The 72,089-nt window shown below is 47.4% G+C and overlaps 1 protein-coding gene across 1 annotated transcript; it reads left to right on the top strand.

Annotated features, from left to right (window-relative positions):
• The first annotated feature begins 18,114 nt into the window (after positions 1 to 18,114).
• Positions 18,115 to 71,643, top strand: SLC9A8 (solute carrier family 9 member A8). Its single transcript, XM_082272941.1, has 16 exons — positions 18,115 to 18,143; positions 20,261 to 20,439; positions 26,347 to 26,427; positions 30,143 to 30,201; positions 31,692 to 31,775; positions 36,320 to 36,421; positions 38,907 to 38,941; positions 44,907 to 45,050; positions 45,702 to 45,840; positions 51,782 to 51,887; positions 53,978 to 54,094; positions 58,358 to 58,440; positions 60,632 to 60,743; positions 62,717 to 62,937; positions 69,844 to 69,990; positions 71,480 to 71,643. Exons 1-16 carry the CDS (start codon positions 18,130 to 18,132, stop codon positions 71,585 to 71,587), a joined length of 1,731 nt encoding a protein of 576 aa, XP_082129067.1. The 5' UTR covers positions 18,115 to 18,129; the 3' UTR covers positions 71,588 to 71,643.
• The last annotated feature ends 446 nt before the right edge of the window (positions 71,644 to 72,089 follow it).

Raw genomic sequence — 72,089 nt, 5'->3', positions numbered from 1 at the left:
TGGGTCCTGGGGGTTCATGTAACTCAATACACTCCCTGTCTGTGGGCACAGATCACAGGACAAGTAATAAACCAACAGCGTGAAGAAGAAATAAATCCCCCATTCCTATCTTCCTACAAAGATGTGAGCAATGAGTTTCTGGATAATATATTGCACAATAAATAAATTACACTTATCCACACAAAAAACAGTGTTTATTGCAGTAAAATGAATACTATGTTACCATACTTGCCAACTGTCCCGTTTTTGCCGGGAAAGCCCCGGCAAATAGGAGCCTGTCCCGGGTAATATACATTTTCCCGGCAATGTACTTATTTACACTTTGCACTTTATTTATATTTACATATTACATTTTTTGTATGGTCACACCTGAGCACATTTCACACTTTAGAATTGCAGGGAATTGTGATAAGAATTTTAAATTTTAAACTTTAGGCAGAAGTAGTGCAGCTGAATGGGAGAATTATTCCAACTCTTCTACTTTGGCCTCAAGTTTAACACTGGGGGGGGGGGGGGGTGGGGGGTGGGGGGGCTCCTGTCAGCTAAGAACAGAAAACTGCGGCTACAATTTGCACAGGTTTACCAAAGTTGGATAATAGAAAATTGGAAAAACGTTGCCTGGTCCACAGAGACTCGATTTCAGCTGCGACATTCAGATGGTAGGGTCAGAATTTGGTGCAAATAACATGAAAGCATGGATCCATCCTGCCTTGTATCAAAGGTTCAGGCTGGGTGGTGGGGGTGTAATGGTGCGGGGGATATTTTCTTGGCACACTTTGGGCCCCTTAGTACCAATTGAGCATCTTTTAAACCCCACCCCCTACCTGAGTATTGTTGCTGACCATGTCCATCCCTTTATGACTACAGTGTCCCCATCTTCTGATGGCTCCTCCCAGCAGGATAATGCACCATGTCACAAAGCTCCAATCATCTCACCACTGGTTTCTTCAACATGACATTGAGGTCACTGTACTCCAATGGCCTCCACACTCACCATATCCAGTCACTGTACTCCAATGGCCTCCACACTAACCATATCCAGTCACTGTACTCCAATGGCCTCCACACTCACCATATCCAGTCACTGTACTCCAATGGCCTCCACACTCACCAGATCAGGTCACTGTACTCCAATGGACTCCACACTCACCATATCCAGTCACTGTACTCCAATGGCCTCCACACTCACCATATCCAGTCACTGTACTCCAATGGACTCCACACTCACCAGATCAGGTTACTGTACTCCAAAGGCCTCCACACTCATCACATCCAGTCACTGTACTCCAATGGCCTCCACACTCACCATATCCAGTCACTGTACTCCAATGGCCTCCACACTCATCATATCCAGTCACTGTACTCCAATGGCCTCCACACTCACCAGATCAGGTCACTGTACTCCAAAGGCCTCCACACTCATCACATCCAGTCACTGTACTCCAATGGACTCCACACTCATCACATCCAGTCACTGTACTCCAATGGACTCCACACTCACCACATCCCATCCAATAGAGCACCTTTGGGATGTGGTGGAACAAGATGTTGGTATCATGGATGTGCAGCTGACAAATCTGCAGCAACTGTGTGACGCTATCATGTCACTATGGAGCAAAATCTCTGAGGAATGTTTCCCACGCCTTGTTGAATCTATGCAATGAAGAATTAGGACAGTTCACAGTATAGCATCAAATCAATTAAACTAATTGGATATTGATATAGTCAGTAAAGTAGCAGAGGGGGTTGTTAATCAGTTTCAGCTGCTTTGGTGTTAAAAAAAATTAACAATAAGTGCACTAGATGGGCAACAATCAGAAGACCCCCAAAACAGGAATGGATTTACCGGTGACATTTTTTAACCCTACTCATCTTTTCTGACAGTTTTTCACTAGTTTTGATTTGGCTGGGGTCAGTGTCACTACTGGTAGGATGAGGAGATACCTGGACTCTATAGAGGCTGCACAGGCAGTCCAACTCCTCCAGGATTGCACATCAATACGTGTCATTGCCAGAAGGTTTGCTGTGTCTCCCAGCACAGTCTCAGGAGCATGGAGGAGATTCCAGGAGACAGGCAGTTACTCTAGGAGGGCTGGACAGGGCCATAGAAGGTCCTTAACCCATCAGCAGGACCGGTATCTGCTCCTCTGTGCAAGGAGGAACAGGAGGAGCACTGCCAGAGCCCTACAAAATCACCTCCAGCAGCCACTGGTGTGAATGTCTGACCAAATAATCAGAAATAGACTTCATGATGGTGGCCTGAGGGCCCGACGTCCTCTAGTGGGCGCTGTGCTCACTGCCCGACACCATAGTGCTTGATTGGCATTTGCCATTGAACACCAGAATTGGAAAGTCCACCACTGGCACCCTGTGCTTTTCACAGATGAGAGCAGATTCACCCTGAGCACATGTGACAGACATGAAAGGGTCTGGAGAAGCCATGGAGAATGTTATGCTGCCTGTAACATCGTTCAGCATGACCGGTTTGGTGGTGGGTCAGTGATGGTCTGGGGAGGCAAATCCATGGAGGGACGCACAGACCTCTACAGGCTACACAATGGCACCCTGACTGTCATTAGGTATCGGGATGAAATCCTTGGACCCATTGTCAGACCCTACACTGGTGCAGTGGGTCCTGGATTCCTCCTAGTGCACGACAATGCCCGGCCTCATGTGGTGAGAGTATGCAGCCAGTTCCTGGAGGATGAAGGAATTGATGCCATTGAATCGCCCCCACGCTCACCTGACCTAAATGCAGTACAACACTTCTCGTACATTATGTTTCAGTCCATCCGATACCACCAGGTTGCACCTTAGTCTATTCAGGAGCTCAGTGATGTCCTGGTCCAGATCTGGGAAGAAATACCCCAGGACACCATCCGTCGTCTCATTATGAGCCTTTCCCCCGACGTTGTCAGACATTGTCAGGCTTGCATTCAAGCACAGAAATTTCAGCAAAATGGACTAGCCTGCTGCATCATTTTTTTTACGTTACTCCTTTTGAGCGACAAGTTTCTTACAAAGCGGTTTACCTCTATTGCAGCATGATTTATTGCGTGACGATTGGGGCAGAATCACACCCACAATTAGGTCTCATTGAAAATGAATGGCACCTAAACAAGCGTGGTGCGATTTGTCAGTTTTGCAGAGCAATTTGGGATCGTGGTAAGAATCACAGCGATTCGCAGAGGTGTGAACTGGGCCCTATTGTAAAGACCTGTGCGAACTGTTGGCGCTATATAAATCCAGTATAGTAACAATAATAACAGTAGCCTGCAGCACTGAGGTTGCACCTGAGTCAGGATGACGCTCAGCTCTCCTTGGTAATTCCCTTAACCCCTTTACCACCGGAGGATTTTGCTGTCTTACGTCCAGGCCACTTTTTGGCACTGTGCAACTTTAAATGGCAATTGCGCGGTCATGCAACGCCATACCCAAACAAAATTTACGTCCTTTTTTCCCCACAAACAGAGCTTTCTTTTGGTGGTATTTGATCACCTGTGCGATTTTTACTTTTTGCGCTATAAACAAAAAAGAGCAACAATTTTGAAAAAATAACAATATTTCTCTAGCGCTCATTGACAGACGTAGTCCTCGGTGATACAGCACCTTCGGGTTATGTTGCCTCCACAGGAGCAGGACTAGACAGGAAATTAAAAAGCTCTGGCCACACCCTAGGGGCAGTCCCAGAGGGTATATCCTCTCTCTCTCTGCCTCAGCAAATCAGCTATTTTCTGTCTAGTTAGGAGTAAGGACCTAGATACCTTGCTGGGATCTTCGGTCCTGGCAAGATTTTTTTCTTAAAAGATTTTTTAGACAGCTTTTTTTCTCCAGTGTTCCTGTGAGATCTTCAAGCAAGAAAGCTGAACTGGGCGACGGGCTGGATGTTGAGATCCGGTGGTCACCCCAGTTCAGCCTACGAGCGCGTGCAGGCCATAGCTCCGCGCTGGGTCGGCCGCGACAAAGTCCCATTAAGGGACTGACCCCGCGAGTTAAACGTCTCGCTGAAACGCCAAAGACCATGAGTCACGGCGTCCATATCGGTCGACAGCCCTCCCGCCCCGGTGGAGAGGGGTACTGTCAGGAGTTGGTGCCCGCCTGGTTCCGGTATGGTGAGTAGTATGTTCCCCCTTTTCCCCCTGACGGGTCTTGTGGTGAACGCGGGCCCCTCTCTGTATGGTAAGATAGAGTCCCTCTCTATCCTATAACATGACACAGATCCTCCTACTTTGAGTGTGATTTTATGTGCAAAAAGCCAGGAGGCTTGGTTTGGGAGCTAACAATCTAATTGTATACATGTTAAAAAAGAAAAAAAGAAAAAAAAAAAAAAAATTGTAATCAGTGGCATTCTGGGAATCTTACTATGATAAGAATAAGCTACCTACCAGTCAGAAGCCACGGACATGTAGACTGCCTTCCTAAATCAGATCTCCAGCTATAAGCAGGCCTCCCGAACGGCCATGCGGTCCGCCAGGGCCGGTACCGCCAACCACGCCAAATCCCCATGCAGAGAGAGTGTTGTGTGCCCTGCAGCACACCGCTATTCAGTTTTTTTTTTTTTGCTGGATTGCACGAGCCGCCATCTTGGCGTAGCCTCGTGTCTCCAGCATGGGGGCGGCCATGTTTGAGGTGATCCAAACACCTCGTGGAGCTAGGGGAGGCGCCGGAAGGCGTGCAGAGGGGCGGAGCCGCCTCCTTTCTTCCTGGGCCAGCCAAAAGACTTCCTGTTTGTCAAGACAGCGCTGTAACCTGTTGCAGTTAAACTCTGAGCATCAAGTGGTGAGCCTGGGGGTCTATCTCTCTCTCTCTCTCTCTCTCTCTCGATCGATAGGGATCCCTAGCAGGTAACACTAAGGGGCTTTTTTGTGGCGCTGGGGGTCTGAAAAAAAAAAAAAAAAAGTTTTTTATTTTTGAATTATATTATCCAGGAAGTGACTGGAATTATCATGGACCCTGCCACACATATTCCCCCACCTGTTTCCCTTGAGGGGGCCACGGGACCCACCGGTGCACAGAGTGTAGAGTCATTTACAGCAATTTTGGAGTCTATGGTGGCTCGGGTGGAGGCGGCCTGTCAGGGACGGGGGTCAAGGAAGCGACCCCCGCCTACCCCTATACTATCTGACACCTCTGACTCAGATTCAGAGATGGTCACTGCAGTTGCAGGTCCCTCTGCAAGGGCTGTTATCCCAGGTAAAGCCCCCTCAGACAGTGAGGAGGACGCTTCTTCTCCCGCTATAATTCAGGAAGAAGCATTGGTGGACGCACTAGTTGTGGCAGTGCAGGAAACCTTAAAACTTGAGGTTTTACCGGCAGAGGCAACTGAAACAGAGATTCCTTTTGGGACTAATAAGCCCATCAAAACGGTGAAGGTTTTTCCTGTACCCAAGTGTTTTGGTAATAAGATTAAAGGAGAATGGGAGCATTCTAAGCGTACCTTTACTATTTCCAAGCGTATTGCTAGACGCTATCCGTTTGAGGAATCCATCATTAAGAAATGGACGGTACCACCAGTGGTGGATACACTTATTTACAGGCTGAATAAAGCCACGGTTATCCCAGTGGAGGACACTTCGTCCTTTAAGGATCCGGTGGATCGAAAGATGGAAGCAGAGTCCCGCACCATCTTCTCTCTGATAGGGTCAGCATTTAGACCAGTAATTGTTATTGGTCTAGTTTCCCAGACACTTACGGAATGGGCGAGAATGGTACGCCAAGACCTTAGGGGAAAAGATATTCCCCAGGAGACATCTGATTTGATGGAACAGATTATACAAGGGCTACAGTTTATCTGTGACGCAGCCTTGGACACTACTCCCCTATTAGGGCATGCATCTATGTCAGCGGTGATCCTCAGACGTGTGCTGTGGTTAAAATGCTGGTCAGCTGACCTAGGTTCCAAAAAGACCTTGACAAATCTCCCCTTTCAGGGGAATCGTCTATTTGGGGCCAACCTAGATGAAATCATTAAGGATGCCACTGGGGGCAAGAGCACTTTTTTGCCACAGGCTGCTAAAGCTAAGGGACCTCGCAACAAGCGAGGACCTTTCTTTACCGCCCATAAAGGGCGCCCGGCTGGAACAAGCGGGAAAGGCAAGACTCCTCCAGGAGGGTTTAAGAAGGGCTGGTCGGACAAACAGAGGACCAACCCAGCCAAACCCGAAGCAAAGGAGTACACAGCCTGAAGGTGCGCCCCCACCCGGTTTCAGGGTGGGGGGACGTTTTCACCGGTATTCAGGACATTAGATCGAGCATCAACCACTACTACCGGTGCGATTCTTCCCTTCCAACATTTAAGCACTACAGGAAGCGGTAGTTACCGTTCCCTGAATAGATCTTTTCCTTTACCTTTTCCTAAGATTAGTCCCTATACCTCACAGGAATCGGATCTGGTTGACCAGATAGGCCAAGTAGCCTCTAGTCAGGGGACTTCGGTCCCTGAGGTTCAACCAGAAAAGATCACCCTTCCTGATAACAATCAGGTATCTGATAAATGTGTGGGAACAGAAAACGACCAGACTTTCTCGGATGGTCGGGGCCAGATAGCTCTAGGGACGCCTGGTTCAGATCCAGTCAGCGCCAGTGGTCCTAGAAATTCTAGGCTGGCCTCGTCAAGCCGGCCTGGCCGACTTGGACATGCTAGTCGCAGACGTTCCGTGGGAACTTCGTCTCAGGGAATGTCTGTGGTCTCAAGGACCAATTTACCATTGTGCTTTACAGTCGCTGGTTTTAATGGCCTGGCCATTGAGACCCAAGTACTGAAGGACAGAGGGTTGTCAGCTTCAGTCATTCCTACCCTTATTAAAGCAAGGAAAGCGACTTCCAGCAAGGTCTATTATCACACATGGAAGACTTATATTGCGTGGTGCGAATCTTTAGGATTTTCTCCACGTACCTATTCGGTGACTCGAATATTGGCTTTTTTGCAAAAAGGGGTTGAGCAGAAACTAGCCTTGAGCACCATCAAGGGTCAAGTTTCAGCATTAGCAATCTTCTTTCAGAAACCTTTAGCTACCAAGTCCTTGGTGCGGAATTTCATCCAGGGGGTGCGGCACCTGGCTCCACCAGTCCGCGCGCCCTTACCGCCCTGGGATCTTAATTTGGTTTTGTCGGTTCTACAGAAACCTCCCTTTGAAAACATCAGGGAGATTCCCTTGCTTACTTTATCCCAGAAGGTGGCCTTCTTGGTGGCTATCACTTCTGCTTGCAGGGTGTCAGAACTGGCTGCATTATCATGCCAGTCCCCATACCTAGTGATTCATAGGGATAAGGTAGTACTTCATCCTAAGCCATCTTTTCTTCCTAAGGTGGTTTCAGATTTTCATCTGAATGAAGATATTGTACTACCTTCCTTGTGTCCTCAGCCCAAGCATCATCGGGAACATGCGTTGCATTCCTTAGATGTGGTTCGGGCAATCAGGGTATACCTGAAAGCTACGGAATCATTCCGTAAGACGGATTCACTTTTTGTGATCACGGATGGCCCCAGAAAGGGTTTGCCTGCATCTGCCGCGACCATTGCCAAATGGATTAGACAAACGGTGGTACAGGCTTATTCTATTAAGGGTCAGAGTCCTCCGTTCCCTGTTAGGGCGCACTCCACTCGAGCGCTCAGTACTTCCTGGGCCTTTCGCCATCAGGCGTCAGTGGTCCAGGTATGTAAGGCGGCCACCTGGTCGTCGGTACATACCTTTACAAAATTCTATAAAATTGATGTGACGGCATCGGCGGATGCCTCATTTGGCCGCAAGGTTTTGCAGGCCGCAATTTGAGGAGACCGGTGGTCTACCTCGAGGGTTTTTTTCTGTTTGAAAAAAAAAAAAAAAATATTTCTCTTTTTTGTTGAGTCTCATCATTAAGGATGAGCATTGTAAACTTCTAGTTGGCACCGGTTGGGCCTTCTAGATTGGGATTTGATTTCATTTTCCCACCCCTCATTTGTGATACTGCTCTGGGACGTCCCGAAGGTGGTGTATCACCGAGGACTACGTCTGTCAATGAGCGCTAGAGAAAAATGGATTTTTGTAAAATCTTACCGTAAAATCCTTTTCTCTTAGCTCATTGACAGACGTAGTCCCCGCCCCTCTGTTTTTGAGTTGGGTTGGGTTAAAATCTCTAAAGACTGCTTTTTCACATAACTGATTTGCTGAGGCAGAGAGAGAGAGGATATACCCTCTGGGACTGCCCCTAGGGTGTGGCCAGAGGTTTTTAATTTCCTGTCTAGTCCTGCTCCTGTGGAGGCAACATAACCCGAAGGTGCTGTATCACCGAGGACTACGTCTGTCAATGAGCTAAGAGAAAAGGATTTTACGGTAAGATTTTACAAAAATCCATTTTTTTCACATTTTTTTATATGAAATTCCCCCCCAAAAAATGTAAAAATCAAAATTTTTTATCATTTTAGACCAATTTGTTTTCTGCTACATATTTTTGGTAAAAAAAAATTGCAATAAGCGTATTTTGATTGGTTTGCGCAAATGTTATTGCGTTTACTAACTAAGGGAAAGATTTCTGTCATTTTTGGTGTTTTTTTTTTTTTAATGAGTAATGGCGGCGATCTGCAATTTTTTTTGCGGGACTGCGACATTGCAGCGGACAGATTGAACCCTTGACTGACATTTTTGGCACTTTTGGGGGTACCAGTGACATTACTTCAGTAATCAGTGCTATAAATATGCACTGTTACTGTAAAAATGACACTGGCAGGGAAGGGGTTAATTTTATTGGAGAGGGAGGGGTTAATGTATGCCTGGTGCTTACTGACATGTGTGGGGGGAGGTGACTGAGTGACACAGGGACAGATCCAAGGTTCAGCTATGCTAAACCCTGCAATCTGACCCTGCCTGTCACTTAGGAGATCCGCCCGCTTTGTTTACACAAGCAGGCGGATCTCCAAACTGGATTCCCCGACGATCGGGGAAGAGCGGCGGTGATCACCGCCGCTCCTCCCCTGACCCGACTCCCACTGTGACTGAATACAGCGGGAGCGAGCCTCCGGCGGCGCGCGCCGCCCACAAGGGGAGGAGTCCAGCGACGTAGGTCTACGTCACTGGACAGGAACGAGCCACTTTGCCGCAGTACAGTCAACGTGACTGGTCGGCAAGTGGTTAACAAAACGTTGGAAGGTCAACCTGAAGAAGGTTAAAAATCCACATTGACACCAGATTTCATCAGATGACACCAGATGCACTTCTATCCTTCTCAGCAAATTACGCATCACATCTCAACAAATTCCTTCAACTTCCTGCAAGCCAAGAGGCTACTTCTGCCTATATAAATGGTCCTCTGTATACCAAACCAACGTACAAAGTGGTTATTCCAGAAATCTTTCATTCTTTTCTTGTATCAAATGACTAAGCCAGAGGCATCCTGGTTGCAGAGTTGAGGGACCGGCATATATTAGTATCAGCCAGGGCCTCATTCCACTCATATGATGCTTCTGGCATAGTCATATAAAACAAGAACAGCGTATAGAGTTTCAGAAATAACAAGTTTATACCTTGTTTGGTGTAAAAACACAGAGGACCCATTTATACCTGTAGCACCCTCCTTGGTAGGTACTAGAGAGACAGAGTATAGTTCTGAATCTTTTCTGCTTACCAGAGGGATTGCAGGTAAATTTATATTGTTCTCTGCCTACCAGAGAGCAGGATCTGTTAGCGAGGTCTGCTCATGGTGCTCAGGTGCAGTTCAGTTTCTCTGAAGTATTTCACAATGGTTCAATAGGGAAGCATATTGGACAGTGGGAGGAAACCTGACAAATGAGTGCACAGGTATTTAGTACAGCCCTGGTAATTGGCAGAGGAAAGTGCCTCCGTGCATGCTGGGACACTGTATAAATGCCAAGGCTACATGTGCTCAGGGTCTTTCAGCTGGAGAGCGGGGTCCCGGGGGGACAGGACAAATTGCTGATTATGCTGCAAATCCCACCTAGCCATTACACCCCGGCAATGGCAGCAGTGCATGCTATATACGACTAGGGATGCACCGATCCGATATTCGGATCGGATATCGGCCCGATACTGGCAAAATAGCTGGATCGGTAAAATTTAGCACACCCACAGGCCGATCCAGGGCGTCGCTACTCTCCAGGCTTCTGACCCTCCCTCAATCACTTCAATAGGCGAAAAAAAAAGCTTTTACTCATCTAATTCTACAGTTGCAGGCATTCTTCTTTTGTTTATAGGTGGGGTTGTCTTTCTTTCGGTATCCACATCACTGGCTGTGGGAAGTGGACATTTCCTAGATATCTGCCGATACCGATCCGGAAGTATTATTTTGTTATAAGCTCACAAAACAGTACTTCCAGAACGGAATCGGGGTCAGCGATTTCACAAAGCAAAAGATCTGGATCTGGACCAAAAAAAGTCGGATCGGTGCATCCCTATATACGACGTTCGTATTGGCATGAAGAAATATTAGAAACTTGCGAAGACAACCAGGAGACATTTGTCTATAGAATTTAATGACACTTTCCTGGAGGGTAACACCAGTTATAGTTCTATTGTTAGTCCTGACTCTTGTTCCCTTGCTGGACAATCCAATTTGGGTCGTAGATGAAAAAGGCGCTGGTGATCTTTTATATTTACTGGAATAAAACTTATTCAGGGTAACAAGTGTATTAAATATGTATTAAAAGTGCTTGTTAGTGAATTATTATAATTAAAGGTAATAGATATATTTTAAAGTGCACAACTCAAATTTAAAAAATATTTCTGTTGCTTATTGATAAATAAATATATGTATAAATAATTATATATAAATAAATAGATGAATAAATATATTGTACATGCAACAAGTGAATCACTTATATAAATATATAATATTCCGTGCAACAGGCAAATAAAAGTGCTTAATAGTGCGTGCATAAAAAACTCATCAAATATAAGCAACTAAATTCATGCTCTCCAGTGAAAAAATATTAATTGTATAACAAGTGTCTCTGTAATTCGTGCAAAAAGTATGCTCCTTAAAGTGCTTCAGGTGGTGGGGTGTGACACACGTGGCCTCTTACCAGCTTCCAATGAGTCACAATGACTCCCAACGCCTGTGATCCCTTTAATTGGGTGGATCAGACCTCTCCTCGATATCTTTTGGGATGGATATCTGCTCCTACATTAGGCATGTATGGACCATATAGTCCGCATAAAGATAAAAAGAAAGCCTCCAATAGTGAAATATTGTATGCTTTATTTGAAAATAAAAAGGTATACAGTTGGTCCCTTACTCTTAGTTGTGCCCTCCTGGCACTGGGCAATTCGGCAGTACACAAAAAACTTTCAGTAGTGGGGAATCGTATCCGAGGATCTGCAGCTTCCTCTTAGTTTTTCCTCTCACTGTGCTGTGTGCGGCGGTCGGCGAGCGTCCCTGCCTCTGCTACGAATGCCTGTATGTTTTGCTTCCGGGTTTGTCAGTAACCACAAGAATCGGTTTCTGTAGTGTAGTGGTTATCACGTTCGCCTCACATGCGAAAGGTCCCCGGTTCGAAACCGGGCACAAACAGTGCTTAACTTTTGTGGTTACTCGGATACGATTCCCCACTACTGAAAGTTTTTTGTGTACTGCCGAATTGCCCAGTGCCAGGAGGGCACAACTAAGAGTAAGGGACCAACTGTATACCTTTTTATTTTCAAATAAAGCATACAATATTTCACTATTGGAGGCTTTCTTTTTATCTTTATGCGGACTATATGGTCCATACATGCCTAATGTAGGAGCAGATATCCATCCCAAAAGATATCGAGGAGAGGTCTGATCCACCCAATTAAAGGGATCACAGGCGTTGGGAGTCATTGTGACTCATTGGAAGCTGGTAAGAGGCCACGTGTGTCACACCCCACCACCTGAAGCACTTTAAGGAGCATACTTTTTGCACGAATTACAGAGACACTTGTTATACAATTAATATTTTTTCACTGGAGAGCATGAATTTAGTTGCTTATATTTGATGAGTTTTTTATGCACGCACTATTAAGCACTTTTATTTGCCTGTTGCACGGAATATTATATATTTATATAAGTGATTCACTTGTTGCATGTACAATATATTTATTCATCTATTTATTTATATATAATTATTTATACATATATTTATTTATCAATAAGCAACAGAAATATTTTTTAAATTTGAGTTGTGCACTTTAAAATATATCTATTACCTTTAATTATAATAATTCACTAACAAGCACTTTTAATACATATTTAATACACTTGTTACCCTGAATAAGTTTTATTCCAGTAAATATAAAAGATCACCAGCGCCTTTTTCATCTACGTCCCATATTTCATATTGTTTTTACAATTAAAAGGGCAGCAGGTTCAGACATATCTTTAAAAAGGGCCAGGCGCCTTCCTATAATTTGCTATTAATCCAATTTGGGTATCGAGACAATTAGGTAGTCCACATATGTGCTTTACCTTAGTTTTGGCACTGGCAACAGATTTATAGGGTCTATAGCCTGTGGGACAGGTATAACAGTCAATTTCACCGATGAAACTCCAGGTCTTTTTAACCGCTTGCCGACCGCCGCACGACTATTTACTGCGGTGGTCAGCCCCTCACAGGCAAAGCGACGTAGGGCTACGTCACTAGCCTGTGAAGGTCTACGGAGTGAGCGCGCGCCCCCGAAGGCACACTCTCGCACAGGCACGGACCCCACCGCGCGTGTGCCTGGCGGACCCGATGTCCGTCGGGCACTCGCAATCGTCCGTTACACCGGGAGAAACTAAGGTAAAGCACATATGAATGGTGATCATACGGTTCTGCTATGTAGAACCGTTGATCTCTGTTCTTACACATCAAGCCACAGCCAATCACAGTTAGAATCACGCCCCTAGGGACACACTTAAAACCTCCCTCTCAAAAAAATTTAACCTCTTCACTACCAGTGTCATTTTTACAGTAACAGTGCATATGTATAGCACTGATTACTGTAGTAATGTCACTGGTAACCCCAAAAGTGTCAAAAATGTCAGTTAAGGGTCCGATCTGTCCGCCGCAATGTCACAGTACCGCAAAAAAATCTTGCATTATTACACAGGAGCTGAGCAGTACTGTATGTATTGAGGCTGTGACCTGCCCGCCTCCGCCCCGCCTCCTCTCAGTGAGCTGTACTGTATGTATTGTATTGCGGCTGTGCTCTGGCCCGCCTTCGCCCCGCCTCCTCTCAGTGAGCTCAGTGAGGATATAATGCTTTCAGTCCTCGCTCACTGAGAGGAGGCGGGGCAGAGGTGGGACAGAGCACGGCCGCAATACAATATATACAGTACAGCTCACTGAGAGGAGGCGGGGCAGAGGTGGGACAGAGCACGGCCGCAATACAATACATACAGTACAGCTCACTGAGAGGAGGTGGGTGGAGGCGGGGCAGGTCACGGCCTCAATACATACAGTACAGCTCAGCTCCTGTGTAATAATGCAAGATTTCATGCCATGAGATACATCCCAGCACCCCCTGCAAATCGCCAAATGACGTAATCACCGATCGGACCCGGAAGTGAGGAGATGAGGAATAAACAAGAAAATAAGGTATTTACTAGCAAAACAAAAAAAAAAAAAGGTTCCATTGGTAAAAGTCGTTTTAAAGGGGATTACATACATCTAAAGTTACTAAAATGGGTGGAACTCCACTTTAATGACACCAACCAACCGGATTATATCTGCTGGAAGGACGGTTGTGATGTTCAGACTGAGGGAGCAATCCCCCAGTCTATTATGTTACTGCTTAGTGCACGTGACCGTCAGGACAATTCTCCATGTGCGGTGTTGACAGGTCCCTATTATTTCTTATGTGGTTCTGCTGCTTATAAGGTAATTCCCCCCAATGGGAGATGTTCATGTGCTCTAGTGAAGCTTGTACCAGCATCCTACACAGGGCCGTCTTTAATTTTGATTGGACCCTGGGCAAACATTTTCCTTGGGCCCTCCTGAATCCACTTATCAACTATTTGCAGGCAGTGTGGGCTCAAGGAGAAGCTTCCTTGGGCCCCATAACAATGAAGCTTCCTTGGGCCCCATAACAATGACTGGGCCTGGGGCAGCTGTCCCTTTTGCCCTGTGTTAAAAACGGCCCCGATCCTACATTGCAGACGATCGTGAGGATCTGCTGGTTCAAAGGAAGGCAAGGCCGTCAGGGAGAGCTAGCAGGGAACTGTTCTCCAGTCACGACCAGGTCTTGGCATGGTTCCCAGCTTGGACCGGGTGGGGGATTGAACTTATGAAGCGATTGAACCATTTCTCGTCAGTTGTGGATGAGATGTTCAATGAGATTGTTGAAGCAGTAAGGGAGATTACTCAGGAACAACGACAAATGAAGACTCTTGTACTGCAGGAAAAGATGGCACTTGATTATCTGTTAGCTTCCAAGGTGGGCTTCTGTGAATTCATAGGAGGAGACTGTTGTCAGGGCTGTACTTTGGCCTAGGCCAACAAGGCCCAGGCCTAGGGCGGCACTTTGCAGGGGGGCAGCAAAAAAGCAGCCCCCCCCCACCTGAGACTCTATTGGCCACTGGTTGCTAGAGCGGCCTCTCTCATTCCCCTCTCTCTCACCCCCTCTCTCTTGCTCTTATCCCCCTCTCTTTCTCACCCCCTCTCACTCTCATCCCCCCTCTCGCTTTCTCTCTCTCTCATCCCCCCTATTACTCTCTCTCATCCCCCCTCTCGCTCTCATCCCCCCTCTCGCTTTTTCTCTTCCCCCCTCTCGCTCTCATCCCCCCCTCACGCTCTCTCTCTCTCTCATCCCCCCTCTCGCTTTTTCTCTTCCCCCCTCTCGCTCTCATCCCACGCTCTCTCTCTCATCCCCCCTCTCGCTCTCTCTCCCTCATCCCCCTTCTCGCTCTCTCTCTCTCTCACCCCCCCCTTCTCTCTCTCTCATGCCCCCTCACCCTCCCCCTCTCTCTCCCTCACCCCCCCCCCCCTCTCATGAGATCTCAGGGGTTCATGCTGGGACTAGTAGTCCTTCAATTGTGGAGGGAGCCACATCCGTTAAGAAAGGAGTGGGGCAAGTTTACATAAGAGGGAGGGGGGGGGGTGCCCAATTTTAGTCTTGCCTAGGGCAGCACAAAACCAAAATACACCACTGACTGTTGTACCTGGATAACAGATACCAGTATAAAGGTTCAGGCCCACATGGATAGGGTTACTTCCCTGCAAGGTAGAGGCAGAGCTATAGCCAGTGAAGGTTGGAATCCATTTAAAGCTTTGGGAGTATTCTGTCCAGTTCTGGTCGCCAGTCCTCAGGAGGGATGTGTTGGAGCTGGAGAGAGTCCAGAGAAGGGCAACTAAACTGATTAGGGGCTTGGAGGACCTTAATTACGAAGAGCGTCTGCAATCGCTCGATTTATTCTCCCTGGAGAAGAGACGTCTGAGGGGGGACATGATAGCAATTTATAAATATCTCAATGGGGATCTCAGCTTAGAAAAAAAGCTGTTCATTCGAAGGGATTGGATGAGGACTCGAGGGCATACAATGCGATTAGAGGAGAAACGTTTTAACCTGAGGCAACGAGGAGGGTTCTTTACTGTTAGGGCTACAAGAGTGTGGAATTCTCTACCACAAGAGGTGGTTTCTGCGGGAAGTATGGTGGCTTTCAAAAGACTCTTAGACTTACATCTCAAGGATCAGAACATTCAGGGCTATGAGAGATAACAGCCACACACACCTACACAGGTTGAACTGGATGGACTATTGTCTTTATTCAACCTCACCTACTATGTAACTATGTAACTATGTAACTATGGAATTTAATGTTCTCCATTGGATCTTGATTGAAGGAAATCAGAGTATATATATTTATGGTGTTTTTGTTTCTATTCCTTCTATACGTCGTGGTGAGATTTTCCTGTCGTCTGATCGATTGAGTCACCAAAGCCTGAGCAGACGACCACATTCCTATTGCTGAGACGAGACTTCCTGAAATCCAAACCATGCACCAGATGCTGAGGATTCCAACAACGATCGATGATCAAAACGACCCACCAACTCATGTCCTCCCTCTGAGTCACCTCCCGAAGAACGGAACGTACGTGTCAACATTCGTTTTATTTAAAGTCTACACGTCAGCACTGATTCCGTTATTCTTCTTTTTATCTTTTTGAAATGGATTGTTTTTATGTATGAGAAGAGCTGTTCTGTTTATTCAGAAGAAGAAGATGAAGATTCACAGAGGGACACATGGGAGCCATATGACAAAGAGGAGGGGCTTTCGTGGAAATTTTATTAGGATTGGTGTGGACATTTTTCAGGATGTGTTTTATTTAAATTGCAATTATGTCTCCCAGTGTCGGTTTACTGGTAATTGCTATGTACAGCCAATATGGCTGATTGAGGAAAGACTGTAAGTTGTGGAAACCTTCAATCAAATGGAGACCGCATATCACTCGCCTGATCATCCCGGCCGGCGGACGCTCTGAGCAGCTCCCGCTGGAACGAACGCCGGTCCGGATCTATGGAAGTGCGATGCGAGGTCTGCCATGCAAATGTATATCAGTCAGCCGGGGCCCCGGTATTCGCTGGCGGAGATATGTTTATGTTTCCCCATTACTGTCACCACTGAGGGGCCCCTGTGTCCCCTCTGTCACCACTGAGGGGCCCCTGTGTGTCCCCTCTGAGGGGCCCCTGTGTGTCTCCTTTACTGTCACCACTGAGGGGCCCCTGTCTGTCCCCTCTACAGTCAACACTGAGGGGCCCCTGTGTCCCCTCTGTCACCACTGAGGGGCCCCTGTGTGTCCCCTCTGAGGGGCCCCTGTGTGTCTCCTTTACTGTCACCACTGAGGGGCCCCTGTGTGTCCCCTCCACTACCACTGAGGGGCCCCTGTGTGTCCCCTCTGTCACCACTGAGGGGCCCCTGTGTGTCCCCTCTGTCACCACTGAGGTGCCCCTGTGTGTCCCCTCTACTGGGCTCCTGTATGTCCCCTCTACTGTCACCACTGAGGGGCCCCTGTCTGTCCCCTCCACTACCACTGAGGGGCCCCAGTGTGTCCCCTCTGTGACCACTAAGGGGCCCCTGTGTGTCCCCTCTACTGTCACCACTGTGGGGCCCCTGTGTGTCCCCTCTGTCACCACTGCGGGGCTCCTGTGTGTCCCCTCCTCTGTCACCACTGAGGGGCCCCTGTGTGTCCCCTCTACTGTCACCACTGAGGGGCCCCTGTGTGTCCCCTCTACTGTCACCACTGAAGGGCCCCTGTGTGTCTCCTGTATTGTCACCACTGAGGGGCCCCTGTGTGTTCCCTCCACTGTCACCACTGAGGAGCCCCTGTGTGTCCCCTCTGTGTCCCCCTCTACTGTCACCACTGAGGGGCCCCTGTGTGTCCCCACTACTGTCACCACTGAGGGGCCCCTGTGTGTCCCCTCCACTGTCACCACTGAAGGGCCCCTGTGTGTCCCCCTCCACTAACACTGAGGGGCCCCTATGTGTCCCCTCCACTGTCACCACTGAGGGGCCCCTGTGTGTCCCCTCTACTGTCACCACTGAAGGGCCCCTGTGTGTCTCCTGTATTGTCACCACTGAGGGGCCCCTGTGTGTTCCCTCCACTGTCACCACTGGGGGGCCCCTGTGTGTCCCCTCTACTGTCACCACTGAGGGGCCCCTGTGTGTCCCCCTCTACTGTCACCACTGGGGGGCCCCTGTGTGTCCCCACTACTGTCACCACTGAGGGGCCCCTGTGTGTCCCCTCCACTGTCACCACTGAAGGGGCCCAGGGTGTCCCCTCCACTAACACTGAGGGGCCCCTATGTGTCCCCTCCACTGTCACCACTGAGGGGCCCCTGTGTGTCTTCTCTACTGTCACCACTGAGGGGCCCCTGTGTGTCCCCTCCACTACCACTGAGGAGCCCCATGTATGTTCAGTCACTTGGTCAGTACTTCCCCAGACCATGTGACCACAACTATGCAGGTACAGACTCCTCCCTTCTACACATTGGCCCCTCCTTCCGGTCTAAAGCTTCCTAACCATAGCAACAGGCAACGTCACCACACTTCCTGTCAGCCCGGATGGAGATGTCAGGCTTCCTCTCTCTGGTAATCTAGGAAGAGATAATACCATATGCTGTTCAGTCACCGCAGGGAGACGCTCTTCCCCTCCCTCAACTGCACTCTATGGTACTGATCGCTTCATGAAGGTGCAGCAAGATGACGGAGACGGAGTGAGTGCTGAGCCTTCATTACTTCCGTATCTATGATAGACAGACATGAAACTGAGGGGGGAGGAACTCACTGTGTGCTGTGTCCCCACTGAGGGGCCCCTGTGTGTCCCCTCTACTGTCCCCACTGAGGGGCCCCTGTGTGTTCTCTTCAATATCACCACTGAGGGGCCCCTGTGTGTCCCCTCTACTGTCACCACTGAGGGGCCCCTGTGTGTTCTCTTCTCTGTCACCACTGAGGGGCCCCTGTGTGTCCCCTTTATTGTCACCACTGAGGGGCCCTGTGTGTCCCCTCCACTGTCACCACTGAGGGGCCCCCGTGTTTCCCCTTTACTGTCACCACTGAGGGGCCCCTGTGTGTCACCTCCACTGTCACCACTGAGGGGCCCCTGTGTGTCACCTCCACTGTCACCACTGAGGGGCCCCTGTGTGTCCCCTCTGCTGTCACCACTGAGGGGCCCCTGTGTCCCCTCTGTCACCACTGAGGGGCCCCTGTGTGTCCCCTTTATTGTCACCACTGAGGGGCCCTGTGTGTCCCCTCCACTGTCACCACTGAGGGGCCCCCGTGTTTCCCCTTTACTGTCACCACTGAGGGGCCCCCGTGTTTCCCCTTTACTGTCACCACTGAGGGGCCCCTGTGTGTCACCTCCACTGTCACCACTGAGGGGCCCCTGTGTGTCCCCTTTACTTTCACCACTGAGGGGCCCCTGTGTGTCTCCTCCCCTGTCACCACTGAGGGGCCCCTGTGTGCCCCCCCCCCACTGTCACCACTGAGGGGCCCCTGTGTGTCCCCTCTACTGTCACCACTGAGGGGCCCCTGTGCTTCCCCTTTACTGTCATCACTGAGGGGCCCCTGTGTGTCCCTTGTATTATTATCACTGAGGGGCCCCTGTGTGTCTCCTCCCCTGTCATCACTGAGGGGCCCCTGTGTGTCTCCTCCCCTGTCATCACTGAGGGGCCCCTGTGTGTCTCCTCCCCTGTCATCACTGAGGGGCCCCTGTGTGCTTTCTCTACTGTAATCACTGAGGGGCCCCTGTGTGTCCCCTCTGCTGTCACCACTGAGGGGCCCCTGTGTCCCCTCTGTCACCACTGAGGGGCCCCTGTGTGTCCCCTTTATTGTCACCACTGAGGGGCCCTGTGTGTCCCCTCCACTGTCACCACTGAGGGGCCCCCGTGTTTCCCCTTTACTGTCACCACTGAGGGGCCCCCGTGTTTCCCCTTTACTGTCACCACTGAGGGGCCCCTGTGTGTCACCTCCACTGTCACCACTGAGGGGCCCCTGTGTGTCCCCTTTACTTTCACCACTGAGGGGCCCCTGTGTGTCTCCTCCCCTGTCACCACTGAGGGGCCCCTGTGTGCCCCCCCCCCCACTGTCACCACTGAGGGGCCCCTGTGTGTCCCCTTTACTGTCACCACTGAGGGGCCCCTGTGCTTCCCCTTTACTGTCATCACTGAGGGGCCCCTGTGTGTCCCTTGTATTATTATCACTGAGGGGCCCCTGTGTGTCTCCTCCCCTGTCATCACTGAGGGGCCCCTGTGTGTCTCCTCCCCTGTCATCACTGAGGGGCCCCTGTGTGTCTCCTCCCCTGTCATCACTGAGGGGCCCCTGTGTGCTTTCTCTACTGTAATCACTGGGGTTCCCTGTATGTCAGCTGTAACATTATCACTAAGGACCCCCTGTGTGTCCCTTGTATTATCATAACCAAGGGCCCCTGTGTTTCCTCTGTATCATACTTATCACTGAGGGCCCCCAGTGTGTCTCCTTTATTATGATTGAGGGGCCCCTGTTCTCTTAGTAATAATGATCAATTTTGTGGGTGGGGTTCTGCTCTAGGATCTGTTACCAAAACTTGCGGTAACCAATAAAAAACATTCCTGTTGGCAGTCAGATGAGTGATGGACTGTGATTGGTTGCTGTATGTCCTGCACTCTCCATGCTGGACCTATTGAGGGGCCCCTGTGTGTCCCCTCCACTGTCACCACTGAGGGGCCCCTGTGTGTCCCCTCTACTGTCACCACTGAGGGGCCCCTGTGTGTCCCCTCCACTGTCACCACTGAGCGGGGTGACTGCAGGTCACATGTTCTTATTGTTGATGGATGTGTTTATGGTTTATTTCCAGGATGCGGAATGACAGCCATGGAGACTTCAACATCACTCTGCTCACCACTGCGGCCATGTCCACCCGGCTCGTCCTACAGACCCCGGCTAAGCCCATCATCCCAGTCCAGACTGGAGTCCAGGCTCTGCAGGAGGAGCAATCCAGCGGGATGTCCATCTTCTTCAGCCTGCTGGTCCTAGGTGAGGGGGTAGAGATGTCCTCTGCTCCACATAAAGCTGGTCGGCAGTATTTTGTTCAGCCATCCTCCCAGTAATCTTCCAGTCAGCCATGATGAGATTGCTGCCCCGACACACCGACCAGGGAAACCAGTACAACATAACTGCGATTGGCACTGAGACAGCTTAATAAAAACGTGTTGGTAGAACACAGGGTGGTTGTAAATAGGGTGGTTTGACAAGGAATGGTTGGACATGGGGTGGTTGGGCAATGGGTGGTTAGACATGGGGTGGTTGGACAATGGGGTGGTTGATCATAGGGTGATTGGACATTGAATGATGGGACATTGATTTCTTGAACACAGCATGATTCGACATAGTATAGTGGAACATAGAGTTGTTGGACTTGAGAGGGTGGGACAGGGATTAGATGGATAGGTAGTGGTTGAACAAGAGATGGTGAGAAATGGGATGGTGGTTAACATGGTGTTTGGCCATGGAATGGTGGGCCATGGGATGGTTGGACAATGGATGGTTGGACATGGGGTGATGGTACATTGATTGCTTGAACACAGGATGATTAGACATAGTATAGTGGAGTTGTTGGACTTGAGAGGGTGGGACAGGGATTAGTTGGATAGGTAGTGGTTGAACAAGAGATGGTGAGAAATGGGATGGTGGTTAACAGTGTGTATGGATGTGGAATGGTGGGTCATGGTGAGGCCTAGGGTAGTTGGACATGGATAGTGGAGCATAGGGTAGTTAGACACAGGCTGGTGGGTCATAGGGTAGTTGGACATGGGATGGTTGTAAATGGTGGTTGGACATGAATGGTGGGCCATGGGGTGGTTGAGCACAAGATGGTGGAACAATAGGTAGTTAAATAGTTAGTCTGGTTGAAAAAAGACACAAGTCCATCTAGTTAAACCAATAAAAGTGGTAAAAAAAATTATACAGTCCCAAAATACACAATCCTATGCCCACAGTTGACATGGGATGGTGGGGCATAGGGTAAGTTGACACAAGCTGGTGGGGCATAGGGTAAGTTGACACAAGCTGGTGGGACATAAGGTAGTTTGACATAGGATGGTGGGGCATAAGGTAGTTGGACACAGGTTTGTGGGGCATAGAGTAGTTAGACACAGGACGGTGGGGCATTGGGTAGTGGGACATGGGATGATAGGGCATGGGGTAGTTGGACACGGGAATGTGGGGCATAGGGTAGTTGGATACAGGATGGTGGGGCATAGGGTAGTTAGACACAGGACAGTGGGGCATAGGGTGGTGGGACATGGGATGGTGGGGCATAGAGTAGTGGGACACGGGATGGTGGGGTATAGGGTAGTTGGACACAGGATGGTGGACCATAGGGTAGTTGGACATGGGATGATGGGGCATAGGGTAGTTGGACACAGGATGATGGGGCATAGGGTAGTCGGACATGGAATGGTGGGGTTTGGGTAGTTGGACACAGGATATTGGGGCACAGAGTATTTGGACACCGGATGATGGGGCATAGGGTAGTGGGACAGGGGATGTTGGGGCATAGGGTAGTGAGACATAGGATGGTGGGACATTGGGTGGTGGGGCATAGGGTAGTTGGACACGGGATGGTGGGGCATAGGGTAGTGGGACATGGGATGATGGGGCATAGGGTAGTTGGACACGGGATGGTGGGGCATAGGGTAGTTGGACACGGGATGGTGGGGCATAGGGTAGTTGGACACGGGATGGTGGGGCATAGGGTAGTTGGACATGGGATGGTGGGGTTTGGGTAGTTGGACACAGGATATTGGGGCACAGAGTATTTGGACACAGAATGATGGGGCATAGTGTAGTGAGACATAGGATGGTGGGACATTGGGTGGTGGGGCATAGGGTAGTGGGACATGGGATGTTGGAGCATAGGGTAGTTGGACACGGGATGGTGGGGCATAGGGTAGTTGGACATGGGATGGTGGGGCATAGGGTAGTTGGACATGGGATGGTGGGGCATAGGGTAGTTGGACACGGGAGGTGGGGGGGCATAGGGTAGTTGGACACAGAATGGTGGGGCATAGGGTAGTTGGACACAGAATGGTGGGGCATAGGGTAGTTGGACATGGGATGGTGGGGCATAGGGTAGTTGGACATGGGTGGTGGGGCATAGGGTAGTTGGACACGGGATGGTGGGGCATAGGGTAGTTGGACATGGGATGGTGGGGCATAGGGTAGTTGGACACGGGTGGTGGGGCATAGGGTAGTTGGACATGGGATGGTGGGGCATAGGGTAGTTGGACATGGGTGGTGGGGCATAGGGTAGTTGGACACGGGATGGTGGGGCATAGGGTAGTTGGACACGGGATGGTGGGGCCTGGGTATTGTGCACATGGGGTCTCTTTGAGATATCTCCATATGCTGAGAGCCCCGTGTCTGCAGAAGACTTTTTATTAGGAAGAGTATATTGACTGGCTATGGTAGGCTGAGGTGCTGGAGAGGTCATGAATATTTTTATCACATGACCAGTTGAAGAATGAATGGCTCTTATCAGAGGGTTGTGTCACTCAGAAAGGAGAATTTTGGACGTCCCGTGCTGGATGAGTTATCCTTTCTTATAGATATACTTCAGATGGATTCATTATGGTCATGGGATGCTGAGCTTCCTGAATGTGTACTATTGTTCATCTTCCACCCCCCTCCTCCCCTCCCCCCAGAGTTCACATGGCTGCCCTGGTCACCTGATCCCCGGGTGCCAGTCATAAGTCAGATGACTGAACAGTACTGCCTTTCAGATCTGATGAGTGATTACTGAGCCCTCCGCACAGCATGGGTTGAGGAATAATGTGCAATCATCTTCTTCCTCCGAGGGTCATATAACTGCACTTCAGACTAATTCTCCATGGCTTGTACAGAGTGTTTCCTATCGGTAGCATTTATATTTCAGGGGTTTTATATACTGAACAAAATTATAAACCCAACACTTTTGTTTTTGCCCCCATTTTTCATGAGCTGAACTCAAAATACTTTTTTCTATGTACACAAAAGGCCGATTTCTCTCAAATATTGTTCACAAATCTGTGTTAGTGATCACTTCTCCTTTGCCGAGATAATCCATCCACCTCACAGGTGTGGCATATCAAGATGCTGATTGGACAGCATGATTATTGCACAGGTGTGCCTTAGGCCGGCCACAATAAAAGGCCACTCTAAAATGTGCAGTTTTATCACACAGCACAATGCCACAGATGTGGCAAGTTTTGAGGGAGCGTGCAACTGGCATGCTGACTGCAGGAATGTCCAACAGAGCTGTTGCCCGTGAGTTGAATGTTCATTTCTCTACCATAAGCCGTCTCCAAAGGCATTTCAGAGGATTTGGCAGTACATCCAACCGGCCTCACAACCGCAGACCACGTGTAACCACACCAGCCCAGGACCTCCACATCCAGCATCTTCACCTCCAAGATGGTCTGAGACCAGTCCCAGGACCTCCACATCCAGCATCTTCCCCTCCAAGATGGTCTGAGACCAGCCCAGGACCTCCACATCCAGCATCTTCACCTCCAAGATGGTCTGAGACCAGCCCCAGGACCTCCACATCCAGCATCTTCACCTCCAAGATGGTCTGAGACCAGCCCAGGACCTCTACATCCAGCATCTTCACTTCCAAGATGGTCTGAGACCAGCCCAGGACCTCTACATCCAGCATCTTCACTTCCAAGATGGTCTGAGACCAGCCCAGGACCTCTACATCCAGCATCTTCACCTCCAAGAGATCTGAGATCAGCCCAAGACCTCCACATCCAGCATCTTCACCTCCAAGATGGTCTGAGACCAGCCCAGGACCTCTACATCCAGCATCTTCACCTCCAAGAGATCTGAGATCAGCCCAAGACCTCCACATCCAGCATCTTCACCTCCAAGATGGTCTGAGACCAGCCCAGAACCTCCACATCCAGCATCTTCACCTCCAAGATGGTCTGAGACCAGCCCCAGGACCTCCACATCCAGCATCTTCACCTCCAAGCTCATCTGCATGCTCGTCCTCCTCATTGGGGTCTCCACCTGACCGCAGTTTGTTGTCGTAACCAACTTGAATGGGCAAATGCTCACATTGGATGGTGTCTGCCACTTTGGAGAGGCGTCCTCTTCATGGGTGAATCCCGGTTTTCTTAGATCTTTGAGTTCAGCTCATGAAAAATGGGGGCAAAAACAAGTGTTGCGTTTAAAATTTTGTTCAGTATAGGTCTGCTCTTTGTCCCATTTCCCCCTCACCCCCCCCCCCCCCGCATTACACATGCTGTCTTGATCCAGCAGTACGTATACTTTAACCAGCTCTGGACCGCCCACCGCATATATACTGCGGCAGTGCGGCCCTCCTATGCGAACCAAATTAGGGCTACGTCGGACGCGTGCCTGCAGCTAGGGGGTGAGCGCACGCCGCCAGCAGCGCACTCCCGTCTCCACTCCGCAGTGGGGACTCCGATGCACGGGGGAGGTGGCTCCGATCTCCGCCTGACACCCGCAATCGTTCCTGCTGTGATAGAAGAACGGTCGGCTGTTGTAAACACAGCTGACCGTTCTTCTCTCTGGAATGACCACAGAGCTCCTGTGATCCTTCTATATAGGTACACATGTCTCTATGATCATTTCACAAGCCACGCCCCCATACAGTTAGAATCACTCCCCTAGGCTCACATTTAACGCCTTAATCACCCACAGTGTTAACCCCTTCCCTGCCAGTGTCATTATTACAGTAACAGTGCATATTTTTAGCACTGATTATTGTAGTAATGTCACTGGTCCCCCCAAAAGTGTCAAAAATGTCAGTTAGGGGTCCGATCTGTCCGCCGCAATGTCGCAGTCCTGGTAAAAATCGCAGATCACCGCCATTACTAGTAAAAAAAAAAAAAAAAACCCCAATAAAAATGACATAAATCTTTCCTGTAGTTAGTAGACGTGATAACTTTTGCACAATTTAATTTTTTTAGAATACTCATATTGCAATTTTTTTTTTTTTTACCAAAAATATGTAGCAGAAAAGAAATTGGCCTAAAATATTAAAAAATTTTGATTTTTAAATTAGTTTTTTTTGGGGAATGTTATATAGCAGAATGTGAAAAATAGTTTTTTTTTTTTTTTTTTTTGAGAATTGTCGCTCTTTTTTTTGTTTATAGCGCAAAAAATAAAAATCTCACAGGTGATCAAATACCACCAAAAGAAAGCTCTGTTTGTGGGGGAAAAAGAACATCAAATTTTATTTGGGTATAGTGTCGCACGGCCGCGCAATTGTCAGTTAAAGTAATGCAGTGCTGAATCGCAAAATATGGCCTGGTCATTAAGGGGGGAAATCTTCCGGTCCAGAAGTGGTTAAGATATGCACTTCACCTGATTCCCACCTCACTATACAGAGTATTTCCTATTAGCCAGATATAGTAGAGGTCCCTTGCCACCAGAACATATACCTCAAAGGTCTTCTAAATGTTCAACACCCCTCCCCCCCCATCATCCACCTGTGTTATATACGGTATCCTGTATTCGCTACATACATATAGATCACCAGCCAGTGGTACATATACCCCGGGGACCATACCTCCACACTTTGTCCAATCCCGCTTCATTACACAGAATAGTTAATGGTAGCATACAAGACTTGGTCTCCTCCCTTCATCCCCCTGTGTTGTACAAAGCATAGTTCCCCAGCCAGCTGTACAGATACCCCCGGGGTCATGATATAAATATAACACTTTTGGGTAGACTGACCCTTTAAGTATGTTGTCTCTTCTCCTTAGATTGTAAGCTCCCACGAGAAGGTCCCCTCCCTTTGGATTATATTGTAATTGCACTGTCTCCTCTTATTTTGTAAAGCACTCTGCAAACTGTTGGTGCCTAATAAATCCGTCCATCCTTTCTTATTTATAATCACACCATGGATACTGTCTTTGTTTTGTGCAGCTATTTGTATAGTTTTGGTCCATCTGCTCATCAAGTATCGTCTCCACTTCCTGCCGGAGAGCGTTGCTGTGGTCTCATTAGGTAAGTGATGTGAACATGATCTGTGTGTCACTATGTCTACTACCTCATAGCTGGCTTCATGTGTCTTCACAATGCAGGAGGTGTGAGAGTATAATGTATACCTGGAAAATTACCTGCTTGTAATGTGTATCCTGGTATGAGCTCATATGTTTGTACAGCATATATCTTGAGCTCATGTATGTGTGATGTGTATCCTGGGGTGAGGTAATGTATGTGTGATGTGTATCCCTAGCTGAGGTCATGTATGTGTGATGTGTATTCTGGGGTGAGGTCATGTATGTGTGTATTCTGGGGTGAGGTCATGTATGTGTGATGTGTATCCCTAGGTGAGGTCATGTATGTGTGATGTGTATTCTGGGGTGAGGTCATGTATGTGTGTATTCTGGGGTGAGGTCATGTATGTGTGTATTCTGGGGTGAGGTCATGTATGTGTGTATCCTGGGGTGAGGTCATGTATGTGTGTATCCTGGGGTGAGGTCATGTATGTGTGATGTGTATCCTGGGGTGAGGTCATGTATGTGTGTATCCTGGGGTGAGGTCATGTATGTGTGATGTGTATCCTGGGGTGAGGTCATGTATGTGTGATGTGTATCCTGGGGTGAGGTCATGTATGTGTGATGTGTATCCTTGGGTGAGGCCATTTATGTGTGATGTGTATCCTGGGGTGAGGTCATGTATGTGTGATATGTATCCTGGGGTGAGGTCATGTATATGTGATGTGTATCCTGGGGTGAGGTCATGTATATGTGATGTGTATCCTGGGGTGAGGTCATGTATGTGTGATGTGTATCCTGGGGTGAGGTCATGTATGTGTGATATGTATCCTGGGGTGAGGTCATGTATGTGTGATGTGAATCCTGGGGTGAGGTCATGTATGTGTGATGTGTATTCTAGGGTGAGGCCATTTATGTGTGATGTGTATCCTGGGGTGAGGTCATGTATGTGTGATGTGTATCCTGGGGTGAGGTCATGTATGTGTGATGTGTATCCTGGGGTGAGGTCATGTATGTGTGATGTGTATCCTGGGGTGAGGTCATGTATGTGTGATGTGTATCCTGGGGTGAGGTCATGTATGTGTGATGTGAATCCTGGGGTGAGGTCATGTATGTGTGATGTGTATCCCTAGGTGAGGTCATGTATGTGTGATGTGTATTCTGGGGTGAGGTCATGTATGTGTGTATTCTGGGGTGAGGTCATGTATGTGTGTATTCTGGGGTGAGGTCATGTATGTGTGTATCCTGGGGTGAGGTCATGTATGTGTGTATCCTGGGGTGAGGTCATGTATGTGTGATGTGTATCCTGGGGTGAGGTCATGTATGTGTGTATCCTGGGGTGAGGTCATGTATATGTGATGTGTATCCTGGGGTGAGGTCATGTATATGTGATGTGTATCCTGGGGTGAGGTCATGTATGTGTGATGTGTATCCTGGGGTGAGGTCATGTATGTGTGATGTGTATCCTGGGGTGAGGCCATTTATGTGTGATGTGTATCCTGGGGTGAGGTCATGTATGTGTGATATGTATCCTGGGGTGAGGTCATGTATGTGTGATGTGAATCCTGGGGTGAGGTCATGTATGTGTGATGTGTATTCTAGGGTGAGGCCATTTATGTGTGATGTGTATCCTGGGGTGAGGTCATGTATGTGTGATGTGTATCCTGGGGTGAGGTCATGTATGTGTGATGTGTATCCTGGGGTGAGGTCATGTATGTGTGATGTGTATCCTGGGGTGAGGTCATGTATGTGTGATGTGTATCCTGGGGTGAGGTCATGTATGTGTGATGTGAATCCTGGGGTGAGGTCATGTATGTGTGATGTGTATCCCTAGGTGAGGTCATGTATGTGTGATGTGTATTCTGGGGTGAGGTCATGTATGTGTGTATTCTGGGGTGAGGTCATGTATGTGTGTATTCTGGGGTGAGGTCATGTATGTGTGTATCCTGGGGTGAGGTCATGTATGTGTGTATCCTGGGGTGAGGTCATGTATGTGTGATGTGTATCCTGGGGTGAGGTCATGTATGTGTGTATCCTGGGGTGAGGTCATGTATGTGTGATGTGTATCCTGGGGTGAGGTCATGTATGTGTGATGTGTATCCTGGGGTGAGGTCATGTATGTGTGATGTGTATCCTTGGGTGAGGCCATTTATGTGTGATGTGTATCCTGGGGTGAGGTCATGTATATGTGATGTGTATCCTGGGGTGAGGTCATGTATATGTGATGTGTATCCTGGGGTGAGGTCATGTATGTGTGATGTGTATCCTGGGGTGAGGTCATGTATGTGTGATGTGTATCCTGGGGTGAGGCCATTTATGTGTGATGTGTATCCTGGGGTGAGGTCATGTATGTGTGATATGTATCCTGGGGTGAGGTCATGTATGTGTGATGTGAATCCTGGGGTGAGGTCATGTATGTGTGATGTGTATTCTAGGGTGAGGCCATTTATGTGTGATGTGTATCCTGGGGTGAGGTCATGTATGTGTGATGTGTATCCTGGGGTGAGGTCATGTATGTGTGATGTGTATCCTGGGGTGAGGTCATGTATGTGTGATGTGTATCCTGGGGTGAGGTCATGTATGTGTGATGTGAATCCTGGGGTGAGGTCATGTATGTGTGATGTGTATTCTGGGATGAGGTCATGTATGTGTGATGTGTATCCTGGGGTGAGGTCATGTATGTGTGATGTGTATCCTGGGGTGAGGTCATGTATGTGTGATGTGTATCCTGGGGTGAGGTCATGTATGTGTGATGTGTATCCTGGGGTGAGGTCATGTATGTGTGATGTGTATCCTGGGGTGAGGTCATGTATGTGTGATGTGAATCCTGGGGTGAGGTCATGTGCGTGGGTGAGGTCGTGTGTATGTGAAATGGGGTTGTGTGTGAAGTGTATCCTGTTGTGAGGTTGTGCGTGTGATGTGTATCCTGCTGTGAGGTCATGTGTGTGTATGTGATGTGTATCCTGGGGTGAGGTCGTGTGTGTGTGATGTGTATCATGCTGTAAGGTCTTCTGTGTGTGTGATCTGTTTTCTAGGGTGAGCTCATGTAGGTGTGATGTGTATTCTGGGGTGAGGTCATATATGTGTGTGTGTGTGTGTGATGTATACGTTGGGCTGATGTCGTGTGTGTGTGTGTGTGTGTGTATGATGTGTATCCCAAAATGAGGTTGTGTGTGTGTGATGTGTAGATGTGTATGTGTAGCCTGCTGTGAGGTCGTGTGAGATGTGTACTCTGGGGTGAGAGGTCGTGTGTGTGTATCCCAAAATTAGGTCACGTGTGTGTGATGTGTATCCTGCTGTGAGGTTGTGTGTGTGTGTGATGTGTACCCTGGGGTGAGGTCATGTGTGTGTGATGTATATCTTACTGTGAGGTCATGTGTGTGTGTATCCCAAAATTAGGTCACGTGTGTGTGATGTGTATCCTGCTGTAAGGTCATGTGTGTGCGATGTGTACCCTGGGGTGAGGTAATGTATGGGTCATGTGTGTGTTTGGTGTGTATCCTGGGGTGAGGTCATGTTTTTGTGATGTGTATTCCTAGGTGAGGTCATGTGTGTGTTGATGTGTAATTTACCCTAGGGTGAGGTCGTGTGTGTGATGTGTACCCTGGGTTGAGGTCATATGTGTGTGTGTGTGTGTGTGTGTGATGTGTACCCTGGGGTGAGGTCATGTGTGTTGTGTCCTGAAGTGAAGTCACACGTTTCTTGTGTTCCCTCATTGGCAGGAATCCTAATGGGCGCAGTGATCAAGATCATAGAGGCTCAGAAACTGGCCAATTGGAAGGTAAGATTGTCTTACAGGGCATGGTACAGAGCAAGTCACCATTTCCCAGCAGGATTTCAATTTGGATCTGAGGCATAGACTACCACACCTCCATCCCTAATATTACATGTAAAACATTTTTGGAGGTACATCAACACATATATATAAAATCTTATTTTTATCTAGTATTCAGAAATAAAATTGTCTTTTACAGAAAACAAATAAAAAACATTTGTTTGTACAATGGACTGATTTACTTACATCAGTCACATACAATATAATCAGTTTACTATGTTACAATCAAAATCTTCCATTTGAATAATTGTTATACTATAAACTTGCAGAGTATACAGATGGACAAGTTGCATTACAAATTGTAATGCGTTTCGTGAACTGTATTCAGTTCCTCAGGAGTCGGTGCTACTGATTGGGTGTCTAAAAATTGGAAATAACAAAACAAAAAACAAAAGTAAAATGCAAAAGTACAAAAATAAATGGGTGACATTTTCATCACCGTGTTGAAAAAATAGTACACACTTACTTACAAATCAGCCAAATACAAATTATATATATATATTACCTTTGAAATTAAAAAAATAATAAAAACTAAGATTTTATATTTGTTTTCTGTATAAGGTAAGATTGTATATGTGAACACTGAATACAGTTAAGATCTTGTATATAATATATGTGTTGATATTCCTCCAAAAAGTCCCATGGGCATTTCCCAGAAGGACCCCTTTCCTGCTGTCTTCCATGAATAATCCCACTGGAGGTCTCAGTCACTGTACAGGATCCCTATTCTGCTTTATCCCTCCAGTATCCCCACCAGAGGTCACAGCCATTGTACAGGACCCCTTTACTGCTCTCATCCATCAGTAACCTCACAGGAGGTTACAGCCATTCTACAGGACCTCTTAACTGCTCTTCCCCATCAGTCACCCCCCACTGGAGGTCCCAGCTATTGTACTGGTCCCATTTAATGCTCTTTCCCATCATTAACACCACTGGAGGTAATAGCCATTGTATAGGACCCCTTTACTGCTCTCTTCCATCAGTAATACCACTAGAGGTCACCGTCATTGCACCTGACCCCTTTACTGCTATGTCCCTTTAGTAACCCCACTGGAGGTTCCAACCTATGCACTGGACCCCTTTACTGCTACCTCTCCTTAGTAACCCCAATGGCGGTTCCAGACATTGCACTGGACCCCATTACTGCTCTGTCTCCCATCAGTAACACCGCTGGAGATCACAGCAGTTTTACTGGACCCCTTTAGTACTCTCTCCTATCAATACCCCTACTAGGGGTCATAGCCATTGTTAGGGCCCCCTTTATCGCTCTCCTATTAAAAATCCCACTGAAGGTAACAGTCATTGTACAGGACCTCTTTTACTGTTATCCCCCCACACCACCCCACCCACATCCCGAGGCTTGCCGGGATTTTCTGAGAACACTTTGACCACCTCTGCTGTGTGCGGGGAAAGCTGAGATATTTGTCTTTATACAGGAGGAAGAGATGTTCCGGCCTAATATGTTCTTCCTGCTGCTGCTCCCACCCATCATATTTGAGTCTGGGTATTCGCTGCACAAGGTAACTCTTCTTTTATTGTGTGATGTGTGTTGTCTGAATCCAGCAGGATATATGTGTGTGTTTGTAATCCAAAAAGAGGACTTTGCTGTAAAAGCTGTGAAAACCCAGCGAGCCGCATCAGTCTCTATAGCAGATTACCTAAAAATGGTTCCTGATAAGAGGAGAATTTGAGATGTTACCCACAATCATACATACACGTTGGGGTTAGTTCACATGTGCTTTTTGCTGCGTTTAACAGTCAGTACAGGAGAGATTTTGGCCCTTTCAGCAGGACAGGAAACACAGATTAATTCCCCAGGACCAGTTTAGGGTTTTTCTGTAACCGGGGGTGGAGGAGGGGGGAGGAGGGGGGAGGGAGGGGCATGCCCAGAAGCAGTGTAGGAATGCGGCGCCGCGCCGGAAGTGACAAGAGGGGACGGTGAAGGCGCATTCTGGGAGAAGAAGACGCGGAAGAGGACGCAGAAGAGGACGCGCCGGCTTCAGCTGCCCACAACAGAGATGGCAACGCTGTGGAAGAAATTTTATAAGTGAGTATTTCTTCTTGCAGGTAAGTGCGAACCGGGACAGATCAGAGGCTATCCATTGTGGAATGTACTAGCCCTGACTGTCCCGGGGGTATGTTCATTGAAAAATAGTTTTTGTGCCCGGAATTCCGCTTTAATTCAGTGAAGTGTATTTTTTCCCCAAAAAATTGCGTTTGAAAGACCGCTGGGCAAATACGGTGTAACATAAAATATTGCAACAACCGCCATTTTATTCTCCAGAGTCTGTGTTAAAATATAACATATAACGGCCGGAGAGCGCGAACCTGGACAGTGGTGACAGTGGGCCACTTCTTTTTTAGGGCTTCCTTTTAGTCTGTCAAAATATGCTAGTATGCGGTGTTATGTGCACACTGGCACATTATGGTTTAAACTGCCAAGGGGCCCAAATTTTCTTTTGTCCAGAAGTTTTTTTTTTTTTATTGCTTTAAGCACAAATCCCTGCCAAAAGCATGCATTTTTTTTTCATGCACTGCCATTGAAATCTATGGGGCCAATAATGCACTATACTGCACCAAAAGAAGCACCTGCACCCTTTTCCAAACTCACTTACATCATATTGCATTGATGTAAATGGGCACCACTGAGAACAATGGGATTTTTTTATTGTCGTACTTTGCAGTGCATCGACAGGCGCAACATAAATCAAACTAGTATGCATGAGGCTTCACTGGTAAATGCTAATTTTGTTTTAAAAAGTTCTCACATGGTCAGTATTGATTTATTTGTGTTTGATGTAAGAAATGATCTGAGATAGGACAAAGAATGTTTTGTGTGATACATCATGGAGGTTATTGATCTGTGGATCTATGATTGCCATTAGGGTAAGGCAGAAATTCTTTTCTTATTATATCACTTTAGAAAGGTTTCTGCAGGTACAGGTTCATAAATACTTCTTTACTTTAGTTAGAACAAGTTAGACAAATGTGCGTTGACAGCCTGTGTAACTAAGAGTGGGTGTGCACAGGGGCCCCTGACTGCTTTGGGGCCCAAACCTTTAGCGGTGTGCTTTCAGCATATTCCATTCTGGTGACTGAGCATGCCGGTGTCATACATGTACATCTTTTTGGCTTGAACACATTGGTGCACCACCAATAGCAATTCAATAGCACAGTCCCATTTCTGTCTCATGTTAAATCGTTGTTCTCGGCAGAGCTGACCCTTACCTCTCCTCTGCTGTGTGTAATCCTTTGTACACAATGGGTAACCCCACTTGTGAGCACAGTAACTATATCAGCTCCTAGCACACCATGAGGTATTTTTCACAGCAGACAATGTGTACAAGTTAAGTGCAGCGCTAGAAAAACACCATAGAAATGAAAAAGTAAGCAAAATGGGGGAAAAAAAAGGCCAAAAATCCTTAATAAACTGCAATAAGAAGATTCTGAACCTTTAGTATAAACACCGTCCTCATTAAAAAGCATTAAAATTGCACTTCCAATTTACATAAATGAATAGTGCTGTGTAATTATTCCTGATCGTTTGGAAATTCTGCACTTCCAGGTAAAGTGATGTCACAACAGGTTCCACCCTACGCGTTTTGTCACATATGACGTCTTCCGGGGCACGGAAGATTTCATTTGTGACAAAACGTGTAGAATGGAGCCTGTTGTAAAGTCATCACCCTTTACCGTATATCTACCGGAAGGGTGGAGTTTCCATACGATCAGGTATTTTTAGACAGAGCTGTTCATTTCTTTTTAGTTGTAAGTGCAATTTTAATGCTTTTTAATAAAAGTCAAAACTTTTATGTGGGGCTTGTGATGCTCTCTTTATCAGTACTTACCTACACGCCTGGATCCTTGACTGGTAGGCAAGACTGCTGATGTTACTCCTCTAGAAGGAGGACCACCTTTTGTTGAGGGAGATATTTGGAGACCTGGAGTGTGGATCTGTATTGAATCAAAAGAAACAAATTTGTCTCATATAACCTTAAGCGTCATATGTAGCAGCGTTCTCATTAAAAAACATTAAAATTGTACTTACAATTTACAAAAACTAATAGTGCTGTGTAATTGTTCCCAATCGTATGGAAATTCTGAACTTCCAGGTAAAACGTGATGATGTCACAACAGGCTCCGCCCTGCACGTTTTGTCACAAATGACGTCCTCCGGGGCACGAAAGATGTAATTTGTGACAAAACATGTAGAATGGAGCCTGTTGTAAAGTCATCACCCTTCACCGTATATTTACCGGCATGGTGGAGTTTCCATAGGATCAGGTATTTTTAGACAGAGCTGTTCATTTCTTTTAGTTGCAAGTGCAATTTTAATGTTTTTTAATAAAAGTCAAACAGTTTTCACTCTATGTGGGGCTTGTGATCCTCTCTTTATCAGTACTTACCTACACGCCTGGATCCTTGACTGGTAGGCAAGACTGCTGATGTTACTCCTCTAGAAGGAGGACCACCTTTTGTTGAGGGAGATATTTGGAGACCTGGAGTGTGTATCTGTATTGAATCAAAAAAACAAAAATGTCTCATATAACCTTAAGCGTCATTTGTAGCAGCGTTCTCATTAAAAAGCATTAAAATTATACTTCCAATTTACAAAAATGAATAGTGCTGTGTAATTATTCCTGATTGTCTGGAAATTCTGCACTTCCAGGTAAAGTGATGATGTCTTAACAGGCTCCGCCCTACACGTTTTGTCACAAATGACGTCTTCCGGGGCAGGGAAGATGTCATTTGTGACAAAACGTAGCATGGAGCCTGTTGTAAAGTCATTACCCTTTACCGTATATCTGTGGGAAGGGTGGAGTTTCCATACGATCAGGTATTTTTAGACAGAGCTGTTCATTTATTTTAGTTGTAATTGCAATTTTAATGCTTTTTAATAAAAGTCAAAACTTTTTTGTGGGGCTTGTGATGCTCTCTTTATCAGTACTTACCTACACGCCTGGATCCTTGACTGGTAGGCAAGACTGCTGATGTTACTCCTCTAGAAGGAGGACCATCTTTTGTTGAGGGACATATTTGGAGACCTGTAGTGTTGATCTGTATTGAATCAAAAAAACCAAAAATTTTTCTCATATAACCCTAAGCGTCATTTTGTAGCAGCGTTCTCATTAAAAAGCATTAAAATTGCACTTACAATTTACAAAAATGAATAGTGCTGTGTAATTATTCCTGATTGTATGGAAATTCTGCACTTCCAGGTAAAGTGATGTCACAACAGGTTCCACCCTACGCGTTTTGTCACAAATGACGTCTAGGCAAGACTACTGATGTTACTCCTCTAGAAGGAGGACCATCTTTTGTTGAGGGAGATATTTGGAGACGGGAGCGTCCTAGTCTTCAATGTGAACACCATTCCATGTGCACCATCACAAGAAGAAAGAAGACTCAAAGTTGGTAAGGAGATTTGAGTCCTCTTTCTTCTGGTGATGGTGGACATGGAATGGTGTTCACATTGAAGACTAGGACGGTGTTTATTCTGAAGATCTTAGATTCATCTTATTGCACTTTATTAAGGATTTTTGGACATTTCCTAAATTTTTCTTTCTTTTTTTTATGGTGTTCTTCTGGTTTGTAATCCTGTGGTTACTACATCCACAGCTATGTGACTGAGATCCACGGATTACATTTCCAGGAACGCAGCCAGATGGGTTTATAGCTGTCCAACTGTGCTGGTCAAGGTAACATCTGGGGAATTTAGCTGGCCCTTTACTGCTGCCAAGGTATTACAAGTCTCCTTCCATGTCCTGGACTGCTTATACCCTAAATGTTTTTACAGTGTGAAGCAATGGTAGGATGTCCCTGATATAGGATATATACGAGGAATGGTTCTAACACTCTCACATTGCGGGATGGAGATGCTGGGTATTGCAGGATACAAATGATAGGGGCAGTTGAATCAGGATGTGAACTAGGAAAAACATGGGAAATGTAGGATGGAGGTTTTTTTTTTTTTGGGGGGGGGGGGTTGATGGGAGTCAGAGAAATTGAGTTCTAGTAGTCTCTTCCCTCTCTTGATATCATTTTTTTTTTTTTATTATTTCAGGGAAACTTCTTCCAAAATATTGGCTCCATCACCTTGTTTGCAGTAATCGGTACAGCCATTTCAGCCTTCATTGTGGGTGGAGGCATCTTCTTCCTTGGGCAGGTAGGAATCCGAGCTACAATCTTATCATATGGAGGATATACAGTTAGTGTACAGCAGTCTTTCTCAATCTGTTCAACACCGAGGAACCCTTAAAAATACCTTCTGGTCTCAGGAAACCCCTGCTAAAAAAAATGACTATATCTACAACTCATGAAACATTAGCTTGATGGTCAGTGGGGAAAATGCTCCTTACACTTGTGGTCATTGGGAAGTATTACAGATGGCTAAAACGATCAAGGGTATCTCTGGAAACTTATCTGAGAGGCAGGAATTGCTCCTTGCTAGAGGAACCCCTTTCAACCTCTGGAGGAACCTTAGGGTTCAATGGAAGCCTCTTTGAGAAACCCTGGTGTAGAGCTTGTCTCCAGCCTTGCTGTATTTCCTCATAGTTGTCCTGCAGACCTCATTCTTCTCCCTGCAGTCCTCATTTGCTCCTCGTAGCAATGCCTCCTGCTGCACCTACAGTGCCTTTTACTGCCCTTAAAGTGCATTGTTCTGCCCTTCAGTGACTCCTTCCCCCCTCACAGTGCACTGTTTTGTCTCTGCAGTGCATTGTTTTGCCCCCACAATACCTCATTCCGGCCCGTTTCAAATCATTGTTTGGTCCCCTTAGTGAAGTGATGGTGAACCTTGGCACCCCAGATGTTTTGGAACTACATTTCCCATGATGCTCCGCTACACTGCCGAGTGCATGAGCATCATGGGAAATGTAGTTCCAAAACATCTGGGGTGCCAAGGTTCGCCATCACTGCAGGCTTAGTGCCTCATGTTGCGCTAATGGTGCTTTGTTCTGCCCATGCAGTGCCCTTTTCCACCCCCACAGTACATTGTTCATGACATGGTAATGAGGGGCTCATCTCCTACAATGTCCTGTGTAGAAGGCCACACTCCCACATAGGGGGGCATGATGCTGCTACGATGATATGGTAACTAGGGGGTCCCTTCTCTGGGGAGTCCTGTGTAGAAGTACACTTCTGTATAAGGGTACATGATGCTGCTATGATGACATGGTAATGAGGGGCCCCTCCCCTGGGAAGTCCTATGTAGAAGGCCACACCCCTATATAAAGAGACATGATGCTCGTACAATGAAATGGTAATGATGAGCCTCCTCCCCTGGGAAGTCCTGTGTAGAAGTCAACACTCCTAAAAAGAACATATTGCTCCTATGATGACATAATATTTAAAGCTCCTCCTCTGGGAAGTCCTATGTAGAAGTCCACCCCCCTGTATAAAGAGACATGATACTTGTATAAAGAAATGGTAATGATGAGCCCCTCCCCTGGGAAGTCCTGTGTAGAAGACAACACCCCTATACAGAGGGACATGAATCTCCGATGATGGAATAATAATTGGGGCCCCCTCCTCCGGAAAGTCCAGATTAGAAGGGCCACACCCTTATCTAGAGGGACACGATGTACTTATGATGACATAATAATTAGGACCCCTCCTCTGGGAAGTCCGGAGTAGAAGGACACACCCCTGTATAGGAGGACATGATACCTATGGTGACATGGTAATGAGGGACTCCTCCCCTGGTAAGTCCTATGTAGAAGGCCACACCCCTGTATAAAGACATGATGTTTGTATGATAAAAAGGGTAATGCTGGGCCCCTCCCCTGGGAAGTCCAGCGTAGAAGGCCACACAATCTGTATAGGGGGTCATAGTACCTTTGGTGACATGGTAATGAGGGGCCCCTCCCCTGGGAAGTCCTATGTTGAAGGCCACACCCCTTTAAAAAGACATGATGCTTGTACAATGAAATGGTAATGATGGGCCCCCTCCCCTGGGAAGTCCTGTGTAGTAGTCAACACTCCTAAAAAGAAGAACATATTGCTCTTATGATGACATAATAATTAGGGCTCCTCCTCTGGGAAGTCCTATGTAGAAGTCCACACCCCTGTATAAAGAGACATGATGCTTATATAATGAAATGGTCATGATGAGCCCCTCCCCTGGGAAGTCCTGTGTAGAAGACAACACCCCTATACAGAGGGACATGAAGCTCCAATGATGGAATAATAATTGGGGCCCCCTCCTCCGGAAAGTCCAGATTAGAAGGCCACACCCCTATATAGAGGGACACGATGCACTTATGATGACATAATAATTAGGACCCCTCCTCTGGGAAGTCCGGAGTAGAAGGACACACCCCTGTATAGGAGGACATGATACCTATGGTGACATGATAATGAGGGACTCCTCCCCTGGTAATTCCTATGTAGAAGGCCACACCCCTCTATAAAGACATGATGTTTGTATGATGAAATGGTAATGCTGGGCCCCTCCCCTGGGAAGTCCAGTGTAGAAGGCCACATAATCTGTATAGGGGGACATAGCACCTTTGGTGACCTGGTAATGAGGGGCCCCTCCCCTGGGAATTCCTGTGTTCAAAGCCACGCCCCTAAAAGAGGGGACATGCTGCAGCAGTGATGGAATCTGACAGTTCACTTCCCGCCTGACTGTACTGTTTTCTTCTTCACAGGCGGATGTCATCTACAAACTCACCATGACTGACAGGTATCCATCTCCCCTGTACCCGTTTCGGAGCATGCGCGAACACCCTGCCGGGCATGCGCACTCCTTTATCAAGCAACACTTGATACAAACTAGGGGATTGATATATGGCATTTTTATTTATATTTTTTTATACTAGTAATGGTGGCGATCTGCAATTTTTAGCAGGACTGCAACATTGCGGTTGACAAATGGGACCCCTGACACTTTTGAGGGGACCAGTGACACTACTACAGTAATCAGTGCAAATTTTTAGCACTGTTACTGTACTAGCGACACTGGCAGGGAAGGAGTTAACACCATGGGCGTTCAAAGGGTTAAGTGTGCTCCTAGGGAGTGCTTTCTATGGGGGGATCGACTCACTGGATGAACACAGAGACCTGTGTTACTAAATAGGAGGAACACAAGATCTCTGTGTTCATCTCTGACAGAACAAGAAGACTCAACCCCCAAAAAAGGGGGAACAAAAAATTGGGGATTTTTTAGGTGCCAATAATAAAAAACGTAATTTTAAAATGTACAAAGTTTATTATTTTCAGAACATTTAAAAAAAAGAAACAGATGATAATTGAAGATGGGTAGACACAGATAATTAAAAATCATTTTTTTAGCTGTGTACATAATGAATTCATATACGGGGATTGCTACTCCATGACATTATCGCAAATATATATATATATATGTGTATGTATATATATATATGTACATATACATATATATATATATATATATATGTGTGTATGTATATATATATATATGTATATATATATATATATATATATATATATATATATATATATATATATATATATATATATATATATATATATATAATACATACACACATATTATATATTTTGATTATTGGCACCTAAAAAATCCCCATTTTTTTTTCTTTCCCCCTTTTTTGGGGGTTGAGTCTTCTTGGTCTTTCAATACTGGGATGTGGTGCCCTTGGGTCATTTTCCAGGCAAATCTTTTTCCTCTGACAGAACAGCGGTCTGCCTTGCTTACATAGGCAGTCCACCGTTCTGTCTCCATGGGGAGCGATCGCGGGTGGCCAGCGGACATCGTTGTCGCCGGACCTGCTGATTGGCTACCTCTCTGGCCAATCGTCGCGTGTGCGCGCTTCCAGCGAAGTGGCGTACAGGTATGTCGTTTCGCGTAATAGAGCCGACCTTCTGCAGCAAAACTACAGGGGCTGGTCGGCAAGTGCTTAAAGGAGCGCAAGGCTGAATAGCAAAAAACGGGCTGGTCATGAAGCGGTTAAAATCCTTCCACAGTTCAAGTGGTTTAAAGCAGGAACATCCAAACGCAGGAAAAAGTGATCTGGGAAGCATAAACGTTGTTTAGAGTTCCTAGGTAACGTCTGCTGCATTTACAAACACTGAACGCAGTAGTGCCAAAGTAATTAGGCTTTACACACACTGTAAAGGAATAATTAGTCAATGAATACCTGACCTGATAAGGTGGCTCGCTGTGTGAGGGTAGGGCAGCGCGTCTGTGGACCGACTCCTCTGCCATCTGGCGGGGTGCCATTTCTTTGTCCTATTGTCTCCATAATGTGGTAAGATGAGAACAGCGTGGCTGAGTACATCCTCGTTACGGTAACCGTTGCAAAGGAACGCCATGGAGCGTGACATTTACGCTTTCTGCTCCGGGTCATGTTATCCCCTTATGTCATGTGTGTTATCCTGAGGTCGTTGTCTCTGTATACGGGGGCATCTTATATTTTCCTGCGCTTTCACTGTAAGCAGGAACTGCAGGAAGATGTGAACATTAAAAATCAATATAAAAAAAATAATAATTTACAGTCTAGTTAGATGTGACTTGTCATTTCCATGCAACCTAATACAAAATACTAATTAGTAATTAGTAACTTAAATACTGACCTATGCCTAGCATGTCAATAAGATTTGCAGGACTCGCCAGACTTTTAATACCCAGTTGTTACCATTTGCTACATACGATACGCATAGAATGTCATTGGATATAAGAGTGGTACAACACTTATCAAGTTATGGACAGCAATCAGGTGACCCGAGAGCAAATGACCATTGTACACATATATGGTGTGTGGCTGACAGTTTTCCACCCAGTCCCTTCAGTTTTTTAATCAAAGGATGTTGGGTAGCAACAGGGTCACCTAGTGACCCAATTTTGTTCAGTTTATCAGGGAATCGGACAAAATTTGTAGGGATACACCAATGCCATTTTTTTTCTTTTTTTTATGAGCACTGATACTTTTTTTTTTTTCATAGTAATCACTGATACCAATTACCCATATCTTCCGCAATTGTTTTGTTTACACTTCAGCTGTCAGCAATGGTACAAAGCATTTAATTTTTTTTTAACAAATAAAATAAGTGTATGCAGAGTACAGAGCCCGCAGAGGGGAGTGCAGGCTGGGTACGGAGCCCGCAGAGGGGAGTGCAGGCTGGGTACGGAGCCCGCAGAGGGGAGTGCAGGCTGGGTACGGAGCCCGCAGAGGGGAGTGCAGGCTGGGTACGGAGCCCGCAGAGGGGAGTGCAGGCTGGGTACGGAGCCCGCAGAGGGGAGTGCAGGCTGGGTACGGAGCCCCCAGAGGGGAGTGCAGGCTGGGTGAAGAGCCCCCAGAGGGGAGTGCAGGCTGGGTGAAGAGCCCCCAGAGGGGAGTGCAGGCTGGGTGAAGAGCCCCCAGAGGGGAGTGCAGGCTGGGTGAAGAGCCCCCAGAGGGGAGTGCAGGCTGGGTGAAGAGCCCCCAGAGGGGAGTGCAGGCTGGGTGAAGAGCCCCCAGAGGGGAGTGCAGGCTGGGTGAAGAGCCCCCAGAGGGGAGTGCAGGCTGGGTGAAGAGCCCCCAGAGGGGAGTGCAGGCTGGGTGAAGAGCCCCCAGAGGGGAGTGCAGGCTGGGTGAAGAGCCCCCAGAGGGGAGTGCAGGCTGGGTGAAGAGCCCCCAGAGGGGAGTGCAGGCTGGGTGAAGAGCCCCCAGAGGGGAGTGCAGGCTAGGGTGAAGAGCCCCCAGAGGGGAGTGCAGGCTGGGTGAAGAGCCCCCAGAGGGGAGTGCAGGCTGGGTGAAGAGCCCCCAGAGGGGAGTGCAGGCTGGGTGAAGAGCCCCCAGAGGGGAGTGCAGGCTGGGTGAAGAGCCCCCAGAGGGGAGTGCAGGCTGGGTGAAGAGCCCCCAGAGGGGAGTGCAGGCTGGGTGAAGAGCCCCCAGAGGGGAGTGCAGGCTGGGTGAAGAGCCCCCAGAGGGGAGTGCAGGCTGGGTGAAGAGCCCCCAGAGGGGAGTGCAGGCTGGGTGAAGAGCCCCCAGAGGGGAGTGCAGGCTGGGTGAAGAGCCCCCAGAGGGGAGTGCAGGCTGGGTGAAGAGCCCCCAGAGGGGAGTGCAGGCTAGGGTGAAGAGCCCCCAGAGGGGAGTGCAGGCTGGGTGAAGAGCCCCCAGAGGGGAGTGCAGGCTGGGTGAAGAGCCCCCAGAGGGGAGTGCAGGCTGGGTGAAGAGCCCCCAGAGGGGAGTGCAGGCTGGGTGAAGAGCCCCCAGAGGGGAGTGCAGGCTGGGTGAAGAGCCCCCAGAGGGGAGTGCAGGCTGGGTGAAGAGCCCCCAGAGGGGAGTGCAGGCTGGGTGAAGAGCCCCCAGAGGGGAGTGCAGGCTGGGTGAAGAGCCCCCAGAGGGAGTGCAGCCTGGGTACAGAGCGCAAAGAGGGGAGTGCAGGCTGGGTGAAGAGCCCCCAGAGGGAGTGCAGCCTGGGTACAGAGCGCACAGAGGGGAGTGCAGGCTGGGTACAGAGCGCACAGAGGGGAGCGCAGGCAGGGTACAGAGCCCACAGAGGGGAGCGCAGGCTGGGTACAGAGCGCACAGAGGGGAGCGCAGGCTGGGTACAGAGGCCGCAGAGGGGAGCGCAGGCTGGGTACAGAGGCCGCAGAGGGGAGCGCAGGCTGGGTACAGAGGCCGCAGAGGGGAGCACAGGCTGGGTACAGAGGCCGCAGAGGGGAGCGCAGGCTGGGTACAGAGGCCGCAGAGGGGAGCGCAGGCTGGGTACAGAGGCCGCAGAGGGGAGCGCAGGCTGGGTGAAGAGCCCCCAGAGGGGAGCGCAGGCTGGGTGAAGAGCCCCCAGAGGGGAGCGCAGGCTGGGTGAAGAGCCCCCAGAGGGGAGCGCAGGCTGGGTGAAGAGCCCCCAGAGGGGAGCGCAGGCTGGGTGAAGAGCCCCCAGAGGGGAGCGCAGGCTGGGTGAAGAGCCCCCAGAGGGAGCGCAGCCTGGGTACAGAGCGCAAAGAGGGGAGTGCAGGCTGGGTACAGAGCGCACAGAGGGGAGTGCAGGCTGGGTACAGAGCGCACAGAGGGGAGTGCAGGCTGGGTACAGAGCGCACAGAGGGGAGTGCAGGCTGGGTACAGAGCGCACAGAGGGGAGTGCAGGCTGGGTACAGAGCGCACAGAGGGGAGTGCAGGCTGGGTACAGAGCGCACAGAGGGGAGCGCAGGCTGGGTACAGAGCGCACAGAGGGGAGCGCAGGCTGGGTACAGAGGCCGCAGAGGGGAGCGCAGGCTGGGTACAGAGGCCGCAGAGGGGAGCGCAGGCTGGGTACAGAGGCCGCAGAGGGGAGCGCAGGCTGGGTACAGAGGCCGCAGAGGGGAGCGCAGGCTGGGCACAGAGGCCGCAGAGGGGAGCGCAGGCTGGGCACAGAGGCCGCAGAGGGGAGCGCAGGCTGGGCACAGAGGCCGCAGAGGGGAGCGCAGGCTGGGTACAGAGGCCGCAGAGGGGAGCGCAGGCTGGGTACAGAGGCCGCAGAGGGGAGCGCAGGCTGGGTACAGAGGCCGCAGAGGGGAGCGCAGGCTGGGTACAGAGGCCGCAGAGGGGAGCGCAGGCTGGGTACAGAGGCCGCAGAGGGGAGTGCAGGCTGGGTGTAGAGTGCAGGGTTGGGGGATTCAGGCGAGGTTCAGAGCACACACAGTGGAGATGATGGGGTACAGAGCACACAAAGTTGGGAGGCAAGTGAGGTACAGAGCATTTGGAGGAGGGATCAGGCAAGACGGAGGGATCAGGCAAGATGCAGAGCACGCTAAGGGGAATGCAGGCAGGTACAGGGCACTTGGAGGTACAGGCCACAGGAAGAAGGGGGTTGCAGAGGAGTACAGAACACACAAATGAGGCATGCCGGTTTTGTACAGAGTACACAGAAGGGGGATTCTGGTGGGGTACAGATCACAGTGGAGATGCAGGTGGTGTACAGAGCACACAGAAGTGGGATTCAGGTGGGGTACAGATCACAATGAGGTGCAGGTGGGGTACAGAGCACACACAGTGGAGATGATGGGGTACAGAGCACACACAGTGGAGATGATGGGGTACAGAGCACACAAAGTTGAGAGTAAAGTGAGGTACAGAGCACACCGAAGTGGGATTCAGGTGGGGTGCCGGCGGGGTGCAGAGCACACACATTTGAGATGATGGGGTACAGAGCACACAAAGTTGGGAGACAAGTGAGGTACAGAGCACTTGGAGGAGGGATCAGGCAAGATGCAGAGCACGCTAAGGGGAATGCAGGCAGGTACAGGGCACTTGGAGGAGGTACAGGCCACAGGAAGAAGAGGAGTACAGAACACACAAATGAGGCATGCAGGTGTTGTACAGAGTACACGGAAGGGGGATTCAGGTGGGGTACATATCACATGGAGGGGAGTGCAGGTGGGATACAGAGCACACAGAGGGAGAAGCAGGCAGGGTACAAAGCACACAGATGGGGATCCAGGTGGGACTCGCTCCTTGTCACGTCATGATTGTGCCAAGTCACACATGGTTACACATGAATTCACACACAGACATATGGCACGGCTCACTCGGGGTAGACAAAAACACAGAGTCTCCATAGGGACAGGGATAATGGAAGGTCCGTACTCAAGTAACTGGGAGTATTCTCATTTCTTTCTGCTTTCTTTCTTATAAGGTGATACATATATTTCCTACGTCATTGACACCCCAATGCTGCCTATATTTCAGCTTTGCCTTTGGATCATTAATCTCTGCTGTGGATCCTGTTGCCACAATTGCCATTTTCAATGCGCTGAACGTGGATCCGGTGCTGAACATGTTGGTGTTTGGAGAGAGCATCCTCAATGACGCCGTCTCCATCGTTCTCACAAAGTGAGTGCATTGTATATAGTGTTATTGTTTGATATGCGTTCCACCAGCTGCTGGGAGGTGGCCTCCGACCCTCGGTTCTGGGGCCCATTTATTGTACTTTGTTTTCTGTAAATAGCTACTGATAATCCTGTGGTGTCATTGGTCCCAGTGACTGGTTTGCTGTTAAGATGTCTGTCAGGACCGGGGTGCTAATGAAGGCTCTGAGTGCTATACTCCCTGTATATTAATATTTCCAATGTCATAATATATGTTACATTTAGTGTTCACATACACCTACATCTGAAAGATTTACTGATACATCCAGCACATGTCCATGATATTGTGACAAGGAGACCGTAGGTAAGTGCCCAGGCTGGCTAAGAGTCTTTAAGGCAATGGGCCTGATTGGGCTTTTCCAGCTTAAATGACTGTAGACAAGGCAGCGGTACTCGGGGGCAGAACACAGATACCGGTGTAGAAGTAGAACATCTGAAGTCTGTCTATATGACACCATTGGAATTTTGTTGCGACAGGTACACTTAGGTGAATATAAGAACTTGTCATTCCCAAATACACAGACATGTTACGTATAATTCCTGTGTCTGATATGTTATACCTGATTCCTATGTCTTAAAATGTTACATGTGATTCCTATGTTTTGTCTCCCTACAGCACAGCAGAAGGACTCAACCGTGGCGACCTGGCCAATGTCAGCGGCTGGCAGACCTTCATGCAGGCCTTGGCCTATTTCCTGAAGATGTTTTTTGGTTCAGCAGCTCTAGGAACACTGACCGGCCTTATTTCTGCATTAATATCCTTTCCGCACAATGCCTCAATCCAAAATCCCCCTTCCTCCCTTCGCTACACCAGAGATTTCATTGTAGCATTGCTGACACTATCTGTAGGCTGTGTCTCTAAGCAGTCTTGTCAAATACTCCCTTCCCCTCCCCCTCTAATTTATTTCAGGTATTTATTTATTTATTTCAGGTACTTACTGTATATAGCCCTGTCAATTTACGCAGCACTTTTACATATACATTGCACATTCACATCAGTCCCTGCCCTCAAGGAGCGTCCAATCTAAGGTCACTAACTCACATACATACACAGTAGGGCCAATTTTATACAGGATCCAATTAACCTACCAGCATGTCTTTGGAGTGTGGGAGGAAACCGGAGTACCCGGAGGAAACCCACGCAGGCACAGGGAGAACATGCAAACTCCAGGCAGGTAGTGTCTTGGTTGGGATTCAAACCAGCGACCCTCTTGCTGCTAGGTGAAAGTGCTAACCACTACACCACTGTGCTAATTTGACTTACCATCACTACATTCTTATGTGAAATACGGCCCCTTTCACACGGAGCCAATCCGTTTTGACGGACTCGCCACTGGGATCGCCACTGAGCAGGCAGATAACGGGTCTGTCTCCGCTCACTATGCAGAGATAGACCTGCCAGAGCCCCCCTACCCTCTATGGGGAGATAAGATGAAAATGGACAACCTGTCTATTTTCATCTAATCCCATCGAATCCGACCCGCTGGGCAAATGGCGAACATATCGCCATCCATTTGTTTTCAGTGGACCTTGTCAGATTGGATGTCAGGCGGTTGTCAACGGACACGTGCACTGACATCCCCTCCCCATAGAGGTCTGCCTAAAAAACGGACAGGCGGACCTGATCGGTCTGCTCGTGTGAAAGGGGCCTTAGGCTCCCACGGAGCTATTGTGTTCTCCTGGCAGGGTGGGCGTGGAGAGCCATCCCAGCCGGGAGTACACGCAGTATTTATTGCTAGTGGCTATAGCCGCTAGCAATAATCGCATGAAAAATCCAACAGGCTGGTTGTACCCAAGTCGATCAATCATTTAATCAACCTACCAATACATGGCTTGTACCATTCCTATCTTGTGTAAAATAAGACTAAATACCATCCCCATGATGTGTAAGATAAGACTAAGAACCGTGGCCATTTTGTGTAAGATAAGACTAGGGATTCTCTTCATCTTGTGCAAGATAAGAATCAGGACCACCCCCTATCATGCATTATATAAGACTAAGGATTGCCTCCATCTTGTGCAAGCTAAGACAGAGGCCAGGTACACACGGACTGAATTTTCGGAGACATCAGCCTGTTCAAAAAAAGAAAATCGGTCCAGTGTATGTCGGTCTTTCAGATGTGCATGCTGGAAAACCAGCAGCCGACCGACTCCCGATCAGCCAATGGCAGAGAGGGCTGATCGAAGTTTTCTGGCGAGGGGGCTGTCTCCCTGTCAGAACACTAAAATTCAGTGGGGGAGATCGCTGTAATGTCGGATGGTTAGTACAGCGTCTCTGACCGGAGCTGACAGTTTTTTTTTTTGTTTTTTTTTCAACCCATTTTATACGAAAAAAAAAAAACTTGCAATGTGTACCAGGCTTAACCACATAACGACCGCTCACATTGCTGCTACTGCGGCAACGTGGCTCGTTATACGTCGCTGGACTCCTCCCCTAGTGGGCGGCGCGCGCGCGCCACCGGAGGCTCGCTCCCGCTGTATTCAGTCACAGCGGGAGTCGGGCCAGGGGAGGAGCAGCGGCGATCGCCGCCGCTCTTCCCCGATCGTCGGGGAATCGAGTGTGGAGATCCGCCCGCTTGTGTAAACAAAGCAGGCGGATCTCCTAAGTGACAGGCAGGGTCAGATTGCAGGAATTCAGCATAGCTGAACATGTGATCTGTCCCTGTGTCACTCAGTCCCCTCCCCCCACACATGTCAGTAAGCACCAGGCATACATTAACCCCTCCCTCTCCAATAAAATTAACCCCTTCCCTGCCAGTGTCATTTTTACAGTAACAGTTCATATTTATAGCACTGATTACTGTAGAAATGTCACTGGTACCCCTAAAAGTGTCAAAAATGTCAGTCAAGGGTCCGATCTGTCCGCCGCAATGTCGCAGTCCCACAAAAGAAATTGCAGATCGCCGCCATTACTCATTAAAAAAAAAAAAACACCAAAAATTACAGAAATCTTTACCTTAGTTAGTAAACGCAATAACTTTTGCGCAAACCAATCAAAATACGCTTATTGTGATTTTTTTTTTTACCAAACATAGGTAGCAGTAAACAAATTGGCCAAATTTTAAAAAGAATTTTGATTTTTACATTTTTTTTGGGGAATTTCATATAAAAAAATGTGAAAAATATTGTTATTTTTTCAAAATTGTCGCTCCTTTTTTTGTTTATAGCGCAAAAAGTAAAAATCGCACAGGTGATCAAATACCACCAAAAGAAAGCTCTGTTTATGGGAAAAAAAGGACTTAAATTTCGTTTGGGTACAGCGTCGCACGACCGTGCAATTGTCAGTTAAAGTCGCACAGCGCCAAATCGCAAAAAGTGGCCTGGACGTAAGACCGCAAAATCCTCTGGTGGTAAAGTTGTTAAAGGAGTTTTAAAGTCAGAACTTTTTTTATCTTATTGCATTCTATGCATTAAGACAAAAAGCCTTCTGTGTGTAGCAGCCCCCCCAGCACCCTCTAATACTTACCTGAGCCACATTTCTATCCAGCAATGTCCACAAGTCCTTCGGCCGTTCGGCACTCTTTCTCCTAATTGGCCTAGACACAGCAACGGCACCATTGGCTCCCACTGCTGTCAATCAAACCCAGTTAGCCAGTCAGGAGAGAGAAGGGTGGGGCCGAACGGAAGCTCTGTGTCTGAATGGACACACCAAGCTGCAGCTTGGCTCGAGTGACCCCATAGCAAGCTGCTTGCTGTGGGGGCATTCAACAGGAGGGAGGGGCCAGGAGCAGCGAAGAGGGATCAGAGAAGAGGAGGATCCAGGCTGCCTTGTGCAAAACCAACCGCACAGAGAAGGTAAGTATAACATTTTTGTTGTTTAAAAAAAAAAAAAAACAAGACTTTACAATCACTTTAAGGACTATCTGCATCTTGAGTAAGATAGTACAGAGTACAGGCCATCCCTGTCTTGTATAAGATAAGACTGAGGACTGTACCTTTCTTGTTTAGTATAAAGCCTAGTACACACTATTCATTTTTTTTTTTTTTATATTCAACCCAGCGGGCTGAACGAAAAAAAAAAACTAAGGAGTTTAGTAGGAGCTGCTGTACGAACTATCCGATGTTAGTACAGCAATCTCCCCCACTGAGCCCCCCTCCCCCACCAGAACACACTGGTCAGCACTCTCAGCCATAGGGCTTTATCTCATGTTATTTAGATTTGGGCCTCAGTTCTTCAGGTACTTCTGAGTTAGACGGTTTCCAAAATATTTTTAGGCTACGTTCACATGTTAGCGTAGCGGACCGTGGGCAGAATCACTGTGGTTCCGCCCGCGATTCGGAAATCATTGCAAATCGCGGGACGCCTGTGCGTTGCCGTTGATTTGCAATGGCACCCAAAACGCTGTGCGATGTTGCCGCGATTTCTGCCTGCCGAATTGTGGTAACGTCGCGCAAACAGAATTGCAGGTCGCATGACTCCCCAAAGAAGCTCTTGTACCTTTTTTGGGCGTCATGGGATCCGCGATTTTGTTTGCACGATGTTACCGCGATTCGGCAGGCGGAAATCGGGGCAACATCGCACAGCGTTTGGGGTGCCATTGCAAATCAACGGCAACGCACAGGCGTCCCGCAATTTGCAATGATTTCTGGATCGCAGGCAGAACCGCGGTCCGCTACGCTAATGTGAACATAGCCTTATAGGTCTGTCAGTGGCAGTTGCCTACCCCTCAGTGACTGCTTTTGGAGGTCCCAACCATTTCCCAACTCTTGTTCTGTTTTGACTTCTTACTGTCCATTAAGGGACACAGGTCACAGGGACACTTCTGTTTATTTGTTGGTCCTTGATACCACTTTCTCACAAAGCTGGGTAGAGGAGGGTCATACAGGTGCCTGCTTACAATTTTTCTGTTTGCCAGTATTCTAACCTGCTGTAGGCGGCAATACCACCCAGCGGTTTCTGAATTCCTGTGTCTCTTCATCTATTATTTACCATCAGGAAGTTGGATCGGTGTTAGGCCCCTTTCACAAGGCACCTCCACTGAGCGGAATCTGCTTGTTCAGCGAGGGATCTCTCCGCTGATTCCCGCTAAGCAGGCAGATGACCTGTCTGTGTCCACTCTGCTATGCAGAGCGGACACGGACACAGTCCTGCTCACCTCTATGGTGGAATTGGATGGAAACAGACCGCCTGTCCATTTCCATCCAATGCCATCCAATCCGCTGGACGGATGGGGAATAGGACTACAATCTGTCTGTTTTTGGCTGACCGGATTGGATAAGATGCCGCCGTAGATAGATCATAGATTCTGATGTCTTGGCTCTCACCTGTAGAACGTTCTTCATAGATTCTGTTTACTGGGCTCTCATCTGCAGAACGCTCTGTCTACTCCCAACTCAATATCTACTTGGGGGGAAATGAAATAATAGACCTCAGTATTTTTCCTATTGTCTGACAACTGCATTCAAACATCTAATAAATCTCCATAGGTCTGTCTGTACACGGTCTTGTACATTGGCATGCATTTTGTACACCATCCTATGTGTGTTTTATGCTCCTTTTTTTTTAAAATCTTTTTAAGGTGTTCATTTTTTGTAAGCTGTCTTCTGCCTCTAGCGCTCTGTAGACAATATTCTGTCGATGTATGTTGTACACTGTTTGTGTAGGTACATGCTTTGTCTCCCTGAGGGAGATTTACTAAAACCGGAGCACTCACAATCTGGTGCAGCTGTGCATGGTAGCCAATCCGCTTCTAATTTCAGCTTGTTCAATTAGGCCCCTTTCACACGAGCGATCCGATCAGATCCGCCTGTCAGTTTTTTAGGCGGATCTGATCGGATGCTCCATGCATCCCTATGGGGCAGCGGATGTCAGCAGAGACATGTCCGCTGACACCCGCTGCCATCCGCATCCGATCCTGTCCATGAAATCCGGACGGATGGAAACCCTATTTTCCATCCGTCCAGCGGATCGGATGAGAGCGGACAGGCGGTCCGCTCTCATCCGATTCCCCCATAGAGATGCATGGGGCTCTGACAACTCCCTCTCCGCACACAGAGCGGAGACGGAGCTGTCCCCTGCCTGCTCAGCGGGGATCTGTGTTTACGATCCCCTGCTGAGCAGCACGGATCCACCCGCGGACCGTGTGAAAGAACCCTTAGGCCCCTTTCACACATACGGTCCGTTCAGTTCATCAGTTCAGTCACGTCAAAATGTATCCGTTTCTCATCCGTCTTTCGTCCATTTTGCATCTGTTTTTTTTTTTTACATCCACTACCAATGTAAAAACGGATGAAAAACGGACTGTTTGTCCGTTTACATCCGTTTTTCGTCCAATCCGATTTTTTGACGGATGAAAAATAGGGCATTCATCCATTCCAAAAAACAGACATTGACGAAAGCGGATGAAAACTGCTCTTGGGCATTCATCCATTCCAAAAAATGGACATTGACGGAAGCGGATGATGATCATCAGTTGTCATCCGTTTTTACATAGAGATGCATTGATGTCCGTTTTTCATCCGTCAACGGATGGATGAAAAACGGACAAACCGACCGTAGGTGTGAAAGGGGCCTAAAGCTTTGACAATAAAACCTGGAAGCTGATTGGCTACCATGCAGAGCTGCACTAGATTCTGTGTGCACCAGTTGTAGGAAATCTCCCCCATTGTGTGTTTTATATGCTGTTTTGTGTCAGTCTCTGTTTTGTACACTGCTGTGGCCTATCCTGTGTGTAGATTTCCTCAGCTCGTGTTCAGGCGTTGAAGCATCTGGATCTGCGGAAGACTCCCTCCCTGGAATTTGGAATGATGATCATATTTGCTTACCTCCCATATGGACTGGCTGAGGGTATTTCACTCTCTGGTGAGTCCTGAGCGTGGCGCTGTATCTGGAATGATAAACACATGGGAGAAGATTGGTATGGGCACTGTGTCTAGGCTGATAAATACTTTAAAGGAGATGGGGGGGGGGGCTGTGTTTGGGGTGATAGAAGAGATTTGGGTAAGGGGGGGTCTATGGAATGCTGTTATGTGGCCAGATTGGGAAATTGTGGCTAATCAGAGGAGTGCTAGAACATTTTTCCTACAGACGTCATATGACTCTGACACTAAGGGCATTAACAAAAAAAATTTAAATGGGTGCAGGAAACGTGGGGAAATAGAAAACACTACCAAACTGTAATTCTGTTGTCGGGTGGGGGATGCCAGGAGTATGGGGTGTACTACTAAAATGTGAGGGGGTTGTCAGGAGTATGGGGTTGGGTGGTTGGACTGTAATGGGTAGTAATAGAGGATTTCAGAAATATGGGGTCAGGTGTATGGATTGTAATAGGGAATAGTGGGGGATGTCAGAAACATGGGGTCAGGGGGTTGGACTGTATTTGGGAGTAGTGGGGGATGTCAGGAATATGGGGTAAGAGGTGGTTGGATTGTAATGGGGAGTAGTGGGGGATGTCGGGAATATGGGATCAGGGGGTTGGACTGTAATGGGGAGTAGTGGGGGATGTCAGGAGTAATATTAGGGGGTTGGACTGTAATGGGGAGTAGTGGGGGATGTCAGGAGTAATGGTCAGGCTTTGGACTGTAATGGGGAGTAGTGGAGGATGTCAGGAGTAAAGGTTGGGGGTTGGACTGTAATGGGGAGTAGTGGGGGATGTCAGGAGTAAAGGTCGGGGGTTGGACTGTAATGGGGAGTAGTGGGGGATGTCAGGAGTAAAGGTCGGGGGTTGGACTGTAATGGGGAGTAGTGGGGGATGTCAGGAGTAGGAGTCAGGGGTTGGACTGTAATGGGGAGTAGTGGAGGATGTCAGGAGTAATGGTTGGGTGTTGGACTGTAATGGGGAGTAGTGGAGGATGTCAGGAGTAATGGTCGGGTGTTGGACTGTAATGGGGAGTAGTGGGGGATGTCAGGAGTAAAGGTCGGGGGTTGGACTGTAATGGGGAGTAGTGGGGGATGTCAGTAGTAATGGTCGGGGGTTGGACTGTAATGGGGAGTAGTGGGGGATGTCAGGAGTAATGGTCGGGGGTTGGACTGTAATGGGGAGTAGTGGGGGATGTCAGGAGTATGAGTCAGGGGTTGGACTGTAATGGGGAGTAGTGGGGGATGTCAGGAGTAATGGTCGGGGGTTGGACTGTAATGGGGAGTAGTGGGGGATGTCAGGAGTAATGGTCGGGGGTTGGACTGTAATGGGGAGTAGTGGGGGATGTCAGGAGTAGGAGTCAGGGGTTGGACTGTAATGGGGAGTAGTGGGGGATGTCAGGAGTAATGGTCGGGGGTTGGACTGTAATGGGGAGTAGTGGGGGATGTCAGGAGTAATGGTCGGGGGTTGGACTGTAATGGGGAGTAGTGGAGGATGTCAGGAGTAATGGTCGGGGGTTGGACTGTAATGGGGAGTAGTGGGGGATGTCAGGAGTATGAGTCAGGGGTTGAACTGTAATGGGGAGTAGTGGGGGATGTCAGGAGTAATGGTCGGGGGTTGGACTGTAATGGGGAGTAGTGGGGGATGTCAGGAGTAGGAGTCAGGGGTTGGACTGTAATGGGGAGTAGTGGGGGATGTCAGGAGTAATGGTCGGGGGTTGGACTGTAATGGGGAGTAGTGGGGGATGTCAGGAGTAATGGTCGGGGGTTGGACTGTAATGGGGAGTAGTGGGGGATGTCAGGAGTAATGGTCGGGGGTTGGACTGTAATGGGGAGTAGTGGGGGATGTCAGGAGTATGAGTCAGGGGTTGAACTGTAATGGGGAGTAGTGGGGGATGTCAGGAGTAATGGTCGGGGGTTGGACTGTAATGGGGAGTAGTGGGGGATGTCAGGAGTAATGGTCGGGGGTTGGACTGTAATGGGGAGTAGTGGGGGATCTCAGGAGTAATGGTCGGGGGTTGGACTGTAATGGGGAGTAGTAACATCCAGTGTGATATTTGGATTTGATTCTGATTGGTGTGTCTTGTGTTTTGCAGGTATAATGGCTATTCTGTTTGCTGGTATAGTAATGTCTCACTATACTCACCACAACTTGTCCCCTGTCACTCAGATCCTCATGCAGCAAACCCTGAGAACGGTGGCCTTCTTGTGCGGTGAGTTACAATGCCATCTACTGGCAAAGAAGTGTGTCTACATGGACTGTGTCTTGAGGAGGTGCACATCATGGATACTAAACCTTCTATGGGCAGAACAGTATTCTACAATGTGCTCTCTCCTGAGGGGTGCACATCCTACATACGGCACCCTTTACTGGCGGAGTAGTGCCCTTACAAGAGCTGATGAGGGATGCATAGTTTGAATACAGAGGTCTTTACTGGCAGACCACTGTATACGTGGACTATGTCCTGTAAAGTGTGCAACCTGGATACAGTGCACTTTACTAATAGAGCATTGTGTATATATGAGTGTCGAGGTATGTACAACCTGACTAGAGTAGTGTGTGCAAATTTCCTGGGTCCTGGGGGGTGTACAGCTTTTCTTTATCGTACATCACAGGGCACAGAGCAGGCCATAATAATGATTATCTGGGTTATATGCCACCTATAGGTGAATGGACACTGGCAAACCAATAAATAGGAATTTCCCCCTATAGAACCCCTCCCACACAGGAAGAACCTCAGTTTTTTCGCCAATGTCTTGAAGGTGATAGTCATGGCTGTTTAAAGCTCTTTAACCTAAATGATGTCCTAGTAAAGGGGCTTTGTGATTAGATCCATTCAGATGGCTAAGAAGGATGGTACCCGAGCCTCGGGATGGAAAGGAGTGAGGTTTTGCCTGTAATGTGACCCGCTGGGCGCTGGACCCTGGAAGTTGTAACCCTGGTCATTATACCCAAGGAGTGTTCCAGCAGGGTGCTGTACAGGTCCAAGGGTGTGGACCCCAAAATAATAAGGGGGACCTGGTCCTTGAAGGTCCAGAGACGACAGAGCCCGCCGTAATGGGTGAAGACTGGGCCCTGTTTCAGGATCCTGCAGCGGGAGTGGTGAGTTTTCACCTCTCTTAAAAAAAAAAAAAAAAAAAAAAAAAGGTTGCAGGGAAAAGTCTTAAAGCGGAGTTCCGGCCTCGGGGATGAAATTTAGATAAAAAAACCCCCCGGGACAGTCAGGACTAGTACATTCCACAATGGATAGCCTCTGAACTGTCCTGGGTCGCACTTACCTTTTTAGAAGAAATACTTACCTTGAAAATTTCTTCTCCAGCGCTGCCATCTCAGGTGTGGGCAGCTGAAGCCAGCGCGTCCTCTTCTGCATCCTCTTCCGTGTCCTCTATCGCTCCCAGGAGTCAATGCGCCTTCACCGGCCCCGCTCGTCACTTCGGGGCCGGCGCGTCATCCCTCCAGAAGCATGCCCAGAAGCTGTTTAGCAGGGAATGACGCGCCTGCACCAGAACTGACGAGCGGGGCCGATGCAGGCGCATTGACTCCTGGGAGTGATGACGTTCAGCTCCCAGGAGTCATCACAAACAGGAAGTGACGGCGTGGGCTGCAGAGGGAGGAAGTAGAAGGAAGGTAAGTATACTTTCTTAAAAAACAAGGTAAGTAAAGAGAAAAAAAATTCGGGAGCATCCATTTGTTTTTCAGGGCATTCACAGCAAGCGGATGGGCCAAACTTGTTTTTGAGCCCGGAATTCCGCTTTAACCACTTTGCCGCTGCTCACTAGAGCTCTACTGCGGCAAAGTGGTTAGTTATCGTCTGGCGACGTAGACCTACGTCGCCAGACACTCCATCTTCTCGGCGGCGCGCGCGCGCCGCCGCAGGCTCGCTCCCGCTGTTTTCAGTCACATCGATCATCGGGGAATCGAGTGTGGAGATCCGCCCGCTTGTGTAAACAAAGCGGGCGGATCTCCTAAGTGACAGGCAGGGTCAGATTGCAGGGTTCAGCATAGCTGAACCTGCGATCTGTCCCTGTGTCACATAGTCACCTCCTCCCACACATGTTAGTAAGCACCAGGCATACATTAACCCCTCCCTCTCCAATAAAGTTAACCCCTGCCCTGCCAGTGTCATTTTTGCAGTAACAGTGCATATGTATAGCACTGATTATTGTAGTAATGTCACTGGTAACCCCAAAAGTGTCAAAAATGTCAGTCAAGGGTCCGATCTGTTCGCCGCAATGTCGCAGTCCCGCAAAAAAATCGCAGATCGCCGCCATTACCCGTTAAAAAAAAAAAAACGCCAAAAACTACAGAAATCTTTCCCTTAGTAAACGCAATAACTTTAGTGCAAACCAATCAAAATACGCTTATTGCGATTTTTTTTTTTTTTTTTACATTTTTTTGGGGGGAATTTCATATAAAAAATGTGAAAAATATTGTTATTTTTTCAAAAATTGTCGCTTTTTTTGTTTATAGCACAAAACATTTTTTTACAGTAACAGTGGATATTTTTAGCACTGATTACTGTAGTAATGTAACTGGTCCCCCCAAAAGTGTCAAAAATGTCAGTCAAGGGTCCGATCTGTCTGCCGCAATGTCGCAGTCCCGCAAAAAAAAAAATAGCAGATCGCCGCTATTACTCATTAAAAAAAAAAACAATAAAAATGACAATCTTTCCCGTAGTTTGTAAACGCAATAACTTTTGCGCAAACCAGTCAAAGTACGCTTATTGCGATTTGTTTTTTTTACCAAACATGTGTAGCAAAAAACAAATTGGCCTAAAATGTTAAAAAATTTAGATTTTTACATTTTTTTTTGGGGAATTTCATATAAAAAAAATGTGAAAAATATTGTTATTTTTTTCAAAATTGTCGCTCTTTTTTTGTTTATAGCGCAAAAAGTAAAAATCGCACAGGTGATCAAATACCACTAAAAGAAAGCTCTGTTTGTGGGGGAAAAAAAGGACATCAATTTAATTTAGGTACAGCATCGCACGACCGCGCAATTGTTCGTTAAAGTCACGCAGTGCCAAATTGCAAAATAGGGCCTGGTCAGGAAGGGGGTAAAATCTTCCGGGGCTTAAGTGGTTAAGCACTATTACCTCTCCAGCGCCTGCAGTACTGTGTTTGTCCACTAGGGGTCTGTAGTGTCTAGGCGAAGATACCTTGTATGGCCTTGGTGTCAAGCTCAACGGGGGGCCGCATCGGCATTATTATTACCCTTAAAGGGCGGGTTGTATCTGTAATACTAGATGTCCAGAGTATCCCACCCCCCTTACATCTGATGTCAAGGGTCCCACCTTACCCTCCCTTATATCAAAGTGCACCCCCTTACCTTGTGTTGCTTCTGGGAAGAAGCTGGGGTCTTAGTTGGGAAGCAGAAAGTGCAGGGACTGGAGGAGGCCCAAAGGAAGGCTGGAGCTCTAGGAGAAGTGCGAGGGCCACATGAAATAGTCTAAAGGGCCAGATTCGGCCCGCGGGCCTTGTGTTTGACACAAGTGTTGTATGGTGATGCCTTGCTTTGTGTTCAACAGTGAGAAGCTGAGCTTTGCCACATAAGCCAGGCGGACCGCGTGTGCGTGCGAGAGCGGTCTCCTCTGGGCATGCACACGCACAGTGAGCGTTCACGGAAAACGTGCATGTGATTTTACGAGCGTGCACGTGGCACTCTGTATCAGCTTTTGAAAAGTGGGTGAGGTTCGCAGAGTTAGAGCCAGAATGGGAAGAGGTTATAGAGGAAGTAGCTGTGAATGACCTGGAAGAGGGGCAGGCTGGAGATTCCTCTTCAGAGGAGTCAGACTCTGAGGAGCAATTTTCAGCCTCTCACTCTGAGGTCGCTGATTCAGTCTCTTACCGAAATGGTCCGGGCTGGTTTTAAATTACCACCATTATTGCGTTTACTAACTACGGGAAAGATTTATGTCATTTTTATTGATTTTTATTTTTTGTAACTAGTAATGGCGGCGATCTGCGTTTTTTTTTTTTTTTTTTTTTTGTGGGACTGCGACATTGTGGCGGACAGATCGGACCCCTGACTGACATTTTTGACACTTTTGGGGGTACCAGTGACATTACTACAGTAATCAGTGCTATACATATGCACTGTTACTGTAAAAATGACACTGGAAGGGAAGGGGTTAACTTTACTGGTGATCAAGGGGTTAAGTATGTCCCTAGGGGCGTGATTCTAACTGTGGGGGGGGGATGGCTATTGATGTAATCACAGAGACATACGATCCTACATATCAGGATCGCATAGCCTCTGTGATAATCTTAGGGAGAATGACAGACAGTTGTGTTTACATCAGCCGTCTGTCTTTCTCCCTCTCCTGCGGGAGATCGCGAGTGGCCGGCGGTGTGCAGTGTTTTTATTATTCTATACAGTGTGTATTATCAGCGTGTGGTGTTTATTATTGGTGTGCAGTGTTTGTTGGATGATTCTGATGTGTTGAATACGAATCTCTCTTCTTTTTCCTCTCTAGAAACCTGCGTCTTCGCCTTTCTTGGCCTATCCATCTTCAGCTTCCCACACAAGTTTGAGATCTCATTTGTCATCTGGTGCATTGTAAGTATCCGTCACTGTGTAATCATTGGGTTTAGGGGATTTATAGTGTTCCTGTTGGCCTAGGTTTGGGAGGCGGGTTTGAAATCTCTCAAACGATTTCAAACCACTATTTTAAGTCTGACTTCGCGGCTGATTTCACAGACATCTGTGCAGGTTCCTGCACAGATTTCTATTGAAATTTGCCCCCTGAAGTCAGTAGTAGTGTAGAAAATACTTTTGGGAATCGGCGCAGCGCTGCAAAGTCTGCGTTGCACCGATTCGGACAGTGTCATTGATGGCAATTGGCTTTAATTTGACATGCGATTTGACCAATGTGAATGTGGGCTTATGGATGGTCATTTGCTGCGCTCAGTATCATAGTGGACGTCTCTTCCCCAGGGTTCCACTGTGTGTTAGAGTGTAGGTCTCCTCTCCAGGGTTCCACTGTGTGTGTGGGTGAGCCCTGGTTCACACTGATGCGGTGCAGGAAACGCAGCAATTCCTATACGTTTTCTGCACCGCATAGCAATCGCACTGTGTTCATGTGATCTGCTGGGGGTGTTAAATAAACGTTAACAACACCCCAAAAGCAGGTCGCAAAACAAAATGCATTTGCCTGAACCGAATCGCATGGGTGTAAACACCTATGCGATCTGGTTCCAGTGTGAACAAATTAAAAAGCTGCCTGCACCTCCTTCATGCGGATGTGGTGCATCCCCTGTACACACAATATAATACCAGGTATGCTAGACCACCCCATCCCCTGTATACACAATATAATACCCTGTGTGCTAGACCACACCATCCCCTGTACACACAATATAATACCAGGTATGCTAGACCACACCATCCCCTGTACACACAATATAATACCAGGTATGCAAGACCACTCCATTCCCTGTACACACAATATAATACCAGGTATGCTAGACCACTCCATTCCCTGTACACACAATATAATACCAGGTATGCAAGACCACACCATCCCCTGTACACACAATATAATACCAGGTATGCTAGACCACACCATCCCCTGTACACACAATATAATACCGGTGTGCTAGACCACTCCATTCCCTGTACACACAATATAATACCAGGTATGCTAGACCACTCCATTCCCTGTACACACAATATAATACCAGGTATGCTAGACCACTCCATTCCCTGTACACACAATATAATACCAGGTATGCTAGACCACACCATCCCCTGTACACACAATATAATACCAGGTATGCAAGACCACACCATCCCCTGTATACACAATATAATACCAGGTATGCTAGACCACACCATCCCCTGTACACACAATATAATACCAGGTATGCAAGACCACTCCATTCCCTGTACACACAATATAATACCAGGTATGCTAGACCACACCATCCCCTGTACACACAATATAATACCAGGTATGCAAGACCACACCATCCCCTGTATACACAATATAATACCAGGTATGCTAGACCACACCATCCCCTGTACACACAATATAATACCAGGTATGCAAGACCACTCCATTCCCTGTACACACAATATAATACCAGGTATGCTAGACCACTCCATTCCCTGTACACACAATATAATACCAGGTATGCTAGACCACACCATCCCCTGTACACACAATATAATACCAGGTATGCAAGACCACCCCATCCATCCCCTGTATACACAACATAATACCAGGTATGCTAGACCACCCCATCCCCTGTATACACAATATGATACCGGGTATGCTATAACACCCTATCCCCTGTACACACAATATAATACCAGGTATGCTAGACCACCCCATCCCCTGTATATTCAATATGATATCAGATCTGCTAGAACACCCTATCCCCCGTACACACAATATAATACAGGGTGTGCTAGACCACCCCATCCCCTGTACATAATATAATACTGGATGTGCCCCAAAATCGCACCCCTTGTAGACTAAAAATTTTACCAGATGTAGAGGATCACTCGGCATCAATTCACCAGAGCCGACCCCCCCCCCCCCCCCCTCCACACCCTGTATATCTGACGTATTGATGCATTCCGGCCCTTCATGTCTCTTTTTGGATGATGAGATCTTGCGCTGTGCGATTATTCGGTGATGCATTCATATTGCCTTGCTAGAAGATGTTGTATAATTCATAGGAATAATGTCTATAGAGGTCATTGGTGACTGTTAGGTCTCTCACATGCAGCTTTTATCACTCAGGTTCTGGTGTTGCTGGGTCGAGCAGTCAATATATTTCCTTTGTCTTATCTGCTCAACTTCTTCCGCGATCACAAGATCACCCCGAAAATGATGTGCATCATGTGGTTCAGTGGTGAGTGGTCAGTTCTCCCAGCATGCTTTGTATTTTTCAGTTAAGGCTGATAAAAAAAAGAATTGTTCCAAGGACTCCAGGGGCTCAGCGTTCCCAGGACTTCAGTAGATCGCTGTCCTATTAGGCTCAGCCACTTTCGTAGGTCCCTGTCCCATTAGGGTTAACCTAGGTGGGGGGGGGGGGGTTGTAGCTCGATGGGTAGCTTGGGGGGGGGGGGGGGGTTAGGTAGCCGAAGTCCTACCCCACATCTGGTCAAAATGGTTCTGGGGATACAGGGCTCCTTGCACAGCCGGTCAGAAGCTACATACAGCGCGGCCAGTTTAAATACAAGCTGGGACACGCTGTTTCAGACTGAGAGGATGATTTCTTGTCAGAGGCACTGAGCTCAATGGACAGCTTGAAGCCTTGGACCAATGGTAAAGCACCATTGGTCCAAGCTTTCCAATAAAAATGCTGCAGTGGAGGCTCTCCTCTCGCTGCAGTGTCATAGAAGGGGGCGTGTGTCTAAAAGACAAATGCTCCCGCCCAGCCCTCCTAACTACAAAGAAAAAACATGGAGTAAAGGCCCGTACACACATAGCGATTGTCGGCCGTAAATATTTGGCCAACGTCCGATCGGCCGATTGTCGGCTTGTTAGTATTATGCTTCCGACAACCGACTCCGACTTTTCGGCTGAACAGAATCTGTTGTGCAGGCTTTAAAATTTTTGTTGGCCAACACCAGAACGGCCGATTGTTCCTCAGTCAGTACAGAATTCGGCCGACAAACAGCAGATGAGCAAGACTGGGCATGCTCAGAGAAGAAAAAACACACGGAAAGTTAACCATCACATGACATCACTTCTGCAGTCGGTTGTTGTTGGCCGACAAAATTCGTGTGCAGTCTTTAGCACTTTTCAACCGACAGGACAGCAACGGACAAAAGACGGCCGATCGTTCGGCCGACAATCGCTACGTGTGTACAGGGCTTTAGGGTTATAGGGTTTACCCATTAATCCATGTTTTTTTCACACAGTTAAGAGGAAGAATCTGCTGCTGCTGCTGATGAAGAGGTCTTTTTTAATCAAGCAAAATAATATATTATTATGCTATATGTTATAACATAATCATTTATTATGTATCTACTGTGAAATTACTGGTTTGATGTTGTAACTTAAAACTTCAGTAATTTGTCTGTTACCTGCTTGAGTACAGTTTTTGAAAATATAGTAAATTACCTTAAAATCAATATATAATAATTATTTGTATATTACTTATGGTAATTAACCACTTGGCACCCAGGCCAATTCTGACACTTCCCTCCTACATTTTTTTTTCTAGAAAATCACTCAGAACCCCCAAACATTTTATATATATATATATATATATATATATATATATATATATATATATATATATATTAGTGATTGACCGATATCGTTTTTTTATTGCTGATACAGATACCGATATTTTGGTCATCGCATATCGGTATCAGCCGATATCTGCCGATATTTTCGGTATGCTAGTAAGCCAACTAGGTCCTCCCATCAAGTCTTGTGCTTGTTTTTTAAGGGGAAATACACCGGTGATGCGCAAATGGTTTGTATGGGGCTCATATGAATGTCTTTGATGTGGTTGTGTTGTCTGTGTGGTTTTTATCTTTTATCTTTTGTAGTGGGAATCATGCTTCCATGTTTTTCTATTATATGAATTTTGAATAAATGATATGTTTTTCAACTTACACCATAATTGGTCCTCCAGTACAACTATCTTTTCCCATTGCCCCTAAATGGGACCACTTTGGGTTTCTTTTGTTCACTTTGACTGCCCCAGTTGTGGAGGTACCCCGTTCTACTTGGGATGAAATGGTGATGTTGTAGCATCTTTATACATAATATATGTTCTAGATGCTTAGGGCAACTGAGTGAGCTCACATTTTCTTCTAATTTCCCTACTGTGGTCTGCCCTAGTGACCTTATGCTGTGTCCCTCTAGGATTGCGGGGGGCCATTCCTTATGCCCTGAGTCTTCACTTGGAGCTGGAGCCAATGGAGAAGCGTCAGTTGATTGGAACAACAACCATCATCATTGTGCTGTTCACCATCCTCCTCCTGGGGGGTGGCACCATGCCTCTTATCCGACTTATAGACATCGAGGACTCCAAAGCTCGGAAGAAGAGCAAGAAGGACATTAATCTCAGCAAAACACAGAAAATGGTGAGTGGGCGTTCATCTTCCCAGACCTCTGACCTCGCTCTGTAATGGGGGAGAATGATTCTGTCAGAATGTTTATACTGCTCTGATAAACGGTGTCTATTTATGCAAATAAGCAAGGATCTATATTTAAGGAGATTCTCAACTTATTTCCATAAGTCTCGGTTCACACTACGGTGATACGACTAAGGGGGCGACCTGTGAAGTCCCGTGCACCGCGACTTCGGCACGACTTGCACGGACTTCAGAAAATGAATGTCTATGCAAGTCGCTCCAGGTTGCCCCAAAGTAGCACAGGACCCTTTTTCTAAGTCGGAGTGACTTGTGTCGCTCCTATTAGAACGGTTCCTGTACTACACTATGGACCGTGACGGTGCACGACTTGTCAGGCTGACCAAGTCGCCTGACAAGTCGTACTAGTGTGAATGGAGACTAAATCAACAAACACTCAAGTTTGTTTATTGGCCCTAACTCGAAGACAAAATAAATATTTTGTTCAAAAATATATATATTTATTAACTAAAAATCAGTGCGGAATAATGTCAACAAAGAATAACTGATAATAAACACACAATGTAGAACAAAATTTCAATAATATATATCACACATCAAAGGATATTATTACAGAACATCAATGTAACCAAAACCAATAACTTCTGGAGTGTAATGAAAAGCTTCTCATCAGCTCACAAAATAAGGAGACAAAATTTGAACAGACTTGACACGTGACCTCTCTCAGCCAACAGATGTACACAACTCAAAATTTTAAAAATATATGGACAAAAATTGTTACACCATGCACCAAACTGGCTATAAGCCAAGAATTGTAAGGTTGAGCGATAAACACTCGAATAGCTGTGCTCAGGACAGGGCCGCTTATAGGGGAGGGGGACCACAAGCCCTCTTGTATGGGGCCCGAGCACACAGGGGGGCCCACACAGAGAGGGGGATTATTGATGGACAACAAATACAGAAATCTTCCTCCAGCACCTGAATCTGATCTGTCCCTCTCCCTGCTATCAGCTTTTATCTGCTGAGAAAGAGACAGTCGTCCCTCACTAATCCCCCTCCCTGTGTGGGTCCCCCTCCCAGCACTTGTTCTCTAATCAGGAGTTTATTTGTAACTTTGTTTCTCTCTCTCTGTCTCTCTGATCACTGAGCTCCAACAGCCCAGCCTGAATATTTTTCTCATCTCATCTTTATTTTTATTTAACATATTTTTTTTTTTTTTTAGATTTAGCAGGAATTATGCGAGTTATGTTATATTTGTGTCTGCTAATAGTGATTTTGTTGTAATTTTAGCTAAATATATCTTTAATATTTTCTGGGGGGGAGGTAGTCTATATGGCGCCCCGCGATTTCTAACAGCAGCCCTGGCTCAGGATATAAACTTTGATCAGTGTATATTCTCGTGGGGATGTGTAAAATTTAATAAATAAATAAATCAATATGTGAATATAGAAATATATGAATATGAGCTGCTTGTCAAACAACAAAGGTTGAGAATCAGTGCAAAAACAAATAGAGACAGCGCTCAAATATTAGTGCTATTAAATATATGCTCCTATCCCAAAAAGTATATTCAATAAATACTTGAATAAATATGTAGAATAAATACAAATACAATGAAATATCACCAATGTGCTATAGGACTGGATAAATACACATAAATAGTGAGTATACTCCAAAGTGACAGTGTATAAAACTACAATAAACAATATCAGTCCTTAAGCCCCGGTTCACACTTATGCGATGCGGGAAGGCTGCGAATTCGCAGCCTGTTCCCGCATCGCAAACGCACCCTTGGCAGTTCACACTGCCATATGCGATACGCTGGGGGTGTCAATGTAATGTTAACGACACCCCCAGTTTGATCGCATATCGCAGTGCGATCTTACAGTTCGCACAGGATCGGATCGCACAAGTGTGAACCACTGTGCGATCCGATCCTGATGCGGCTCAAAAAAAGGGTCATGTGCGACTTTTGTGCGGGTGCGGTGCGAATTTAGCCATACAAAGTGTATGGCTGAATTCACACCGCACACCCGATCGCATGTAATGAAGGAGCAGTGCGCTCCGATACTACATGCGATCGCCGCATATATGTGGACCGGCACTAACATGCTTAGAGGCGACAACTTCTATGGAATAGTCCAAAAAGTACTCTTTGTGCTTGGTATAGTGACCAAAAACACCATTTGGTAACCATAAAACACTTGGTGTAGGCTCCTGTGGGAATAGTGCATAAACAATCCTCCACCGTAGGGGTCATCTGGTAAGTGGGCTGTGATTACGGTGGAGGATTGTTTATGCACTAATATTTGAGCGCTGTCTCTATTTGTTTTTGCACTATAAGCCAAGAATGCATTTGAGATGAAGATAAACTTCCACTAAGTTACCATTTACTAGAAACTGAAATCAGCCCCCAAGGAGATTTATACATATGTGTATAATCTCCCAAGATTGGAAAATAGACCGGTCTTACTGCAGTTAGAATGATCTAAATTCAAATCTTGATGCCATAAAGATCTAATGGTTTAGTCAGATGTACATATCTAGCAAATTTCCTATAGAAAAATAGAAATCTATACTTTACCAAAAATGTCAACGTCTGTTGTCTGAGGAGTGACTTTGATGTCTCGGTTCCCTTGAATAGCCTGCAATCAGCTTCCGATGTCTACCCTCAGTGTGTGAGAACCTCCCTCAGAGTACTCTTCTCTCCTCTCCCTTCTCCCTTTCGATCTTGATCTCTTTTTTTTTTTTTTTTCTTCCTCTCTTAACTTATACTAAACTTTTATCCTCAAGAAATGTGGGCGTGGATTTTGTTTTCCACGTGATAACACGACAGATGTACCTCTACCTCGCCATCAGGGGGCACTGTTTGCCTGTACTGTATAAAAGTTTGTGAAATGTAATTTAATTCAACTATTTTCTCAAAAATAACCTTCTGACCTATGCCTTGGAGAAAAACCTAAATCTTTTAGGATGTTTTCTCCCATGCCAGCTACTGTCAGATTATCGGCTCCCTTAAGATATATATATATATTGCTTGAATAGTCTGAAACCACAGCAATTAACATTCCTTCTCCAAATACCCTAAAAAGTGAAGTCATTTTGTTCACTACACAATTTAGTTCTTTATGCATAAAAAAAAAAGAAAATGGTATACATATTACCCAATATATCAATAATAATACAAATATAGTTCAAGGATTACCCCCCCCCCCCCCCCCCAATATATAATGAATATCGGTAGAATATTAGAAAAGTATATGTATATAAAACATTCCTTGACCTTATTCAATTAAATAGGCCTATAGATGCTTCATATAATATAACGATACAATAACTTTATTGCTAATACAATCACGGCAACGAATGATAAGGTTTCATCAGGCAATTTTTAAATTAGCTTTTTTTTTTTTTCCTTTTAGTTAAAAAATAAACATAAAAATATGAAACATTCTGATCTTTTGTCCATTGTTGAAATTGAGACAAGAAGGACATCAATCCCATTATAACCCAGCCTGGCACCATGGCTAGTCCTTATCTTGGCGTGTTGTCTGGTCCCCTTTAATTTATTGGCTTGAGAAAGTATGTGCTAAAGGCTCGTACACACTTGACGAAAATCGGACAAAATATCCTCCGATTTTTTTTCTCTCTTATGCTCAGCGGTCATAACTGTTTTTAGTTGACCTTGCATAATGTTCACGAAATTTCTCGTCCGTTTTTTTTTTTTTTTTGGGGACGTTTGTACCTAGACTTTCGGGTCGTCAGCAACTTCAGATCCTGTGCGGTCTTTTGTATCCGATTTTTCGCGGACGGACTGCATACACATTTAAAGAAAATTGGTCATCTGGGGACGGACGATAAAAATTTTGGTGTTTATCCCTCCGGTTTTTTTTTTGCTGAAAATGTCGGCATCGGCTGCTGAAAGTTGTGTACACACTAGCCGAAAATTACCATTACTTTGCAGTGCGATTTGCATCCATACAAAATAAATGGGCAAAAATCACACTGCAAAGAATTGCTTGCGCTTTGAACAGGAATGTGGTGTGATTCCTGAATTGCATATGGTTTTCCCGCACTGTTCCTGTGTGAACCCAGGCTTGTCATAGCGAGGTTCACACAGGAGCGGTGCGGGAAACCTCCCTCCACAACAGGTTCCACCAGCTCCAGGTCCCATCCGACTGTGGACATCTGCGGCTCCTCCTGCCTCTCCCATGGCTTTTGTCCCCTAGCTTCCAGTGGTACGAGCTCTCTCCTTCAAGTGCTGGCAGTACGGACTACAGGGATTCTAATTGGTCAGCACCATCACATGGACGGCGCTGACCAATCAGAAGCCGTCTAGCCTGTACTGTCAGGAGGGGAGAGAAAGCGGTGGGGATGTTAAATCCCCGAACCGGTGAAGCGGCTTTTCTGACAACAGCAATCTGGTATAGTGGGACCGAGGGGGATGGTGACGGGGTCCAGTGGATGGCTCGAACCACTGGAGGCTGGGGGTAGAGAGTAGTGATCGGCCGATATGCGCTGATATTTTTGTACATTTAAAAAATAATTTTTTTTTCTTGACAGGTACTCTTGTGGAGGGATCTGGGGGGTCTAAAAGACCTCCAACCCCTCCTCTGCACTTAAAAGCATTCAAAACGCCAAGTTTGGCTGTTTTTGAATGCTGTCATTTTTTTTAATTTGGCGCCGAGTACCCGGAAGTGATGTCATGACATCACTTACGGGTTTTTGCATGGAGACCCGATCAGAGCCGAATGGGGCTTTGATCGGGTCTTTGGCGGCCGTGCAGGCTGATCTACTGGTGGGAGGGGAGACCCAGGCGAGCCGCGGGAGGGGGGGGGGGGACGTCCCTTCCTACTCCCTGTAATGACAGCTGTCCGGCTTCTCAGACTCATCGGTTGTCATTACAAGACAGCCAACCGTCGGCTATGGACGCCGGTATTGGGGTGATGCCTCTAGCTGCAGGGATCACTCCGGTACAAGCACTTTCCGAAATATCGGTAACCTCAGGGTCCGATTCCGATATATCGGGGAAAGTGCATATCGGCCCCCGATATTTCTGGGAAAGTGCATATCAGCCCCCCATATATCGGGTTTGCTGATAATCGGTCGATCCCTAGTAGAGAGGCACTGGATGATGGGGAGAGAGAGCTGCTGGAGGGTGGGGGGAACAAAGCTATAGGATAGGCATGAGGAGCTGCAGCCACAGATGTCCACAGTCTGATTGGAGCTGGTGGAACCCGTCATGTAGGGAAGTTTCCCCCCGCTCCTGTGTGAACTCAAGCTCACAATCACTATGGCAAGCCTGGGTTCACACAGGAGCGGTGCGGGAAACTGTATGAGATTCGGACAGGAATTGCACTGCATTCCTGTTCAAATCACATGGAATTCTTTGCAGTGCGGTGTTCGCCCATTCATTTTGTATGGATGCAAATTGCACCACAAAGTATCGGTACTCAGTATTGGCGAGTACTTCACCGAAGGTATCGGTATGCATACTTGTCGGTAAGAAAAAGTGTATTGGTGCATCCCTAGTTTATAGGTTACAGGGCTCCCCACTGTGAGTCATTTGCTAGCTTGGCAACTGAGTGTAATAGGGGTCTATAGTGTATAAGGCTGTTAAAGTTTATCTACACACCTTCAGTTAAATATCTGTAATTAAACATTTTGGATGGAAGGGGGGGGCAGTTTAACATTAATATTTAGTTGAGGCAGTGGCTGATTGCTGTGGCCCTCAGAGTCTCTGACAATCAATGGAACAAGGAGGTCATGGCTGTCCTTGGGAAGAAGGTCCCAGCTCTCAATATGGGAAGAAGGTCCAGGCTCTTATTGACGGAAGAATTTCCGGCTGTCATTGAGGAGAAGGCCCCGGCTCTCATTGCGGGAAGGATTCTGGGGAAGGAGGTCGGTGTTCTCATTGGGAAAAGAAGTCCCAGCACTTATTCAGAAATGGGGTCCCTGTCCTCATTAAGGAGACACAGGCATGCTGTGTTTTGGTATGCCAGCCTGTAGCTCCCAGGAGCGCACATAACAGGGCGACAGAGCGAGACACTGCAGGGGCATTGTTGTCACCTTCTGACAGGAAGCATCCCCATTAACGGCATTACCACTTAAATATAGTAGAATAAACAAAGGCTGCACATAATATTTTTAAATATCATATATTATTACATTTTTGAATCAGCATTTAGATACACTTAACCTTTAAAAAAGGTAAGAATGTTAGATTACAAGGTAGAAGGTGTCACTTGTGATTACTGAGCCTGCTTTGAGTCTACCAATCATTTCGCTGCCAAGCATCACACCCTTGTGTCTTTTAGTAGTGTCACAGAGCTGAGCTTTGCCTGGCGTGATGTCATGGGGCAGAGCTGTGCCTGGCGTGATGTCATGGGGCGGAGCTGTGCCTGGCGTGATGTCACGGGGCGGAGCTGTGCCTGGCGTGATGTCACGGGGCGGAGCTGTGCCTGGCGTGATGTCACGGGGCGGAGCTGTGCCTGGCGTGATGTCACGGGGCGGAGCTGTGCCTGGCGTGATGTCACGGGGCGGAGCTGTGCCTGGCGTGATGTCACGGGGCGGAGCTGTGCCTGGCGTGATGTCACGGGGCGGAGCTGTGCTTGGCGTGATGTCACGGGGCGGAGCTGTGCTTGGCGTGATGTCACGGGGCGGAGCTGTGCCTGGCGTGATGTCACGGGGCGGAGCTGTGCCTGGCATGATGTCATGGGGCAGAGCTGTGCCTGGCGTGATGTCATGGGGCAGAGCTGTGCCTGGTGTGATGTCATGGGGCGGAGCTGTGCCTGGCGTGATGTCATGAGGATGATCTTTACCAGATGCTTCGAGAGTTACAGAGAAGTTTATATGATGCCGCCCTTCCTCAGGGGTTGACGCTGCCTTCTTTTTCAGGGAAACACGGTGGAGTCGGAGCACCTCTCAGAGCTGACGGAGGAAGAGTATGAGGCCCATTATATCAAACAGCACAATCTAAAAGGTTTCATGTGGCTTGACGCAAAATATCTCAACCCGTTCTTCACTCGCAGGCTGACGCAGGAGGTAATATAGCTCTGCCGCACTGACTGTTACCCCCTCTGTATCCCCAATTCATACTGTAAAACTGTATATAGTATTGGGATGGAAAGGTTTTTACCACTTAAAGAGGAAGTAAACCCGCTGAAAAAAAATGTTAAAAAAAAAAAAACCTGTAAAGACAAAGGCATAATGAGCTAGTATGCATCGCATACTAGCTCATTATGAAGTACTTACCTAAAAACGAAGTCCCCACAGTGCCGACAGGACGGCCGACATGTCCTTTTTTTTCCCACAAACAGAGCTTTCTTTTGGTGGTATTTGATCACCTGTGCGATTTTTATTTTTTGCGCTATAAACAAAAAACGAGCGACAATTCTGAAAAAAAAAAAAAAACAACAATATTTTTTACATTCTGATATATAACATTCTCAAAAAAAAATTTAAAAATCAAAATTTTTTAACATTCTAGGCCAATTTTGTTTTCTGCTACATATTTTTGGTAAAAAAAATTGAAATAAGCGTATTTTGATTGGTTTGCGCAAAAGTTATTGCGTTTACTAACTAGGTGAAAAATTTATGTCATTTTTATTGTTTTTTTTTTTTTTTTTTTACTAGTAATGGCGGCGATCTGCGATTTTTAGAGGGACTGCGACATTGCGGCGTACATATCGGACCCCTGACTGACATTTTTGGCACTTTTGGCGGTACCAGTGACATTACTACAGTAATCAGTGCTAAAAATATGCTCTGTTAGTTTAATAATGACACTGACAGGGAAGGGGTTAACCCTGTGGGTGATCAAGGGGTTAAATGTAAGCCTAGGGGCGTGTTTCTAACTGTGGGGGGGTTGACCTTTTGAAATGATCATAGAGACATGCGATCCTACATAGCAGGATCGCATGGTGTCTGTGATCATCTCAGGGAGAATGACAGACAGCTGTGTTTACATCATACATCAGCTGTCCGTCCTTCTCTGTCAGGGGGGGGGAGGGGATCGCCAGTGTCAGGCTGCCATCGGAGCTGCCTGGCCACCCGCACTGGCTTCCCCGCTGACGATAGTGGGCGGGAGCGCACCTCCGGCGGCGCGCACTCGCCCCCTAGTGGCCTCCCAGGCAGATCACGCCTATTAATGTGATTTTGCCTGGGAGAAGCCACACTGCCGACGTAAAAAGGCAGTGCAGCGACAGCAAGTGGTTAAATATACTTTTATTAAGGGGGTAAAACCTTCCGGTCCAGAAGTGGTTAAAAATATACCGGGGTTATGGCAGCTATCTGCTGCCATAACCCCGGTATTTAACATCAAAGTAGCGACGTAAATACATGGTGGGTGGTCCGGAAGTGGTTAACCCGCCAGCATGTCTTTGAAGTGTAGGAGGAAACTGGAGAATCAGGGAAAAACCAATCAAGTACAGGGAGAAACTTCATGCAGATAGTCTCCTGGCTGGGATTCAAACTAAGGACCCCAGTGCTGCAAGGTAGAAATGCTAACCGCGTTTGTTTTTCTTTAATTTAGGACCTTCATCATGGCCGCATACAAATGAAAAGTCTGACCAACAAGTGGTATGAAGAGGTCCGCCAAGGGCCATCTGGGTCAGAAGACGATGAGCAGGAGCTGTTATAGCCAACCAGAGTTTCCATGCTGGCGTGTGGTGCACAGTGTCGACTTGATGAATGCAGAGAGTAAGCGGCTTGTCCATGTGACACTAAAAGCTGATTACCTGTCCATGTTCACCCTATGGGGGGGATACTGCTGCCCACACTGTAGACAAGTCTCTCCATAGTTGTATTTTCTCTGCAGTTTCCTGATAATGTGATATCATGGAGTCCTGGCTGGCTGAGGCTCCACTAATGCCTGACCACATAACCTTTATATGTCGGAGGATTCCCAGCTTGGCCATCGGTGACACTATCCTAAATATCGCCAATGAGAAGCTGTGTCCTGAAAATTGGATTGTGGGATTCTCAATGCTCACTGACCTCTGACCGTACTACTGAGTAGGAGCCCCTAATTGCATGGGTCGGGGAGGCGGACTCTCGGGTATATGTATGGGTCAGGGGAGACTCTCAGGTGATGCAATAACTGGACTTTGTCTTCAATGTTAGATTTATTGATTTGTAAATAC

The sequence above is a fragment of the Pelophylax lessonae genome (assembly GCF_965119305.1).
Source record: "Pelophylax lessonae genome assembly, chromosome: 11".
Taxonomy (NCBI): domain Eukaryota; kingdom Metazoa; phylum Chordata; class Amphibia; order Anura; family Ranidae; genus Pelophylax; species Pelophylax lessonae.
This window is presented reverse-complemented; position numbering and strand designations above follow the sequence as displayed.

Bases quoted from the DNA above. Each gene is read 5' to 3' on its own strand.
- SLC9A8 (XM_082272941.1), top strand. The intron at 54,095-58,357 runs GTGAGTTACAAT...TTTCCTCTCTAG, and splicing joins AACGGTGGCCTTCTTGTGCG to AAACCTGCGTCTTCGCCTTT. The intron at 60,744-62,716 runs GTGAGTGGTCAG...GTGTCCCTCTAG, and splicing joins GTGCATCATGTGGTTCAGTG to GATTGCGGGGGGCCATTCCT.